Source organism: Topomyia yanbarensis, unplaced genomic scaffold, assembly GCF_030247195.1.
Source record: "Topomyia yanbarensis strain Yona2022 unplaced genomic scaffold, ASM3024719v1 HiC_scaffold_78, whole genome shotgun sequence".
NCBI classification, from domain to species: Eukaryota; Metazoa; Arthropoda; class Insecta; order Diptera; family Culicidae; genus Topomyia; species Topomyia yanbarensis.
The window spans coordinates 6,039-78,127 of NW_026684024.1; the positions used below are offsets into that span (position 1 = coordinate 6,039).

The following is a 72,089-nucleotide window of genomic DNA, read 5'->3' on the forward strand; positions in this document are numbered from 1 at the left end:
AGTAGAGAAGCTTGGAAAACCTTGGAGAACTCTACAGAACCTTGGAGAAGTTTGAAAAACCTTCAAGAAGACAGCTTTGCAGAAGCATTTTAAACGTTTATGGACCTTAGATATTCTTACAGTAAATTAACCCTTAGCTACACCACCGGTTTAGACCCAGTTTACAAGAGCTCAGTTATTTACACGATAAAGGAAACAGTGGTTTGTAACCCAGAAAATATGATATGTGTATCCCCACTACATATACCTGGCTCGACAAGCATCAGTCTTCGACAAATCGACAAATTGCTACTTATGAAAGGTAAGTGGTGGTGAAGGGCAAAATTTTAAAAAATCTTGAAGAATCTTGAAGAGCTCTGGAGAACATTGGAGAGGCGCGGGGAACCTTGAAGAACCGTGGAGAGGCGCGGGAAACCTTGATGAGCTCTGGAACATCTTGAAAGCCATGGAGAACGTTGTTGAACATATGAGAACTTTAGGGAACCTCAGATAATCATGGAGATTATTGAAAAACTTTAGCGAACTTTGGAGAGCTTTGGGGAGCCTTGGAGAGTCTTGGAGAAGCCTGGAGAACATTAAAAAATCATGGTAAACCTTAAATAGCCTCGAAGAAGGCTGAAGGGTTTTGAAGAACATTCAAAATCTCTATGAAAACTATGGAGAATGTTGGATAACATTGAAGAACCTTGAAGTATCTTGCAAAACCTTGAAGAACACTGGAAAACTAGAAAAAAAACGTTGGAGTCTCTTGGGGACCTTGGAGGCATTCGATCCTTCGAGAGCTTTGGAGCACCTTGGAAAGTCTTGGCGCATCGTTAATCCTTGTGACTAGGGAACTTTGTCAATTACACACGCAACAGCACTCGCAATATACAAACGTCCAGGCACTAAAAAGATACCTAATATCGATCTCTTTCTATTGAGAAGTAAGTGTTGGCGCCTTTCATGCGGTGAAATATTGACTTAAAATTTTGTAGCCATAATATGACTCATATCATGAACTAAAACAATACCAAACACACTATTCAGTTAAACCCAACCATTATTTCGAGAGAAAAAGGAAGTTCGTCGGAATCGACTGCTGATTTATCACCATGTACTGTTAAGCTCCATGCAAAACTAACTCAATTATCACTTCATTAAGTTTAATCACTTCTCCTAAAGAAGTTGGATTGATTTTCGGTCTTCGACAAAGTTGTAGATAATTAAATTATGTTCTTATTTTTCCCTTGGGCTGCATACAGTGCCACGTAGCGGTGAAAATGTAACTGGGTGAGCTTTCTCAATATGAATTGTCGAAATCGCATACAAATTTCGAACACGTTGGTTCGATAGCTAAATTTGTCCAATTTAGCTCAAATTTAGAGCGAAGACTCCTGGAGGAACTAAAAATCGACTCAAGGGTGGGCCAATTGAGTTTTTAAAAATTCGTATTTTTTTCCGGGCAGGTTGCGCTACACACACGGACACACGATTAAAAAGGTTAACATACAAACGCTCGAACGCTTCGCGATCATCAACGCACACCCTACGCCCTCGATCGCGCGAGCATATAAACGCTCGTTACCGCGCGATCATGGAACCGTATACTCAACATCCCAATCAGAATCACGGTCCGCCACATTTGCCCTTAAGCCGCGTTTTAGTGGGTAACATTTCCCATCTCGTCTGCATTGTGGTGGGTGATTCTGGCAGGGTTTCCAGTTTTTCAGATCTAGTTGGATTACCTCACAACAAAATTATGGCAGGAGGAAATATCCAAACAAAAGTTTGTTTTCAAAACCTATTGACCCTTTCGAAAAAGTGTTGATGTTATTGCCCGCGGAATGTACCGAAATGCTTCTGATTACGGGTTCGCCTAATCTTTCATTAACATCAATATTATGAGAATGACCTGAATAAACAAATTAAGTCTACTGGAAGTCTACATTGAAACATAAATATTTAAATTTTAATTTAAATTTTTCTAGCACCACTACAACCGGTGGACAAATTAAATGTAAATTGTCTCTTATTATGACAAAACCACTGATCTGAGCTGTTCGATCTCTTCACAAAAGATTGTCAATAAAATGAGACATCTTTTGAGGTTCACGATCATGTCTCAAATATATAGAAACAAACCTTTTAATTAAAAGAGATACAAAGTTGGCTTCTTCGGTTAAGTTTTAGTAGAACTGAAATCCAGCAATTTTTTCATGCATTTCAAATCTTTAGTGTTGGTATTTATTTTTGTTCTTCAATGAGCTTCTATTTCCCGACAGTCAGTTTTCAACTTGCTATAATCAGGAAATTACTGAAGAAACGAAGAAAAAATCACAACTGACTGAATCACTAAAAGATTAAATTTTGTGGTTCGAATTCATCTCATCAGTAACTAGCACCAAATTGGGGTGAATTAGATTATAAATCTATAGAGCCACACTACTGGCGTGAACGACCAAATCTAAGTAAGGTACAGTATCCACATGCACAAATTAGTTTAAACCATTTTGTTTCTTTGTTGGGAGTAAATTTCGCATAATGTCAGGTGTTTGGTTAGGATGCCAAAAAAGAAGAGCTCATGTTCGCTTTCTAATCAGCGAACTTGCTACTAATATGCTACTTCCCAAGACGTCACTCGAGACCAGACCGAGTTATGGAATACGTTAACACAAGTTGCTCGACTCTTTGAAATTAGTTTCTAACAGGCCCTAAGTTGGTACTAGTTACTAATGAGATGAATTCGAAGCATTAATTATCTAAGCTTGACGTTGTGGCATTGTGCGTAAATTCGATTGGTCAACATTTTTTCCAGCTTCAGGGAATGATTTTTTTTTCTTATTTATTTGTTGAAATAATATATGTATAAAAAATTGATAAATTTTGGGTGAGTGTAGCGTAGTTGGTAAATCGATTGCCTTGTACGCAGCGCACCTGGGTTTGAGTCCAGCCCCGTACATAAGGTTAGAAATGTTTCATTAGAGATTTCTCTAACCCGAAGAGGCGAATGACCTTAAGGTTAAAAACTCTATAATCGAAATAAAAAATATACAGTGAAGACCCAATTTTATCAGCACCCGATTCTATCAGCCCCCGATTTTATCTATCCCCAATTTTATCAGCTTTTTGACCCGATTTTATCAGCCACATATGAAAATTGATAGTTGGTAGTTTGATGGGCTCTAGCAGGCGAACCAAGTTGAATTCGAGTAAATCCTTTCTTGGGCATATTTTTCTTATCTTAGAGATTCGAAATATGCAAGTTTTTTTTTATTTTGTTGTTTTATTTTGCACTGTCAGACCTCCTTAAGGGGAATTTAAGCTAAATAATCAGGAAAGGTTATGATGTTATATATAGGGACTAAAGAAGAATATCTTAAGAGCTTCGGTTTCCTAAAAAGAAAGCAAACTATATGTCCCGATTTTATCAATGCCCCTGTTTTATCACCCTAAAATTCACCAAGGGGCTGATAAAAACGGGTCTTCACTGCACATAAAAATAAAATTTTTATGCTTAAATCGTCAAAAATTTGAGATTGCGGAAAAGAATGCCTGCAATTAATTCAAGAGTCATTAAAACGATAACCTCTAATTATACGTTTATTTTTTATATTCACACGATGTTATTATGGCACACGCTTCGAGGCACATCAAATAACTTCAAAAGCTTTGAATTTGATTTGATATTTTTGAAAGTTTTATCACACTAATGATAATATTGTACGGAGTCTTCTCCAATGAACATAGTACACAATGTTCGCTCTGGTTCTGTGGTCATATTGAACCCACATTTTGTGAACCTAAACACGAGCACATGTTTGCCTGCACAACCGAACCCCATGTACGTGCACGGTGTGCGTACACACGGGGTCATGGCACAAGTTTTCTCTTTCTCACTTTCGTCATCACTAGCGCTGACTCTTTTTGCCTTGTGCGAATCGTTTTCGTGTACGCACCCGTTGTACGTACACGGATGTTTGAACTAGAGTTTGCACATCGTTCGCTTGAGTTCGACTTTCGAGGTGAACATCGCGACGAAGCATGTTTGAAGTTGAACGCGTGCTCGAAATTTTGTACATAGGTACAAACTTGACGATGTGCATGGGAAGTCTGATTATATGTTACAATATAACAATATATTAATATGTATGTAAGTATATATGTATGTAGTAGGAAGCCACCATCAGTTCAAGGCATTCCCGATCAGAACATCATAACAGAAAACTATCAAATTTATATCTCATGTTGATATTAATTACTCTCTGTGTTATCTTTATGATATACCGATCAGGAATGCAAGAAAACTTGTATCAAGATTATATCTTCTGGTGCTATCATTGGATTAATAATATGATATTAATGTACGCATACAACGATGATGTTACAGTAAGTACAGTCTTTTTAAAGCGAATTTTCCGAGCTTTTGATTTTTTATTTGGATTTTCAAAATTCCGCATTTTGAGTATAGACAAGTTTTAGATGCAAGTGGTCGGAGAACTTGTCAGTGAGGTGCTTGATTGACTTACTTGATTTCAGTTGGATTAAGAAATGACATTTCCTATTTTCTGAGACACTCTTCTGGCACATAAATTCGAGTAGGAGGCGTATGATTTAAATGTTAAAGCCATTATTATAAAAAGCTTTGAAACCGTGAAGTTATCAAAGAGCGTTTTTATAAAGATTATAATTTTCCTATAAAATTTATTTCGAAGAATATGCAGGAAGTATCAAGCAGTCCAAATGAAAGAAACGCGAATTGAAATCAAATTGTACTGGTTTATTTAGTCTTCTCCATATCAAAAATGCCAATAACAAATCCCTAAAAGAGATATATTTTGAAACCTCAAAACTCATTCGTTGCTTTGAATCTATGCGGAATCCTAAATAAGATTTCCATATCGACATTTGAATAGGGCTAATAAGATTTGTAAACAAACTTTTGTTTTGCTGATTTCTCTTAATTTGTTATCATTTCAACACAGAAAACATTTGAAATTGGTTCTGCCAAGGGTAAAGATGTTGATTCATGTGTATTTTTCATAAAATTCAACTCGTTGGCGGAATAATGAGCGAAATAAGTTTGTTTACAAAAGTCTCATTAGCCCTATTGAAGAATTACTATTGATTTGTTGTATTCTTCGTGAAACAATTTACGTTAAATATCCGCTCAATGTTACCATGTCGCATTGACATTATTTCTAAAAACCACGTAAAACACCTTAACGTACAAGAGAAGCGCCAAAACGCACTATTTAGAATCTAAAAATAGCCCCTCTTTCCTAATCTGAAAAGATATTATAAAGCTATTCAGTCTATCGTCATACAGGCAGCTGTATTAGTGACTGAAACAGAATAAAAACAAAGCGTATGACACCAGGAAAACAAACAGCACTTAGGCTTGGGCAAGGTTCAATGTGTGCGTTCTGGAAACGTCTTCTGCATCTATAATCGTTTTGCCCTTGACGGATGCGTGGAATATTATGCTAACATTAAACCTCAGTCGAAAACAACGTCGTTGGTTCATGCAGGAAACTTCCCCATCAAACTCAGAATACCCAGGTTCAAAGCGGCAATATCGACAAATAATGATCTGCTTGTCATATACTACTCACAATAACAATCAGCCAGCAGGTATGCAATTATTTGGCAATGCTATAAAAGCTTTTGCTGCAGGAAGCTTTTTGCTCCAAAGCAAAAAGCGCCCTAATGTATGCTTTATTTTTCTCGTATTCTATTTTTAGACGTGCACGCTAAAATCATTGATATCATACAATAAGTAATATAAGCTATGTTGGGGTCAGTTATGCTATCTCAAGTTGTTATGATCGTGTTATATTGCTATCAACATTTGTTATAAATGTGATATTCGTAGACAATTTTTTGTTAGAATTTTTGTTATTTTAACACCTAACGGTTTCTACTTTATAACAAAATTTGATAGGAAATTTTTCGTAACAAAATATCAGCATGAGTTATAATTGTGTTATTTCCTTCTGGTCGGGTTACCAGTGGATGCGGGTAGACTTACAGTAGACTGCATTTGTTTATCAGATAACTCATATTACTGCTGTTAACGAAGGGCCAAAATAGGGTTGGGCGGAACCGTAAACAGAGGCGTTTGCGCGCATTCCGCTGGAACAAATAATTCCTTCCAACAGTAACATCCGAGCACATAATAAAGAATTTCTCAATTCCACATTTAACCCGTCAGATCGTTTATTTGTTAGAAAGGCGCGTCTCACTCATTTCAGAGCTTCAGGAGAAAACGGGAGCTTTCCTCCAAGTGATTCAAGTTGGCAATCAACTCCATCATCCATTCATCCAATTTAAGGTAGCATGATGCAATCCTTCCCTTCCCATATATTTTTACAGAGCTAATTTAATTGAATTTATAATATGAACGTATTGTTAAGAATATAATGACATTTTGTGTAATATATTGATATGTTATGAAACTCAAAAATCTTTAATGAACGAAAAAAATATTTGGAGTAGCAAGTAAAGAAAATCTCGTACAGTAATCTCGTTAAATTGTCCCCCATCTACGAATGAATCTACGAAAACCTCACCCGGCACATAAGACATAATTCTGCTCCTTTGACGCGACATTGACTGAAAAGATCTGAAAATAAACTGAGGTTGCGTCGATGTAATTTTACATCCGCACATCCATCCATCAGAGGCTGGATGCACAGAACTGCACCACCAGGATGTGTGGAGAGGATCCGACGCGACGGGAGAGGGGTGTGTGTGCAATTTCGCATCTTCAATGTTGTTTATTCGTAGTCAGATGGAAATAGCAAACGTACGACGATGGGGAATGGATTGGATATGTATACCTACCTCTGATGTGTACTTTATTTGCTCACTTGAACTATTTTCCACGCTTGATTCCCACTGACGAACGTTGTGCGATGCGTTGAACGTGAGGAAACAGGGTGTTTGAAGATTTTCGCATACCTAAGCCGTCCGACGTTCTTCAGCTTCTCGGAGTGGTTCGACGTTGACGGACAGTGACAGCGGCCAGAATATGCCGTGGTTGTGAATGAAGCTACCGTTGGAAAAGGTCATGAATATCCTAAATTAAACTGCATCACCATCATCATCATTATCATCATCTAGCTCATGTGTTCAATTTTCGAGCACGGACGTAATAATTTTGTTGTTTTTCTTTTTCAAATTCCGACACGTCCTACTTACGCTTACATTGAAGGTATTTTCCTGCAAATTTGAAGAAGCGAAACCCGATTGCACCCAGAAGAAGGAATCACAGCGAAGAAACGCCGGACCACGCCTCATCGGCGTGCAACGGCCGTCGCGTCTGATCCTATGACCGGATGCGACAAACATAGCAGCGGCAGCAGAAGCAACTACAGGCAACGCAGAATAACTGGAAATTCATGAGCTCCGTGTGTGCGCTCGTGAAAAGTGAAAAAATAACCTGCAACCTGCACTGCGCTGCTATTGTAACTGCGAACGGCGGTGGAAGACATGAGGCAAAGGAAGATGCAACTGCAATTACTAGATCGCGATTTCTTCTTGTTGTTTCCTCCGTTTTAGCTCCGGTCGACGGTGGTGGTGGTGGCGGCGGTGCAACACATTACTCGGAGTCAAGTTTCCTTTCGTATCGGCGTTGGTTTGTTCTGCGCGTATATGCATTCAAAAGAAGGCAAGTGGTTGACATCGAGAGATGCAACCGTTGCGATGCAAATGCATTTTAATTTTTCGTTTCTGTCGTCGGTGATACTTCCTTCCATCCCCTACCATGGTAGGCAAAGCGGAGACTTTTGTTGTTTTCATCTAACGGCCTAGTTTGCCTGTGAACTTTTCTGGATTTTGTTAGGGTGGTTCTGGGGGTTAACGTTTACCACTGCAAAGTCTCACCTGCTATCTGGATACTAAAAACTTGATATCGGGTGAAGTTTTCTTATCAGATAATCGAACCACCACTCTAATCATCACAACTGGCTCACTCAGTCACCGGGTTTTTTTCCCTCCACCATCAAGTCAAACGGAAGACCAACAAACCAATTTAGGCGAAGAAAAGTACTACATCATCACCAGCATCATCATCATGATGGTCGGCGGAGAAACCGGAGGAGAGGTCTTTTCACCGGCTACGGCAACAGAAAATGAAAACTAAACCAGCCACCTATCCCGTGTGTCATCACCCTTTCCCGTCAGACAGCAACGACGAAGATGACGACGGCGGCGACGACAACAGCCGCGTTAGCCGAACCAAAGTTGGAGCAAACAAGTCTCTTAACACGTTGTTTTTGCGTCTTGGTTTCTTCGTAAACACATCAACTATTTTTTTTCCGCGCGCTAAAACTGAAGAATCGAAACTTTCGATTTTCCCGCACATGTCACCGCCGCCGCCGCCGCCACTAATACCGCAACTGAAAGGAAAAGTGTTTGCCAGTGCGCCGCGCCCGAGCGGGGGAAAAATTGCATTAATGGGTAATCAAGCGTTTTTCCTTTGCGCGCTTCCCTACCCGCCCCGTGAAGCATATGAACATCGGTGAGAGTTCCACGTGTCGTGATTGTACTTAGTCGATGCACATTGCCGTCATTGCTGAACAATTAATCAGATGATAATGAAATGCATCGGAGGCATTTATGGACTTTCCTTGTGGCGTACATGTAGTCTCGAGAAGCTAAGAGTTTTTTTTTCTTCTTCTGCTCATGGTTGCTGCTGATAAGTGAACAGTCTAACCACTCATTACCATTAGAGACATATTGTTGGGCCTCTGCGCATTGGAGCACGCTGATCCATTGCCTTAGAAAGTGTGAAACTTCTCCGGGTTGTAACAATATGTGGGCACTGGGTTTGAGGTTTGTACAAATAACAAAGGAATATACGGTAGTGACGATAGATCGCGACTTGTCAGCGGCCTCCGTGGCGCAATCGGTTAGCGCGTTCGGCTGTTAACCGAAAGGTTGGTGGTTCGAGTCCACCCGGGGGCGAGATTTTTTTTTGAACAATAAATTATTTGCTAGGTTATTTTTTCTATTGTAATCCAACTATTGTGCTCAATCTGATTAATTGAATTTACTAACAGATTTTTTTCTCGTTTTTCTTTCAGGTAATGCTGTAAATATCATGATGGACTACTACTGATTGTAAGATTTAGAAAGAAATCGATCGAAACATTTTTTGACTGCGTTATATGCTTGGACATACTGGTGAAATAATTACCAGGCTTCAGTGGCGTAGTCAGAAATGTGGCTTGGGATGATTTTTGTGATTCAAATTGAATAATTTATTTGCAAATCTTCGTCTGATTGCCGTCTAAACGTCAAAAAAATTATAATATTTTTTAACTTAATTTAAAATTACATTTGAACTAAATTAGTTATGGAATTTGCGTGTCGACTTCGTCTCATCAGAACCCGACACTGACTTAATTACAGCACTAAGCTATCGACGGATTGACGCTAGCTCCAAAAAACGGAGACAATTTCCCATCGAGTGATACAAAAATCACTTCCCACCCAAAACCATTGGACGCAATCTGTGTCTATACGACAACAATGACTGGGACGTCTACGACGCCGCCATAGACACCGGACACGATGGATATTTGCACGTACTCGCCGGTCGAACTATCGGAATTGATCATCAACGTGGCAGAAGAAAGCATCCCGCGAACTAGCGAGGCTCCACCGTAACATGACGTACACTGGTAGAACCCGAAAGTCGCCCTTGCCATCAAAGTTTGCCGGAAATCACCCCATACTTTACAAAATACACCGCCCAGCCACAACCTTCGGGACCAAAGACCGCACAACTTCCGAACGCTCGGGAACGCCACAAGGAAAACAATCCAAGCGACTAAGAAAACCAGCTGTATGAACTTCGTGGACTAGACCCAATATCAACGACACCATTGCTCCTAGTACAATAACAATTCGCGACCACTCGAGCAACATACTGATGAAGTACCGACAGCTAGTTAACCGATTATACGCACAACACACCCAAATCTTCACCGACGACTCGAAGTCGGAAGAACCACTGACACACCAACGGTCATTTTCGCCAACTCCTTCTCGATCCTGAGAGATGTCGCGACCGGGACCTCCAAGCACCCTTTCGTACAGACGATCGAGGTTCACCAAGACCCACTGGTCACACCATGCTGGGTCCGGGCCACAGAGGCATGGATGACCTACGGTGGCAGTACGACCTGACAGGGTCGATACGGGATACTCCATCCAACGACGTCATTCCTCCTATTCTTAAAGAACGTTCAGAAGTTATGCGGAACCAAAAACCGCATAACTTCTGAACGCTCCCGAATGCCTCAAGCAAAATAATTCAAGCGACTAAAAAACTATGAACTTCGTGGACCACGTGGCATCCACTCGGATTCCCCAACCACGGAACTGTGGATGCGGGTCGACGCGCTCACTGGAGAACGCCGGAAAAATAGCTACTCCCTAGGCCACCACCATCACCAACTCCAAGGAAATCGCGGACAGTAGAGGATGCCACCTCAAATCCTAATTCGCCGTCGAAAACCTACCAGCCGCATCCACTCAATAAATAGACAGATTCGAAGCCTCCCCTACTACCTTTACGTCAGACTCCACAGCCGACTACAACAGATCCTTCAGTGGAGCTGAACACGCTACTATCCCTAAGTACCGTACGAGAATAGTCCGAAGGCCCTGACAGGTTGAGTTACTCGAAACCTCGCACCTCCTCCCACAGGCAAAAGGGGATAGGAAAAAAACTTTTTCACCACGATCCGGGAAGGCGAGCTCTTCCCAGATGAATGGAACGTAGTCCCCATCCACAAAAATATGCTAGAGCACCCCTAGTAGATTCAGGTCAATCAGCCTGCTGTCATGCACTACTAACACCCTGGAGAGGATGGTCAATCGCCGGCTGACCACGTGGCTGGAAGATCAGAAACTGCTCGACCCACGCTAATTCGCTTCCCGGAAGGAACTCGGCACTGGAACCCACCTAGGCTCCCTTGGAGAAATGCTGGACAAAGCAAGGTCCGAAGACCCTCCACGCTGACATCGTCATCCTGGCCGTGGCTAAAACTTAAAACACCGTCTTGCGTGAAGGCGAACTACAATAACTCAAACGATGGGACATACAGGGAACGTCCGAGTCTTCGTCCAAAATTATCAATCAAACCGTTGTTTCTGGGTCTGCATAAGAGGAACACTCTCCGTCGAATTCTGCGAGACTAACAGAGTGCCGCAAGGATCAGTACTACCTATGACCATATTTCTAGTGACGATGCACTCTTTCTTCGCCGCACTCTGAACGACATGGAACTACGAAAGAAACCAGTCGTCCTCGGCATCACCCTCGACCGGAAATTAGCTGTGGTGCCATATTTCCAACGGCTAAAAAAACGGCGAAAGCAGAAAGCGGTTGGTCCGCACCATCTGCTCCCACCAGCCTAAAAACAAACGCCAAATAACGCTGAAGGTCGGCCGATTCCTAATGCACAGCAAAGTATTTTACGGGATCTAGCTGACGTTCCGAAACCTAGACGGGCTCTCCAGCATCTTCGGACCCCTATACCATGAAGCTGTGCGCTTAGCCTCCGGTCTACTACCGAGCACCTCCATCAAAGCATCCTGAATCGAGGCTGGAGTACTACTCTCGCTGGGAAGCAGCCAGGATAGCTTCTAGCTTCTGTTTCCTGGAGAAGACGAATTCCACCAAAGTAGCGCAATCGGCTAGAAAGCCGCCGTCAAACCACAAATCGGGTTTCGAGAATAAATCCGCCGCCTGCGAACTCTCCGTCGGTGTAGACTAGGCCCACCGCCGGGCACCAGTTAAGTAGTAGGCGACGTAGCACTTCGCGCCAGTAAACCGGGTGTCAGGCTTCACCGGAATCGCCGGACCGACCTCGACACCCTACCGGATACCTTGTGAGTAGGCTAGATCCACCGCCGGGGATGAGACCTAGCAGATCGCGACGAATAGCTAGCAGTGCGTCGCCAGTGAACCGGAAGCTACGCTCCACTCGGAGTCGCTGGATAAACCTCAGCACCTAACTTGGCTTGTGCGTTGAGTAGGCTATCGGGAGAAATCTACCGTTTGGTTTCGTGAAAACGGTAGATTTCTCCCGAATCCGAACGGGAATAGATCCATAAAGCTAGGTCCACTGACATGGACTAGACCGAGTAGTTCGCGAACAATATTTTAGTAAAGTCGCGAGCTGAATGGCTCTTCAGGAAATGGAACGAGAGGGGAACCAAAGGGCCTAAAGGAGTTGCAGTGATAAATGGCACCGGACAGGGAGCCAAAGGGCTGAAGAAGTTGTGGTGCTAAAACCAAAGAAGAATAAGTATCGGGAGAACTACTTTCGCCGGCGAACTCTCCGTCGGCGTAAGCTAGATTCACCGCCGAGGACTACACTGAATAGACCGCGACGAGACACCACCCGTTGCGGGTCGTCGGGGCACCAGCAAACCGGACGCCATGCTCCACCGGAATCGCCGAACTTACCTCGACACCTGGCTGGTTGCTCGGTTTTGGGAGAACCTCTCGCCGGAGCACTCTCCGTGGGAGTAGGCTAGATCCATCGTCGGGGACTAGACCGAGTAATTCGAGAGCTTAACGAGTAGGTGTTGCAGGAGGGAGTTACAATGCCGAATGGCACAAGGGAGCCAAAGGGCTTGATAAATTAGACAATCTGAAGACTGCTACCGTAGGGTAAGAGCATTAAGTCTCGAACTACAGCCAGCTTTCTGACCACCATGTAGAAATTGTCAGTCTGTGTGGATGGTGATAACTTCGTTTCCTGGAAAAGACGAATACCAACATACCACAAAAACGCTCTCGCTCCCCGGACCCAATATCGAGAACACCCTTGCTCGTACAATAAAGGTCAGTAACCCGTCGAGCAGCATACTGCTAAAGTACCCACAGCTAGTCAACCGATCATACGCACAACACACCTAAATCTTCATCGATGGCTCCAAGGCAGATCACGGTGTTGGAGCGGGAATCAGCGGCCTGAGGAGCGGGCTCTCCTTCCGCCTACACTCCTCCTGCTTAGTCTTGTCAGCAGAAGCGACTGCCATTACAGTGACAATGTTCAAAAGAACTACCGTGTCATTTGCATCGACTCCCTCTCGACTCTGGAGACATCGCGACCCGAACCTCCAAGCACCCTTTTATACAGGCCATCGAGACGCACTGGTCACACTATGCTAGGTTCCGGGCCACAGCGATATCAGGGGCCACACAGATGCCGACCGTTTAGCTATATCCGGTTGGCCTGGGTGTCAGCCGAGACCTTAACCATGATCATCTATAGGGAATACAACAACAATCCCGAGCAAATAAAAAGCTCATGATACCGCCATGCTCATGGTTCAGATTCACCCCCCCCCCCCCCCTCCCCCTATATGGTATTCTCACAGTGTTTCTAATGGGATCAACCCATGGAAACACCATCACCATGGTCCGGTAGAACCCATGTAAAAATATTTTGGTGTACCTGTGGGTTATTCAATCCATTTTATGGTGTTGTGATGGTTGTGAAATTTGAAACGGATTATATTAATGGACTTTTTAAGGGGTTGTATGGTGCTGCCCAGGAGAATTTCCTCAGGATCTGCAGCACGGATTCATCAACCACTGGTGGAGATCCCGAGGCCACACGCCGAAAATCAAGGATTTAACCGACACCTAGACTGACTAAGATGTTCTGAAGGTTATCTATCCACCCTGCGTTGGGTACACCTGTGTGACCCACGCTCACATTGTGTTCACCGTGCCAGCACTAGAATGCACTTCATGCAATACCCAATACAGTCGAGTAGTTGCTCAACAACTACCAGGAGCTGAAGAACCTTCGGCGGCCGTACGATCTGACATGGTCAATACGGGATACCATAGCCAACGACCTTGTTCGTGCGGAGATGCTACTCCTATTCTTATAGGAGGCTGGCCTGTACGACTTAATTTGAACAAAATACTCTGAAAAAACGAACACGTAACTGTGTGGAGGCCCAGTCAGTATGCACCTACGTAAACGTACACGAACCCTCCACCAAACTCTCTGAAGCAGCGGGGAAACGTAGACCCCAGAACGACACCCGAGCGACGCTATCAACAAGTACCACCTACGGGCCCTCTGCCACACCATCCCAAATGTCGGAGAGGTCGCCAAACACGACGAGACGCACACCATACAGCACCATGAACCGGGAAGTTCCCATCCGCAACGCACTACTCCACTCCACCACACAGCCAACATAGCCTGAAAACCGGAGCCGAATGCCTCTGTCACAGGCTCGTGAGATGCTGGAGTGGTTTACCGTCAGCAGTAGATGAAATGCAAGATGCAAACTGCCATGAGGGACAGAAGTACAAAGTCGTAAGCGGAAGTTCTACAACTGGTTGTTTACGAAACCACATCGTCTCGTCATGGATGACGAGATTTGTTTGTGAGCAGATTTCCTCCGTGTGCATTTTTTCTCCACGGCTCGTCATAATTTCGACGTCCCTAGGAAGTTAGAATGCAGAATATGTCGAAGATTACCAAAAATATCTGATTTGGCAAGCAATTTGCTCGAGTAGAAAATTTAAGGTCTAGAATGGTCGAATAAATGTTTAAAACCATTTTTATGGTCGAAAAATCGTCAATTTTGAAGGCTTAGTTATCTTCGAAGAAGCTTTATAACATAATATAGCGAATCTCTTCAAAAAATAATTTTGGTGATTAATTTCCTTAGAAGTATGGAGAATCAGCTTGTCAAAACCATTATTTATAGACTTGGTGTTTTCAGTAAAGTTGTTATAGATGACATCAGAAACAAATTTGTTGAAGATGCGAGAGCTCTATGTATGTAGCATATCGAGGTATAGAATAATATTTACGAAATTTTATTAAATCCAATTCACTTCAATATAACCATTCTATTGAAAGTTTTAGAGACTCAAAAATTGAGTCTCTGACATTTTTCTAAACAACTTTTCAGAAGGTTAAATAGCTGTAAAAATAAACATTAACAATACTATTAAAACTTTTTCTTTTGAAGGGTTTTCTCTCGCGAGTAACCTATTATATCTCAATGCTCGGAATGCATAAAGTATTCATGTCTTCAACAACGTTGTTTCAAATGGTATTCTTAACAACTTTACTGAAGACATCAAGTCTCTAAAAATGTGTTTTTAAAAAGTTGATCTTTCATAATTACTTCTACGGGTATCCTAAATCGCTAAACATTTTTTTCAACGGATGCGCTATATTATCTTATTTCGAAGATACCGGACCTCCAAACTTGACTGTTTTAAAACTGTATAATCTTGATCGTAAGAAATTGTTTTCGAACTAACTTGAGAACGGATCTGGTATACATAATCTGATTGCACTGTTCGATTCAGCTTTAACATGTACACCGAAATTTCCTTTGGTTTGTCACGAACAGAAGCACCTTGAATTGTAGCTCGCGGCAAGTGCGCTTCTTTTGTTGTTGAGAGAATAGTTAATATGTTCGAATGCAATGAAATTTGTCTTATAAGATTATGAGAAGAGGAGTTTCAAAATGAATGAAACCGTAGCATTATATTGCCTTTAAAGTTGCTCTATAAAAGCACACTATGCATATGTAACGCATACAAACTGCTCTATCAGCCCGACCCTAGCTCGATTCCTTGCCACACCAGGCGTGGCTGCTTCAAATTTGATGCCAATTGGACAAGTCAGCTTCCGGACCAAAAAATCCTAAAGTTTGTATGAGAATTCTCGAAAATTTACATGGAGAAACCCACTAACTCATATTGTCATCGCTAGGTAGCACTGCTATATGCGTCATATTCTCACTGTAAGTGAAAATAAGGAAGATACTTTGATTGCCTATAACTTTATTGAAGACTGTAAGTCAATTTAGTGTTGTTAAGAGTAGTTATTAAATGTTTAACAAAGTGAAGTCTGAGGTAGTTTTTCATGGTATGGTCTGAAGAATGTTTAGTGTGTAATATGAGTCATGTGTTGGTTTAAAATTGTAGTTACTTTGCAAAGAAGAGAGATAGCATATAGACTTGTTTGGAAGAATTACTGAAAAATACCTGAACAACATTTTTATAGAAGACAGCAAATATTTTTCTCCTTAACAGTTGATGTTGGTGCCGTTTATGTGGTGAAATGAGGAACCAAAATGTTCTAACCAAAACATGACTCGAATTATGAACTAAAATTCATCCAAACATACTAGTCAGATGAACTTACGCTACGCTAAATTATAAAGTTCGTGTGAATCGACTACTGATACACAGCCATGCGCTGTTAGGCCCTTTACAAAACTGACTCAGACATCACTTCGCTACAAGTTTAATTAGTTATCTTAACAAAGTTGGATTGATTTGCACTCTTTGACAAAACTGTAGCCAATAAAATTATCTTTATTGCTATTTGTTATTTAGTTAATAAGACCTTGAGAACCATTCGCCCATTTGAAAATAATATTCATTTCAAAGTAGATAAAAAAATAAATCAATTGTCGAATATTATTTCTGCCTGGGCGCACTGCTTACCGCTTCTTGTGTTAATTTTCTTGTGTCTAAGTGGTAAGCGATGGTCAGGTTTAGCTTCTGCCGCTTGCTGATCATTCCGTTTGCCTTCTCCGTCGCTTTATTTGTGTCCATCTCGTCGTCGCTAGAGCTTTGATGTTCGCTATTACATGTTTGGTGCTATTTACCCGAAAATTCTGCTATAGCCCTGTTCTTTCCAGGTTATTTCTACCCCAAGGTATGTTAACTAATGGATTGGGAATACCATGGAATATTGTTTGTCCGGCATTTATTTTTTGGCCGGCCATCTGTGGCGTTTCAGTAGATACCGAAGGATATTTGGTGGTGTTGGTTGTAGTAGATGAGTTTTCTTTAGTTGTTTTGGCGCATGGTTTACCGTAGTGTGCCGTTTGGTTGCAGAACTGGCACATATGTGTCTGCCCAAGGTATGTAGAGTTCTGTGTATGTGGTTAACACCTTGGGATAATCCACCTGCGAAAGTTAAGTAGGAAGGGTATAGCCGCATTCGCTTTACCTGAACACCGTGGAGAATATCAGAGAAGAAGCTTCTCAAAGTGTCGTTTGTGACGGAGTCCACTTCTTTATACTTCTTTTAACCGGATTTTTGAACACAATCGGTACTAGTACGCGGTGCCAGATCGCGGAGGCGAATTTCGGTAAGATCAAGGTTCATATATGCACGAATCTTGGTTTTGATGTTTCATATTCGACGCGGTGTTGCATGTTGTTCTTTGCTGCGAAGTTTTCTCCATCGGCTAAGGAGTTTAACGTTATTCGTACTACCTGCCTCGTATGATGTAACTGTATTTGCTAAGCTTCTGTAAGTACAACTTCCATTTTAACCTTGATCAACTGTTCCACGTCACGCACTGTAGGTGTAAGGCGGGTTTGCCAAAAAAATCAAACGCGATTGTGTTCTCGAGTAATTTCCTTAGCAGGGCAATATAATTTTTCTGAGTCTATATGTTACAAGTACACGTTAGAGTTGTGCGGCGTAGTATTTTTTGTTTGTATGCTGATCGCAAGCGGTTCATTTTTTGACTTCTGATCTGAACGAGGTGAGGAAGCAGACTGGAAATTAAGTGGTTATATACAAAGTTGGAACTCAAAAAATTGAAAAAAACAATTATTGAATATTCTTTTGAAAATATCTGTGCGAAATTTCATCCAGATCGGAGCACTAGATTTCAAACTACAGCCGTTCGCAGCGCGCTGGTTCTTCCGCGTATGAAATTAACACAAAACTTTAAACGCAATTATCCCGGAACTAAGTTGTTTGAAAAGCACCGTTGCGGTGAACGTGATATCGCAAAAACTATTCATCCGATTTTCATAAAAAATCGTGTGAATTGTTTGTATTTACATTCTCGTGGCCTTGAACGGTTCCTTTTTCATCCAAAAAGTTTTATTTCTTTGCCATGATTTTTTTTTAATTTTGAACACCGCAAAACTAAATTTTTTGGTTAACATGTTTTTTTTTGCTGGAAATTTTTTTTTTATTGGGAAACTGATCCGTTCAAGTACACCACAAACATTTTTCTACAATAATCTTTTTACTTTTTTATTTCAGTTGAGCGGTTCGGCTTGAAGAGCGTTCACCGCAAACCTCTGCCAAAAAAACTCGCTACCAGAGGTTGGGCCATAACTCCGCCAACCTTCAATATATTTTTTAAATCAACTGGTTTTTTCGAACTTCGAAAACACTACCAACGAGCTGTCTTTTGCTTTAAAAAAAAAATTGCATAAAACGCTTTAAAAAAAATCACGAACTTAGCTCACTTTTTCGCCACAACTTTGTATATAAACCCTTAACTAGAGGTGAAAATGCAAAGCGTGGATTTGCTGAGACTATAAGACTAGGGAGCAGGTTTGATGGGAGTCATTTTTGGACTTGACACTCTAATGTACATGCTCTTAAAGTTCTTGAGACTTGCATGATTTAAATCTGCTTTATATACGTATAAAAGAAAAATGTTGCATTATTAGCTCTAATAATGCAACATTTTTCTTTTTTTTTAATTCCTTTATTTGACACGGCTCAATGCGTTAGCTTAGAGGAACCATGGGTCTTTTATATATTTACAAGATGTAAAAAATAAAAATTACAATGCATTTTATTTTAGCCTGTAAGATCCCGTGCACGCAACTTGCTATTGCGAGCGGAGATCTTTTTTCACGTCGGGAAAATGTTCCTTCTCTCGCCAATTTTGGGGTTATCGACGTCTCTTTCGTTGTCGTTTACGCCCGTATCAGCTTCTTGATTACTGCATTGATACTCGCGACCAGATGCTCTTCCTGGCTTCTTGCCCTTGCGGGTCACGAATGTGAACACTCCATCCTTGGTGGTAGTTTCTGCACTGGTGGTTTTAGTCGTTAAGTTTGAAGTACTTGACGCAGCTTTTACAGTTGTCATTATTGCCTGAACAGCAGCCACAAATTTGGCAACCGTTTGTGGTTCAGGTGAAGATATTGGAGCTTGGGTGTTGGCATTTCTTTCTGCACGTGAGCTTTCCTCAGCGGTTTCTGGGCAGGGTTGTCCGTAGTGTGCCGTTTGTTCACAGAACTGGCACGTATTTGTTTGTCCTTGATATGTACAAAGAGTTCGCTGTGTAATGGTATCACTCCCTTCTGTTTTGTACTGTACCTTACGGAGGGAATGGGTTGGTCTACCCGCATTCTCACCACAAAGACACCATTTGAAATACCTGTAGTTTCTCCATGTGTCCTCCGTAATAGATTCCACTGCTCCTAAATTCGACATGAATTTTTAATTGCCACTTTGCAAGTAAGTGGAGATAAATCATGTAATTTAACTTCAATATCAATCAATAACGTGTTCAAGCTGTATGGAGGTGACTTCCGAAAACCGAAGCTGCATTTTCACCTTCAGCAGATGTTCCACATCACGAATACTTGGTCTTATGCGAAAAAACCTGAAGTCAATCGCCACTGTGTTAGGCCTAATAATCACGTTTTGTTGATGAGACTCAGTGATCTTGAAAAATCACCCAAGAATACAAATAACGGTATCCTTTGTTCTTCAAACAATGCACACAAGTAACTGTTTTTTTCATTCGCTTTGCACTGGCTCGGACAGAAGCAGGAGCACAGTGTGTATCGTGACCGCTGTCTTTGATGGTTGAAAATAGACTGAACATTTTTCTTATTTGTATTATAAATATTCAAAAATAGCTTTTTATCCAATTTTAGTGCTAATTTATAGCCAATATACTGCAGTAGCTTAATATCCTGTTACGTGTTGCTTGGTTCAGATCATTTTCAATACATCGTTCTCTAGAGTTCAAATTGGCATCATTCTCAAACTAGTTTAGAGTTCTACAAGGAAGCCTCCACGACCTGTAGCCGTTCTAGCTTTTAATAAATGATGCGTCTTTGTTGTTACCATAGAACGTTTTGTTCGTGCGGACGAGATGCCTATTTTCAAAATTATCGAATGTTGCATACGTTCGAAGAAAAGTGCATTTTTTTGGATTTTAGTGTTTACATTTCGATAATATTGCAAACTCTATTGAAAATTGATTAAACAAAAAATGCTTTTTCGAATATATTTTTTTTCGATTATAAAACGCTTTAGACTGAGATTTTATTTCAAGTCCTCGAATTATCTAGAAATGTTCTACGGTTTTAAAAATGCTCTATTGAAGATCAAAACTCTCTCCATGCTTCACGATGACTGTTGGAATTTTCTTTTGCTCTTAAATATTTGGTATATTTTGAAACATACTCCTGGATTTACGTTTACAAAAAATCGACCCCACCTTAGCCTGTCTGACTACGCCGCTGACCTAAAATTAAACAAGGAAAATTTACAACAAAATATTTTGTATTTATAATAAAATGATTTTGTCTAGAATATCTATCGATCTCTCAATTTTTCGAACTTTCCTCTGTTTTAGTCATTGTCGAAAGTAAGCAATGAAAATCGGCATGGTTGAGCTTTGAGCAGTAAAATATAAACTAATCCTAAAAATGTAAAAATCAGTACTTTCTTGAAGTCAAATATTTAGTTGCAATTTTTTTTAATGAATAATATACAGTACTTTCCAAAAAAAATCAGTATTGTCCACTACACAAATCAAATACAGAAGAATCTAAGTTTCGTAAAATATCAGAATCAAGATAATTCCAGCTGCTAGCCATACACAAAAAATAAACACCTGTCAGAAGTGGGATTCGAACCCACGCCTTCAGAGAAGACTACGACCTGAACGTAGCGCCTTAGACCGCTCGGCCATCCTGACTTGCGCTGCGACGCTGGCTTCTATTTCCAAGCACATATTATTAGATTATTTTCATTATTTTCCAACCCATTCTTTCAGCTCGCCGACAGAGTGTTTAGTAGCTTGAAGCTAAATATGTAATCCCCAACGCGCACGCTCATCTACTAATTGTAATAGGGGAACGGGTGGGCGTGTGAGTGTGCGCGTAAGTTTACTTATCACCTTCTTGCGACTAGCGCTGTCCCGCCCCGCCCGATAAGCAAAGCCAACAACTTCCCCGATGCCAACCGTGGCTATATCATTTAGTGTTAGCGCCTCAGCAGCGGAGAAATAACCAAATCGCACCGAGTACTAACCAGTCAAAGCCGATGAGGTACACACAGGCACGCACACATTCGCTCGCACGAATGATGAAACGATACACTCGCCCTGAATGTCGGATGACGGGCGGAGAAAGGGCAGAGGGAATCTTGAGATTTTTAATTCAGAACTCTAGTAGCACGAGCACCGCGCCGGTTTTGCGGATGGGGAGTGGGGGGAGGAATGAGACAGCGACAACAGCCCTATCATCGTGCCTGAATACGCGCGCAAAGTGAGTCAAGTGTGTTGCGTCTAAACTGATCGTCGGAGTTCCGCTGAGAATATCGCTGGAGATAAGCGTGCAATCTAAGCCAAGGTTTGATCTACTTCTGGAACCACTTGCGAGCTTTCCACTGCCTTCCACACCTGCCAGTGCCCGCACCCACCACCATTCGATGTAATCACGATTCGTCCTTCCCTCTTGTTTGTACCCCCCTCCCCCCCCCCCACACTTGCTGCTATTTTCACATACACGTTTGCGGGGAGTAAAGTTTCATAGATTCTAAGACGGTTCGCTTATCAGACTATTTCACTATCATTAGAAGGCCTACTTGAATAGTTTCCGCCTGCCGGTTTAGTTTCAGGTTATTTACCGTGGAATTTTTGAGAATGGTGATTGATTATTTTGTTTTGAATGAACCGGTGCCGTTGAGATTAGACAAAGCACGTTGTGTCTGGCGAGAACAATACCAGGAATTACCTGGTTAACTTGCACTAAATAGTTTCGAGGGAAATTACCCCCCCTTATCAGCCAGCGACCATCAGCCGTTCAATTGTTGATTGGTTGTGGGTGAGCGCGTCGTCGTTTCCTCAAGGAGTGCAGCCTGGCACAAAAGGCCGGAACTTATCTGACCTACTGCCGAGCGTGATTCCGTAAGACCTTACTTACTTACCGGGCGGGGATGGCATTCTGTTGCGTAAAGCAACCCCTCCCCCCGTTCAGAATCGGGCCGGGAGCTGATAATTTATTATCACTACAAGTGTTGTTTGGTTTAAGAAATTACGATCGTCGCCGACGCCGCCTGACGGGCGGGTGGGTCTGTCTTGAGCTGTTGACATTTCGTTTCGATTCACGCATATTTGGCGTCAGCCTTAACAACCGTCGTCTCTCGGTGGCTGCTTTACTGGTGTTGATTTCCGATGTGAAGAAGCCCTTGGTTGGAGGCTTATCTAGGCTATGTTTGTTTTTGCTTTTATTGAGTTTTATGGTGCGGGTTAGGAATTCCCCTACTTGGGTTTTGGACTTTGAGACGTATTTCAAGAAGTAGGTTTGTGTGGACAAGATTTGATAATAGTTGTTATAGTTATATATTTTAAGGGCTTAAGGTCCTTAATTTGTGAAGGCGTTTATCGAATAATGAGAGTGGTAATAATACACGTGTTATGCCAGAAGATTCTAGGTATCCATAAGAAAAAAATGGCAACCGATTATATCTGAACTTGAAACTGAAAATTATTTACTCACTGAGTACGTGTCTTTGCTAACTGAGCCATATCAATATGCAGTTACTTGGCCGTAAAAATATGAATTTGTGTAACTTACATGAACATGTTTTGGTGCGTAATTGTAAAGTAGAATACTGATTAGCTGAATGTGTTGCTATTAAAGTTGGATACAACCTTATTAATATTGCATTCTAACGGTTTTCTACAAGCGAGTATTATTCGGACGCGAATGATGAAAAAACCTAATAACATCAATTGATTCACTATTTTAAACATTTACACGCAAGAATCAAACTTAATCGTCTTCTCAATGCATTTTTTTAAATTTCAAAGCAATTTTGTAGTTATATCGAAATTTCAATTGAATTATACATGTAAATATACAGTACAACTAGATCGTATATAATGCACAAATACGCTATATACGGACAAAAATGGAGGCAATATATGTACATTGAGATGAAATTTGGTTTCAATATACGACGTAAACTGTACATAAATACGAGTGGGTCGGTATTTAGTCTGATTCAATGTGGCAAGAAACAGATACCTTTTATACACTCTTGCGACTCCAAACAGTACTATATACGATTATATTAGACTTTCGGAAAATATATATAAAAAAAATTAAATTAAAATATATATAAAAAAAATTAAATGAGACACATCTTTCGACCGCCTGTTTTTTTTAACGAGAATACTTTAAAACTTTTGCATCTTAAACCGGTTTCTAGCATATCCTTCCTACAGATGGGTTTGCACGGTCTCGAACCCTGATGCATCAGCTTACGTGCCTGCAACATACCCCATGCACAATTGGATAGGTGCGATTAGTTCGGGCCAAACTCATTGACTCTTGGGAAAACGCTTATTAAGCTACCACTCTGATATACGGCTAATTCGCTCATCATAACATACTTTTAATGATATCCGAAATGTGTTGTAATCAACTCGTACTATAACAACTTCATTCTACTGATGAAAATGTACATATATGTCCATAAGTACATTAAATTATTCAATTAATATCAAATTTGTATGAATTCTTCGAGGTCTTTCGATCATTTGCTCTATTATAGTAAAGAAGCTATACGTCTTCGCTAAAACATTGAAGAGAATGTTACATTATATTTAAAACAATTTATTTCATGCGAAATCGCACCTAATTATTCCTTTTTTGTTTTTTTTTTAATGAGTAATAAACCAATAAAATGGTTTGCAAAATTTATCGAATCATAGAAATCATATTAATCATATTAACTTTTTAAATAATTACTTTGGGATACACTTTAGCATCAACATGTTTCGAGTTCTTATATTTTTTGTTCAGTTAACATTAGCACCTGCTCCAGTCTTGAAATTAACAAGCTATTTATAAACAATATATAGAAAAACTCAATTTTTATCTAAAAATTTTGACCTTATTTTCAAAGTTCTAGGTTCCTATTTTTGATACGATGCAACCATGCTGCTATGGGAACGAATTGAAGGCAATATTAACATATAACTGAGACCCCCTTTTCACAAAGTATCAATTTTGTAAGGCTTAACAGAACTAATATTTTATTTTGAGGATTGAATTGAAGTCGGTACCAAGCCAGCATTTCATAGAAAATTGCTTTACGATTCTTGGCGTAAAATACTTGGATTAATTTAGTTATTACCGACACACATTTGTGTAGTCGTAATTGTAGCATATTGCTGCACTAATAACCATTCTTTTTATACATTATACGACTTAGTTTGCACTCATATACGAGAATCGTAAAAGAGTCATCACAACGCACTGGTTAAGATAAATTTTGTATAATGCGTATAAATACGGTGTACCATTATACGATTCCGATAAAAATGGCATGCCTGTACGATTTTTGTTGGTCATCTATATACGACACCTGGTTAACTGGGGCGAAATTCAACGGATGTGCGACGTCAGGCACAATGGACGACAAGCATAATTTACAAATAATAAAAGTAATCGTATAGCTTTTTACATCAAGTAACAATGCGATGTGATGTCAGAGACATAATCGTAATGAAGTAGAGCACCCTTAAGTTTTTTTTCTTTCAAACTTGTGCTATAAATTGACAATGAAATGTCCAAAAGGGGGGATTTGTGGGAAAAACGGACACCTCACAACTTTCCCTAGAAATCAATTTTTTATTTTTTTAATGATGACACTTTATTATTAGTATGATTATGTAGAGCATTTGAAGACAAATTGGATTTACGTTAGTTCGCCGCATATCATAAAAATAAACAAAACATACGACAGCAGCTTTCATACTCGTCTGGATGTAATTTTTTTGTAGATTTTAAGGTTTTAACATTCGGTTAAGCTTCTCAAATCACCACTATTTCAGTGCCTATTATTATCGGCTTTTTCTATGATCCACTGGGTTCCTTTGAAGACGAGTTTGAAACATTTTATATTTTTAATAGCTTTTTAAAAAAAAATGTGCGCTGTTGGGGTAAAACCGACACCCTTTGGTTAGGGTAAAACCGACACGCTGTTAAGATTGTTGTGTTTACATGCGGTTCATTACAAAAGACTGGGGATCTTTGTGACACTTCAATTACACTATTAGCACACTATAGTAATAGCAGAAATACACAGAAATATTTTTATTGTGTTTATTTCTTAGAAGTCTCCTTCAAAATCAAGAATTTGAATTTTCGCTTATCAGATTCTATCAAAACTTTTACTATTTCTGCAAAAAGCTCACCAAACCGAAGTTCTAGTGTTCTCTTGGTTTGTCATAGATGTACTTTATCACAATGAGACAATGATCTTTTGTTTATCCCGGTAGATCGTTGATGATCATAGGTCAAAAAATCAATTCTGGAAAAGGTAGTTTTACTAAGAAGTCTATATGTGCGTCACTTATAAGTGAATGAATCCGATTAGCAGAATGTAGAACACTTGCAAATCTTCTCTTACGAAATAAAATGACACTGAAGGTTGCAATGATGTGCGTAAGGATTATTTGGAAATACCCTTCAAGAATTAATCCTATAGCATAAAATACTCTTGTTTATAGCACTACACTTTCGAACTCTCTTCTCCTTACTACATAACGAAACTATGAAAAGCACATATTTTTTTCTCACATACTCACACTTTATTACTCAGGCATACATTACATTTAAAAAAAATACAAACATTTTAATAAAGTGGAGAGAAAATAAATTAAAGGGGGTGTCGACTTTTTGTAGGCACTTTGTTTTCCAAGTTTTGCAACCAATATTTTTTAATGAAATCCATTTTTTGAAGCGCTAACCAAATTTAACCTTGTTAAGAATTTTTTTGAAGAATAATTCTTTGTAGAAATTATAATTTTATTGGTTTTGTGGCAACCCAGAAAAAGTGTTAAGCTTAAGGTTTCGGTTTTAACCAACCCTTAGTCGCTTGATTTTTTTTAATTTGAAAAAATATCATCGCGTTCTATGTTCTGGAATATGCAAACAATTTAAAACTATGAACAGTTTCTCCAGGACGATATTTGCAAGGACAGTCCCTACTGTAATAGTAGAGTAGAATGGGGTCAAATAGGCATGGGGGTACAATAGGTATAGGGCATTATCTTTGCTATGTTATTGCAGAGGTTGCTCATGTTGCGTTAATTAGATACACGGTAGATAACACCGTTAACGACTGTCATTTCGGCTGCTACCGTGGATCAGCTGTCGTATTCAACGCATTGTCTTTCGTCTTCAGTACAGTACATTTTATCAATGTAAAAAAATGTCAAATGTGTTTTTTCTTACATAAAAATTAATGCTGAACACGAGTATTTGTTAGTTTTCCGATATTTTTGTTTTTGCGAAAATACGAACATCAACATGAGACATACGCTTAGGGGCACGATAGGTCAGCCGTTTGAGGACACTATAGGTCACTACTACAATGTAAATTTGAATTATTTTGACAGGAAAATTGTGCGTAATTTCATGCGAAAATCGCCAAAGAGGACATAAAGAACGCAATTGAATATGTTCAAGATGGCGCAAGTATTCGAGCGGTCTCTAAACAATTCAAGGTTCCGTTCGAAGTATTAAAAGCTCGTGTGAAAGGAAAGTGTTTGCCATCAATGAACGCGTGTCAGATATATCACGTGAATTAAAATTATAATAATTTAAAGTGGTGTTGAAGTAGATAATCGGAAAAAAACATGCTCCGAAGCGCAATCACGATCGTCACACAGCTAAGCAACCACGTGAGCCGAAATGCACAACTTCTATTCCACACTCTGGCGACGACAAGGATACCGAAGAAGTCATTTGCAAGTACAAAACCAGACACAGCTGCTAAACATTTCCTTCCGCGGTTTCCTAATTTCGCACATCATTTGCCACTTCCTCATTTTCTTACCTGAATGACGTCAATGAATTGCATTTATTATTTGTGTTATTAATTTTTAAATAATCTTTTTAAATACTCTTCAAATTAAAGTTAAACCGCTGATTTTCTAATTTCTAAGTATGAACATTGTTTCATTTAACCTAATATTAAATATTAAGCCGTGCATGCCAAAAATGTGCAATAATACTACCGCACGAGCTCGCTAAAAACTGACGTACTTGACCCCACTCTACTCTACGATTAGTAACAACAAAAAATCGACACAAGGTTTTTAATTTTTTCACTATTATCAAATGTTTGGTGGTAGAATACCCTAATCTATTTGTAATTTATGTGCTAAAAATGAAATTATTTCTCTATAGTTAAAAACAATTATCTCCGTAAGGTTCATGCACACTTGATTTTTTGAATTTTCGCGATTCGTATTCTCGTTCTGAAATCTTGGAAATTTGCATCGACAATTATTTAGGAATTAGGGGTCGGTCTACGTTCTAAAAAAGGAAAAAACAATCAACAGTCCACATGGATAATTGTCAAACGATGGACGGCTCCGAAGCAGACCAACTGCTTGACATGCGTAGACTCAGCTTGCGTTAATTTCTCAACGTACAGCCGATAAATCGCACATGACTAAAATAAACTGAACTTTTGTTTAAGATCAATCTCATTTTTCTTAAGATAAGGATAACGCTCCTTAGATTAGTTCTTACATACATGCATGGTGACATTGGTGAAGAAGAAAATATACGCATCAAAGGACAACTCATGAAAGAAAGAATGATGCATTTCAATATTAATTTAACGAATATACGAATATTGCTGCTTCTATATTGCTTTTCTCCCATAAAAGAAAGAACTACGGAAGTACATATTATACGAGGGAGAGTTTTTTCGTGTATTATGCGAGTTACCGAAACAAAAAAGGTATCGTCATAAACGTAACATCCGCAGCCTAATTCTAATGCTGTCCATAACACTGCAAGTTTCCATAGGTTTCAAAACTTAATGTTTGTTCATTATTTTGCTATATTTTTCAATATTTGGATACAATTGTATTGGTAATGCATTTAGTATACTTGAAATGTGCTTGAACCGAAACTGTTCACTTAAATGAATAAAGTAACCAGCTTATCCATGCAAAACCCCGTTTAAATCCACCTAGTGCACAGAATTTTAAAATGCCGTTTTCGTGCTCAAAATTCATAGCATCTAAACCGTTAACTTCAGGAGTATAGTTTGTTCCGAGAAGTTCTTGCATTTATGATTGCGCATATACAGGAAGATATTGTTCAGTGATTAATTCACCTATAACTGATATACGAAATTTATTTTCCGAACTGATTAAGATAGAAACTTTGTGTCTTCGGCAAAGTTATAGAAAGTATTACTACAAAAAAGTTGATGAAAACACTATATATCTAACTTCGAATAATGAAACATGTTATATGAAAGACCCCTTAAAAGAAGTTTTTTAATGATAACGTTTTAATCATTCTGCTACGTTCTTAAAATCTTCCACAAAGTTGTTTGCGATGTCGAATCACATATTTTTCCGAAATAAAGTAGCTTCCTATCTGTTGTATTTAAAAAAATATTCCAAAATTTGCAATATTTTTAGGGTAACTTCCACCTTAAATAACCCGTTAAGAAACAAAAAAGAGCAAACAACATCATAAGATGCTAAAAGTACTACCTTTTTACTTTCATATAGTGGCTGACTTGTTTGTCGACTCGATTCTCCACGAGTGTTATGTTCAAAACAAAATGCCATCGCAGGTGTATAAAATGAAACATTCGAGAGCTCTGCGACAAGCAGCTTCATCTCCTCATGGTAAAGTTCATAGAACACAAACGTTAAAGTTTATTGCTTCTATCTTGTAGCAAAACATTAGACTTTATTGTAAACTATTGTAAAATTTGTGTACTGTCATGCTGTTATTGGTTTTGTTATTGTTTATTTCTATTTGGGTTGGCTTCGCAACTCTTTGAAACAAACTGAAACAGCTCTAACAAAACTCAATCTCCTCGCCCACCGAAATCTCCAACTGTCATACTCACTTCAATAATCGCAAATCCAGTAGTCAGATGCTTTAGTACTAAAAATGCATTTCGTATATTCGAAATGTGAAACGTGTGTGTGAGTGTCAAGAGGCTCTTTACCCTACGCATCTACAAACTTCCAAAAAACATGAGAATTTCACCCGTATAAACCTAGCGCGCACACAAGCAGTACAATCAATTATTTTATCTTGACGCAACTCACAGCATCACGCAACTCACATACGTCGAACTATGCAGTGTTAAACTCAATTCCAACCCATTCTTCCGACCCGTATTGTAAACCGTTCGTGTACATGCAAAGTTTCAAACCACCAAATCGCACAGCGTGATGAAGAGCGCACGATAAGCTTTGCACACTGCAAGGAAACGGGTGCAGTTTTCAGCACTGTTTCACTGTGCGCGAGTTAATGCCACTACTGCCGAAAATACACAGCGTCTACTATGTATTCTCAGCGGTAGTGACATTAATTCGCACACAATTAAACCGTGTAAAACTTGCACCCGTTCCTTACTGTGTGCAAAGCTTATCGAGCGATCTTCTTCACGCTGTGCGCCTTGAAACTTTACATGTACACGAACAATTATATCGTCCGGGCGATGTAGCCATGATGTTGCTCGTTTGGCACTGGAGCGATGAATGATTGAAACGGACACGCGGCACCTCAATTTGTAAACTACCCATATTTGATTGAATCATTTAGGTGCGAATGTGTGCAAATGCCAAAACCTTGTCGAAAATCTATCCGTTTGTTGTACCCTCTGGACATTACAGTCAACATGTTGCTCGTTTAACATGTGGGCGACGAGGCGATTGAAAGCAGGACCTGTAAAAATAACCTTTCCGTATTTGATGAAATGCTTGGATCATTCCTTTTTAATGCCTGAGCCTTAAATAATCTTACAAATTACAAATTTTCCTCGCCGTTTTCGAAAGATTTTCTGAAAATCCGTTTTTGCTTTATAGTAGCCATACATTTTTCTAAATTGAATATTTCCGTTCAAATATATAGCGATTTCGTGCAGTACAACGGAAGTTATTCGTATTCATAGCCTGGGAAAATATCTCAGCAAAAATTTTTGAAACGGAACCCCAGTATTAAAACGTTAGCAGTATTGTACTTCAAAAAGTTGTTCGATACAGAGAATGCTAGTATACTCATTCAATTCCCACAATTCCCATAATACCACAATTGAATAACATTTTCTCACAATTTCATTGCAAAATACTGAATATTGAGCGAGTGACTGTGAATCACCCGAGGTACCTCCTCGAAAACTTGTTTTTCGGTATAAATCATAACTCAAAAAACTGAACCAAACGTTATGAAATTTTGCATAGTAGCTCTTCGCATCCTATCTCAAGTAACTATAGAAGATTTTATTTTTTGCTCAATTTTTAGCACTTTGAAACCAAAAGCCCGATTTTTGTTTAAAAAACGATTTACATGTCACCGTAAAAGTACCTAATAATAATAAATATTTTGTGAAAAGCACCTGTAGATACCTGAGCAATACTGTGAAGAAGAACTTTGCAAAACATCAGAATGATTGATCCAGGCGATTTTGAGTTGTGGGTTTTTCGAGGTGCCTCCTAAAGATTCACTGTCACGTATGCAATTTTAAACATTTTGCCATCAAAATTTTGAAAAACTTTGTTCTAATGTGGAATTATTGTATGGGAATTGACTGCATAGACTAACACTCTCTGCATCGTTAAAAAAAAGTTTTTGGGGACGATATTTTTTCACCCAAAAAAAAACCCGTAACACTGCACAGTATCTACCAAGCGAATGGGATTGGTCTTAACTCATTTCACGACAATAGACACCAGCACCGCCTATGTAACAAACTACGTATTCTCCAAGTTGACGTTTCAATAAGGCATTAACATTGTTCAACAGCTTAATGCCAATGTTTGTGGACACGGCTCGTAGGTAATGGGAGTCATTGTGTGTCGATTTAGCGGTCGACTTCGTCATCGTGTACAGACCAATTAATTAAAGAAATGTAGAAGTAGAAACCTATTAGTTTTAGTACAATGTACAATTGTTATGTGCTAGTCGTATGACTATCTGTGTACGTGTTCGTCTGAGTATTTGTGATAGCTGGATCAGGGAATGGATGCGGAACTGGCGCATATGATAAAATAGTGGGTAAATCTGGTTTTCAATTTGTGCATGCAATTCTACTCATTCGGAAAGATCACATTGGATAAATTAAGGTACAATTAATTTACCAACGCAAGTGAATCATCCATCCCCGGTCAGCATAGCATGATGAAGTCCTAACAGAATCCAATTGTCGTTAATGGTAATTAAACATGCTTGCTTTTAGACGAGTTAAAGTAGTTTGATTGCATGTTACATGCGTTCTTCTCTTGTACTCCATTAGTCTGTTTTGGTTGTACGTCTATTAGTTTGATTTTCCACTACTGATGTATACCAAAAATAATATTAATTAGAATGTACACAGTTCTAATTAATCTCGACATATTTTTTACGGCGTATTATGATTCATTTTATTACTATATACTGAATTAGATTCATATTAACACTCGCTAACACAATTACTTGCATATTCTCTCATATACCCTCACAATCTCTCCCATTTCAAACGTACAAACACTCGCGGCCTTCGCTATAACACAAACCGGGTCACCAACGCGAACATGCAATAACAATCATCTACACAAACTTACGCCCGCGAAGTTACCAACATTATAACACCCCAGTAGGTATACGAACGTTGTAGCACCTATAAATTTAAAACACGGGCTCATTAATCATTAACCAACCGCTCGCGCGTTCATGAATCGGTCACGTTCGGAAATCTCTACCCTCGGCTATAGCAGCCTAGACTCATGCCTTTAGTTGAAGCAATCAAAAAATGACGCTCACATCCACTACACAACACGTTCCATGGCGACATGACCGGTGACTCTAGGGATATGAGGAAACTAACTCACTGCTAGCATCTCTACCTTACACTAAAAATGAAGCATCAAATTCGCGGTCCGCGCACGAAGTTATATACACGTTAGCGCAAGAAACCATCACGTTAGCATACAATCGCTCGAGCCCTTCGCGATTACACTATTACGCAATTGGTGAACACTGAAGTAACAAGAAAAAAATGACCCCTATCGGGCCGCCACTGAGTCGATTCCTAGTCCCACCAGGAGTACTTGCTCCAAATTTGAAGCAAATCGAACAAGTCTAGCTACCGGACTATTCAGCTAAATCTAATCATTATTTCACAAAAATCTATAGTTCGAGGAATCGAGTACTGATACACAACCATGCACAGCTCGGCCCCATGCAAAACTTAGACATCACTTCGTTAATCGTTTAATGATTTCTTTTAGCAAAGCCGGATTGATTAGCAGTCTTCGACAAAGTTGTAGACAATTAAATTATCTTTCTTATTTTCACTTACAGTGATAATACGATGCATACAATGCCACCTAGCGGCGAAAGTGCGAGCTTGTGGGTGTTCTCCATGTCAAATAATTGTTAAAAAATCCCATACAAACTTCAGTCACGTTGATCCGGTAGCTAGACTTGTCTGATTTGCTTCAAATTTGGTAGAAGAACTCCTGGTGGGACTAGAAATCGACTCAGGGTTGAGCCGATCGAGTTTTCAAAAATTCACTCTTTTTCTGGGCAGTCTAATTAACACCCACGCCAACTCAGACAGATATGCACCCCTTTGCCTCGAACGCTAAAACTCACACCTTCCACGCACTCACCACCACAGTAGGACTCACAATTAGACTTACATACATACAAAGTCATAGGCAATAATTACATTTATTCATCTGTCAACCGGGGGAAGTGCATGTCAAACGCAAAACTTATCATTTCAATAATGGCCTAGAAACTGCGTTGCCTGTGTTCAAGTCACCTAACGGACGAAGCTATAGGTCAAGGATGTATGGAACTCGCTAGCCACCACTCCCTCAGCCCTAGCTACCCATAAAGGGATAAAAAAGAATAATCCCAGAGTATTTAACCTGATCTATGACAATAAATCAACGTCAAAGTCAAAGAACTGAAACGAACGAGATCCAGTCGTAATCCTCCACAGCATAGTTCTTGCGTGAAAAGCACCATCGATGTTTTATTTGGATTAACTTATAGTCCAGCATAAAGACACCATTGCTCAACAACACATAAGGCTTGCTGCTTCAAATCAAAAAGGTTGTTAATGCAAACACCGCTGAAACTCATGGCATTTTTCATTGAAAAACCCCGAGACAATGGATTGAACTGGGGTTGCATTTTCCAACAGAAGAGCAGGCCACTAGACATGTTTCATTCCCACTTCTGCTAGAAAGTGCAAAATCAGTGCAATCCACTACCCCGGTGTTTTTCAATGAAAAACGACATCAAGTTCATTAAGTTTCCTCAACAAGCCATCCGCTACAAGGTTCCATAGCAGTGGTGACAGCGCACCACCTTGAGGACATCCGCAAGTGCTAAGTTTCCTTCTCTTTATTTGATGAGTACAGATGACGGTTGCTAAGCATTGCGTGTATCCAGTTCGTGATATATGAAGGTTCTACATAACCTCGTGCTGCTTCCAAAATGGATTCGAAAGCCACGTTGTCAAAAGCATCTTCTGTATCCAGAAAAGCTCTTAAGCTTGATTGCTTCTGCGAAAAATATCTTTTTTCATGTTACAGACAACGTTGTGTAACAGGGTGGTAGTAAAATTCCGCTGCTGATATGCATGTTGCGCCCAAGCTAACTTCCTGAATGTAGTGGTCGATTCGCCACCACACTAATTGAATGTATCCTGATGCAAGGCTACAGGCACGAAATTCTTTCAAAATATGCTTCAAGTGTTGATATCTTCTTCAAAGCGGAAGGATTCCGTCTTCTCGCGGAGACTAACACGGAGCAAGACTTTCAATCACCCATTTGATCGATTCGGATGTCATAATTCTACGATCAAATGCCCAAGAAGCAGAACTATCTGAACATAACTCCGAGGTAGTCGTCGACGATGGTTTTGTGCAGTCTGAAAAGTGTGTATCAAAAACACAGCTGAGTACTATAATTTCGGCAGATGAGCATTTAGCAGTTCTAATCGAACTGACATGAAAGTATTTCGATTTTGGAAGTAACTTATTTAATCTTCTGGCCTCGTTGAGACTTAAGACATTTGTGCATAGGTTTTTCCAACGACATCGATCAGAAAATCGAAGGGCATTTCTGTATGCTATTCGAGCCAATTTCAGTGCCCCCGACCCGTCCCTGTGTCTGCGATTTCAAGCTCTTCTACATACTTTTTGAGTCGAACAAGTCCGATATTCCACTAAGGGGTTCCCCTAAATGCAAGCATAACTCGAACCGGACCTGCTTCTTGGTATGCTGCTACTATGAGTCAGTCAGGCGACTTCATCCAGGTCACCTGGAGACCGATCGTTGAAATACTCATGAATCCTATCCGCCAAGCCCAGTTCGTCGATTTGGTCGATCTTTTTAAATGTCGGGTACATGTCCAAAATGATCGTAATTAGCTGGAAATTTTATTTTGTTATATCTCTTTCTAAGGAGAAAATCGGTTAAAACCATTTGTACTGTAGAGGGTTACTTTCATAAGTTTAGTCAAGCCTTCCGATTTCATCTCATCAGCACCTGGTATCCATCTTGACCGCCATATAGACGCTAAATTCAAAAATGGCAACAGGACTTGTGTTGACTACTGATAACGGTTGGCGTCCCGTAAGAGCAGAAGTTATAACACCGCATCATCCAACGAAGTCACAACGACTTTTTCACACAAGATTGTATACAATAAACCTTTCGTTTCGAGATGCGCAATGTCAGTCCTATTACTGATGAGACTAAACAGAAATACAATCGTGGTTCAGCTTAGCAAGTCAAGGCAAACGCACATCGTTATTTCCCTCCCTAAAACGAAATTGTTCAGAAAATGATTTTTTCGTTTACATAACTCCAACCTTAATACAGTAAAAAAATGTAATTCACGAACTGCTTGCCGCTTCCTGTTTGATACTATAAGAATAGGCTAGGGTTACTCTTTCATTGCGCTGCGATATAAATTTATACTTTTTACTACTTATAAAAACTTATATTTAGATGTGAAACTGTTGTTTCATAAAATTTAACGTTAAATGAAATTAAAAGCAGATGTGAAACGTGCACTCAGTTTCAAGAGACGTAAATATACATGATTTTTGTAACTGTATGTTAAAAAAGCACTGAATTCTGATTTACAATTGTACAAATTTGTATAATTATATTACGAAAACTTGATTATTTCATAAATAAACATATCCCCTCCCTCTCTGTTTACCTCAACTCTTAAATAATTAATAGTTTCACCATCTATGTTAACATGTCCATTCCTTTTAAACTTTTAACCCTCGATTGCATCCAAGCCAGCCCCTACAAGTCATCGAACCGAAATATTTCCCATTCACCTAATTACTAGTTCTACACGCGAAAAAAAACCTTGCCAAACTAATGTTTCGCGAATGTGCCTCCTAAAACAACACCACAGTCAATTGCCTCCAAAACAAACTATTGCCAAAATTTAAAAAAAACTATTCGCAAAAAAAGCCCCATTGCCACAGCTTTTCCTCTTTGCCCACTTTTCTAAACAACAACTGGCAGCAACTGCTGCTGCAGGCCAAACCTTGACGCTCGGTTACGAAATTCTACCGCGGGGCACTTGCCATTCATTTCGATTTCAACGATGATGACGACAACGACGACAACAACAGAAACGACGGCAACCGACCACTTCTTCTTCTACGGTGCGATAGTTTCCCTCATCCGTCGAAAAGAGATCTGCTGTGACCGCAATTCAAAACAAACCGCCAAAAATAATGGATCGCAGCAACCCACCGTGCAATGGAAAATTGTATACCTACATACGGATCCGTACGCAGACCTAAACGACCTTCACTCGCGCGGAGTGCGTTGAACTGCGCGAAGCCACCGAAATAAGCAGGCCTATGCTACGTAGCATCATAATAAAGCCCGCTGAAACGCATCAATAATAAGTCAGAAAAAACAGAGACGTTCTCTCCACGCTACTGCTGCTGCTGTGGCGATTGCAACATACTTAACCTACTGCGCCGACAACGGCTGCCGCCAAACCGCGCTTCTTCAATCTGTGCCCACGATCCACAACCCCCCTTGCGTCAAACCGTCGCAGCAATCGGCGCCCACAACTCGCGTCGCACCGGTAATTTTTTTTTTTTTATTTTTACATCACACTATGTCAAGCAACCACTTTTCCAATTGTTTTTACCAACCCCAAACTGGCCAGTTTATGATTCGAACCACAAACTGAACGGCGGCGGCAGCGCTGGCGACCTTGGGCCACAACAGAGAGTGAGGGATTGCCCAAAACGAACAAGCCACCATCAAAATGTTGCTGCAAGCTGCTGCTGTTGCTGTTGATGATGATGATGATGCTGCTGCTGTGACTGGTCACAACACACCGTCGACCGGGGAACCGAAGGCTGTTCGTTGAACCCGGTCAACCACCGGTCTCGGCTACTGAGGTTCTCATGTAGCAAGCAGCTTACAGCCAGCCAGGCAGGCCGAAAGTCCGCGCGCGCGATGACCACGGGTGCGTTCGTTGGCATCTTCTCCAAAAAAAATCAGCAACCGGTCAACGGAAAATGAACACATTAGAAGAAAAAACGCACACAGGAAAATTGGGCAATAGGCCAAATGCACATTGATGCTGCTCCTCCTACTCCACTCGCTGGCTCCTCCGGCTCATCTATCGCAAGCCTGTTATTTAGTGTGGCTTAGCGCTGGTAGGCGGAAATTTCTCGATTCGGCACCGGTGATGCATTGCAGTAGGCCAAATTGCAATAAAAATCTTTGTGGGCTTCTAATTCAAGGACGTGGTTCAGGTACTAATAACTAGTATAATAACAAGCTTATTCTAGGACTGATGATTTGAAACTATTTTTAAACGTTGACCGTTGCGTGTACGTAGCTTTTTGGCCGCTACTTTTTCTCTTCAGAAAGCCCTTATCAATCGCTTAGAATTCTATAAACGTCCTTAGTTCAGTAGATCGGTTTGTACTATGTATTATCTGTGTTATTCAACACTGTGTTGTCTTATTTCAAAACTTGTCAAGTCAGATGCAGACACAGAAAGCTAGAAAAAAATCAATGGGCATAAATCACAAATAAAGTGTCTGTTTGTTGACTTTGTCTTCTGTTAAAATTCGACTTCATCTCATCAGAATCCGACACTAACTTAGTGACAGGACTAAGCCGGATTGACGCTTGCTCCCAAAAAACGAAAACACTATTTGTGTTTCTAGGCAAAACTCTAGTCCTACGTGATGTCCCACAAGAAAAGGAATTCGGATTATGCTGATGAGAATTAATACAATCGAAACTTGGTTTGGGATAACAGTCAATTCGCCGGTAGCTTAGTCCTGTCACTAAGTTAGTGTCTGATTCTGATGAGACGAAGTCGAAACGCAAATTCCATAACTAATTTAGTTATTGGTTTCATGTTCTTAACGCGCAAAGATGCTCAGTAGAGAAAAAATAGTTTTTACCTAAATTTTTCTCCACTAAGGAGACGTATTGCATAGTTCTGCAGAATTGTTTTTCGGAGCTGCTTACCCTCCCTCTGACGACTCTCACATCACACAAGAGGTTTACTTAATATGTTAAACTGTGAATGCAATGTGACTACCTGACAATCCTCTTTTTCATAAAGTTGTGTTCTGTATACATGTCATATCACTTCACATCGATGATATAATAGTGGGTATACAGCCAAGTTCCCTCTGGGTGCTGCTAAACTGATAAGCTACTGAATAAACTATACAGGGTGTTTGGTTCATGGTTAAGAACCTCTCGGGGATGATTGACTGTCATATTTGGAGAAAAAAATCGTTCTACACATACCATGAAATCTCAACCGTTACTAAGTTATTGAACTTTTTGTGTTAAAAACTTAGTTGTCTTAAAATAGCTCTAACTCAAAAAATTTACTTTGTATTTCAAATCTTTTAGATCCATTGGATAGGTGAGAAAATTTTCCACTGAAAAATGTCCTCAAATGTTTCAGCTAATGAAGTTAAGTAATCTTTTCACAGTAATTTATTTAAAATTTAAAATTTAACAATTTTGATCGATTTTTCGTTCACTTCGCGAAAATCTTTATAGTTAACATCACTATTTTAATAATTCAAATTGTTAGTCTTGAAAAGTTGTATAATTTATTCTTTGACATGATACACTTATCTTGTCTTGTTTTCATGTGTTTGGGTTATTGAACTTGGATATTTTTATCTCATATTCACTTATACTAGCTCTTATTGAAAAAGTATGGCACTTATTGTACCTTTTCTTATTTTATTCGAAAGCCAGAAAAATTTTGCAGAGAAAAATGTATTAATACCTTTCAGTTAAGTGAATTTAGTATTCTTTTAGAAGTTAATTAGTTTAAAGTTAGTGTTATTATTTGCATTTTCGTTATTTTCTTAAAATAGTAAATAATAAACTTCACCATTATTATGATGGAATTAATGCATCTCAGCAAGTTCTACAATTCTTCCTTTGACTCCATTCAATTACCTCTTTTAGTTTCGAAGCAAAATCATTTTTATCTTCTCGTTTCATATGCAAAAACAACGATTTCGAACCCACTGCATTTGTAATGAGGCCATGCTGTGTTAACTATTAAATTGCAGCGAAATGGAAAGCGATAGGGATAAAGTGTCAAATAACAAGTTGTAGAGAATATTAAGGGGCACCAAATGAACAATAGTGACGATAAATTTAGTTGATTAATAATTAGAATAATTACAAAAATCACCAAAGAACGCCAATTTTGAGTTATTTTACTTGTAAAAAGTCATGTAGTTCACTTAACTAAAAGATATTTGTACATACATCGAATGGAAATTATCTCAGCTTTCCAATGAAGCCCTGATAATAGCGATATAAAGCATAGTCTTTTAAGAACTTGCAAGTCAATTACAGGAAAAGTTTAGAAGTCAAATTACAAGGAAACGAGAAGAGATAGGAATATTGTGTTGAGGAACAAATTATGAATCGTCCTCAAACTCAACTTTTGGACAATTGATATTGCTATAATCATGATTCATTATTTTGAGAAAATTAACAAAAACCTCATCAAAAACACTAACTTTTAACTACTTTACAACTGAAAGGTAATTAAAACTAATTATCTGAAAGATATGAGAACATTATTCAATAGAAAAATTTCTCACCTTTCCAATGGCACTAAAATATTTAAAATACGAAGTATACTTTTTGAGTTAGAGGTGTTTTAAGATAAACAAGTTTTTTACACAAAAAGCTCAATAACTCAATAACGGTTTTGATTTGATGCTATGTGTAGAACGATTTTTGCTCCAAATATGACAGTAAATCAGCCCTCGAGAGATTCTTACTCATGAACCGAACACCCTGTATTTTTGCTTTGTTTAGTTTTGATATGATCATATATGGACCATATATAATACCTGGGAAGTTTAATATGCAATGAAAATACCTATTGTTTGGTCTGAGTAAGCTAAAATTGAAATTTTTAACAACCAATGATCTTTGATTAAATGGGCTTTCAAAGCGTTAGGTATAGGAATATTTACATTTGTTTTTAATAGTCGTTTGTACTGGGGCGATTCTATACCTGTGGCCAACGACTGATCTGATCCATTCTCATTGGTTTGGATGTTTTCATGACTGGTTGGTGGATGGGTGTTCCAATTTATTCCAATTTACAAGTTAATTTATGTTTTCGGTTTGATAGAAAGACATGTGGGTCTAGCTAGTTGTCAATTCTTTTGATCTTGGTTCAGGGAAGGGATGCATCGCTTACACCTATAGGAATATTGATTGATTAATTTGATTGTTTCACTCTACCAATTACGTGGGCTGTTGGATACTTCGTGTCGTCCAATGCACAGATAGCTCAAACAAAAATTCGATTCAAGATGATTGGTGTCGTTCGGAAGATTTTTTGTGTCTAGAGTATATCTGTGAATATCTCTCACAACTCTAGCACGCAATACGACTAGAACTGGGACTATCAAATTTTGTATGTAAGTTTAAGAAAAAATATTGCATGGTCGTGGCGAAAAAAGTATCAAGATCCTCGTGCATTATGAAGATAGCGCAATAGAGGTACGACTACATGATCTATCTCCGCATACCACCGATAGCACTATTCGCCAGTTCATGTGGCAATACGGAGAAGTTCTTTTCCATTAGATACGATAAATGGAGGAACTTTTTTTTTATTTATTAACAGATTAAGGCCGAAGTGGCCTGTGCCGTATACAAAAGATTCCTCCATTCCACTCGGTTCATGGCCGCGCGTCGCCAGCCACGCAGTTTGCGAAGGGTCCGCAAATCGTCTTCCACCTGGTCGATCCATCGTGCTCGCTGCGCGCCACGTCTTCTTGTACCGGTCGGATTGCAATTGAGAACCGTTTTCACCGGGCTATTGTCCGACATTCTGGCTACGTGCCCGGCCCACCGTAGTCGTCCGATTTTCGCGGTATGACAGATGGGCGGCTCCCCCAACAGCTGATGCAACTCATGGTTCATTCGCCGTCTCCATGTGCCGTCTTCCATCTGCACTCCACCGTAGATGGTACGCAGCACTTTCCGTTCGAAGACACCAAGTGCGCGTTGGTCCTCCACGAGCATGGTCCAGGTCTCGTGCCCGTAGAGAACTACCGGTCTAATCAGCGTCTTGTAGATGGTCAACTTCGTACGACGGCGAACTCTGTTCGACCGAAGTGTCTTGCGGAGGCCAAAGTAAGCACGATTTCCTGCCACGATGCGTCTACGAATCTCTCTGCTGGTATCATTGTCGGCGGTCACCAGTGAGCCCAAGTACACGAACTCTTCAACCACCTCGATTTCGTCGCCACCGATGCAAACTCGAAGCGGGCGGTTCTCATTCTCTTCTCGTGAACCTCTTCCTATCATGTACTTTGTCTTCGACGTGTTGATGGCAAGTCCGACGCGCTTGGCTTCTCTTTTCAGTCTGATGTAGGCTTCCTCCATCTTCTCAAAGTTTCGTGCAATAATATCAACGTCATCGGCGAAGCCAAGTAGCTGAACGGACTTTGTGAAAATCGTACCACTCGTGTCGATCCCTGCTCTTCTTATTACACCTTCCAGCGCGATGTTGAATAACAGACACGAGAGACCATCACGTTGCCGTAACCCTCTGCGTGATTCGAAGGGATTCGAGAGCGTCCCTGAGACACGTACTACGCACATCACCCGATCCATCGTCGCCTTCACTAATCGCGTCAGTTTGTCCGGGAATCCGTACTCGTGCATAATCTGCCATAGCTGATCTCGATCGATAGTGTCGTATGCAGCTTTGAAGTCGATGAACAAATGATGTGTGGACACATTGTACTCGCGGCATTTCTGCAGTACTTGACGAAGAGCGAACACCTGGTCCGTGGTAGATCGTTCGCTCATGAAACCCGCCTGGTACTGCCCCACGAACTCTCTTGCAATTGGTGATAGTCGACGGCATAGTATTTGGGAGAGTACCTTGTAGGCGGCGCACAGTGGCTGGAGGCTGGCCAAAACCTCAAAAATTTATTTTTGAAATATTCATATTTTATATTTTTCCTAAATTTATCATGTATTGAATGATGTATATTCAAAATATTATGATCATTGGATAAGAACACGATTTTTAACATGAGTTTAAACGTATCAAAGTCCGGACTTTTTAATGATTTTCATTTCCGAAACCACCATTGCTCTGTTCACTTCAAATGCATGTTGCTCTTTTGATTTTGGTCCGATTTTAGCACAACTAGTTTCATTGTGTAGAGGAACGAAAGAACTTAGTTAGTGAATAAAATAAATTAAGTAAATTTGTTTGGAACTATGACTTTTTAGTTCAAATATGTTTGAGGTGGTCAGATCAAAAATACTTTTTTCACTAATGTATTCTGCACAAATTTCGGAATCATTTCGGAACGGTCACATAGTATACATTCTATGGTAAATAACCTCTACTTTTCGAATATCATGGTCTCGTTCTGCACCTAGGTGCGCAAAAAGGTTTAAGGAGATTTTGAAGCTTTGTTGCTGATAAGGAGGCGCATGGTGTTTTGTGTAAAATAGTTAGACAATCTACAGTAAACCAACACGTTATACAATAGATTTAAAGTATTGTTCTTCATTTTTATGATATTGCTGACATTGGTGAACAGTAACGGAAACTTTATCATGAAAATGGGATCATAGTTATAAGAAAGGTTCAATGACACTGTATGGAAAAATTCATTTAATATTTTACAACTCACATCAAAAATGAGCTCAGCACCTCAAAATTACCTTAAATTGTGATTTTCAGCCAAATTAGGTAATATTTGAGGTTTTATCCGACTTTTGTTTGAAGACCCGCCACTGTGCGGCGTTCAGCAGGGTGATTGCTCGGTAATTACAGCAATCCAGCTTGTCGCCCTTTTTGTAGATAGGACACACGACACCTTCCATCCACTCCTCCGGTAAAATCTCCTCCTCCCAAATCTTGGTAATCACCCAGTGCAGCGCTTTAGCCAGTGGTTCGCCACCGTGTTTTAGTAGCTCGCTTGGTATTTGGTCAACCCCAGCGGCTTTATTATTTTTGAGCCGGCTGATCTCCTCCTGGATTTCTTGGAGATCCGGAGCCGGTAGTGTAATGTCTTCCGCGCGTGCTCCCAGGTGCGTTACCGTGCCATCCTCGTCGTCTGCTGCATCGCCGTTCAGGTGTTCTTCGGAACTTGGAGGAACTTATTCCCAGGTATTAACAATGGTGTTCCAGTGCTTAAAATGCGGTTGAGGTATCCTATTCCTTGCTTCGTGACTCTGCGAGTTGACTCTGCCTGTGCTCAGACTACGTTGTGTACTTGTGATAATCAGTCTCCCACTTGTCAGTACTGCAAACAATACCACGGGAAACCCTGCGTAGGATTACCAAAGGAAAAACACCTACAACAACAGCGGGCGCATCATCTTCAATTAATTCACAAATTTTCAAACTACCAGCACATGTTGAACCATCAACGAATGGTAAATTATCTATGACTCCAGCTAGCAAATCTGAAACTGCAAACAGCTCCGTCAACAACATGAAAGGAAACGAGTAAGATGGTTTTACGACCGTAATCCGTAAACCTTAGAAACAAACCTAAGAAATCAACAACCTGCAAGACAGCAGCGGTGGTGACAGTATGGACGAAAGTGACAATCAAGGAAGCAAGCTGAATGACCCTCAGATTCTATCAAGCAACGCTAGAATTGGATGGACACATATTAAAGGATCTTTGCTGTAGATATATAAAAAACACACGGCTCCATCATGCTTACGCATCGAGTCATGTCCAATAAACGAATTAAAAAAATAGTCGATCGATCCACTTAAAACCTAGAATACGAATAATGGGAACAGAAACAAAATAAAGGCGAATTTAAATCGGATTTGATTTAGTGTTGATGACAAAGACTAAAACTCGCTGTCAGGAGAATGTTTTATAGGATCACGCAAATCAGAGGACAGTATTCTCCGTTGAAAAAAAAAATTGATTCATTGTGCCAGAAATAACGCAAGTTCTGATAATCCGACTGCAGCTACATACTACTTACCAAACAAGATTTTTTTTCGATATTTAATTTTGTCAGTTAATTGGCGCAGCTTTTCAATATTATTTTCAGATCTATGTTTCTGGTTTAGCATTACGCTCTGGTACAATCGGTGCCATGAGACTCTATGACCAAGTTGTTTTCATAATATTTTAAACAGAATTTTACCATCTTCGCCATGTCTCTTACTGACGGATTTCAACGGGTATTGGTGACTTAACGTCCAGGACTAATACATATTTAATAATCACTCGGAAAAATTTAGTTTTTTTTAAGAAAGTGACGTCTGTCAATCCAGAATACACTCTAAAAGTTATTCGATGTTATTTTATGCAGTTATTTATTTTTTTTTGCAAAATAAAAACACTTTATTTTCATGGAAAATTTCCCGTTTTTTTCTCTTCGAATTTGCAATCTATTTATTAATATGTTTAAAACCCTATTTAAATTAGCGAAGGTAACTCTGGTGTCGATTAGCCATTTTTTGCCGAAGTTTTAATTTGACAGGCGTACTAACGTTTGTCTGAAACATGAACTCCATTTTTTTATTGACCTCCTAGATCTCGAATATACTGTGAATCAAATAAATAAGCTGAATATTTCGCCCGCCAGGGAAAACTAGCTTAGTGCGCTGTATGTGTATACCCTACGGGCAGTACGAGCCTTCTTCGTACTGTTGCGCTGACGCCGCTCCATGATGGTGTTTGGTGTAAGGTTAAAAATCGCACGAGTGGTTATTTATTTGGAGAAATAGTTGCTTCAAGATGTCCGCCACATGCAACTTCTTCTGGATCCGACGACATCGCTATCAGCAGACGCACAGTGGTTGAGAACTGTGAAAAGGTTGTCAAAAGTATTTATCTGATGAATTGTGCATATTAGCAATGGAATGTCTTTGAGACGGTTTCAGAACAAAAAAGCCCCTATTATTGATTTCCTGACTCTCGGTGCAGTTAATATTTTTAGTTGCACATTTCATCGAACAGAGGACGCCATCACAAACTTTTCAAAGAATAGAGGTAGCATATGGACATGTTCAATAAAATTACTGAATAATACCTCTTCTACTACTTTGTAGAATACACCTACTTCCTTTTTCGCTCCTTTGAAAAGATAGTGCTAACGCCATCTATGCGGTTAAATGAGGAACTAATTTTCTAACCAAAACATGACTCATATTACACTAAGGTTTTTTTTTACACGGGGGATACGTACCGTGTAAAAAAAACCGTGCAAAAAAAAAACCGCGTTAATTGCGAAATCCGTGTGAAAAAAAACCGCGTTAATTGCGAAATCCGTGTAAAAAAAACCACGTTAATTGCGAAATCCGTGTAAAAAAAAACCGTGTTAATTCAGAAAACCGTGCAAAAAAAAACCGCGTTAATTCCGAAAATCGTGCAAAAAAAACCGCGTTACATTCAATGCAAAAGACTTAGACGATTTTAGGAAAAGGGATGATTTCGGAGTTTTATCAAAAATGTTCTAAGTCCTTTTGAAGGCAAAAGACTTAGACGATTTTTGAACAGATTTTTTTGCACGGATTATGCAAGTAGCACGGTTTTTGCTTTTTGCAATTCCTTAGGTTTTTGGAAAAATGGAAACGTCGGATCTTGAGGTTTCCTTTTGTCCCGCACTTTAACAATATGGTTGGTTTCGGTACAGTGTTAACGATTAGGCACCAAATATCGATGCCTGAGGCCATTTGGAATACCAAGATGACGACTTCCGGTCTAACAGAATTTTCAATAACCCAATCAGTATGCATATTTTCCGAGCGGGCCTAATGAGCGCATGATAGAGATCAATGTCTGAGGCCATTTTGAAATACAACATTGAGACTATCGGCTTAGTGATATTCTGTATAAGTCACAACATGGAGTGTTATTAAGGGGGCGTCTGGTGTAAAGTGCTCAAACCGAAAGTTATTGTGTTTTACGATTTTGAAGGCAAGGAAACAATGCATCTTTTATGTAATGTTAAGCTTTAAATTTGTACGTTTATTCTGTACGAAAAAAATTTTTGCACGGCCTTATTCTGCGCGGCGTGTGACGTGAGACGACGAAACTCACCTCACTTTACGTGACTTTTCTCACCCGATTCTGAGAGTCGACTCGGGTGAGGTGAGATTCCTCATTGCGGTTAAATGGGAGTCTCACGTCACCCGAAGTGACTCTTCAGAATTGGGTGCAGTCACGTAGAGTGAGGTGAGATTAGTCGTATCACGTCTGACGCCGCGCAGAATAGGGTCGGCAGCCACGCAGAGCCACACATACGAGCGTTCCAAGAGTAGACGTCCAACCATTTCCACGTCGAGGAGCGCCGCGGCTAACACGATGACTCTTGATAAAATTGTTTGACACAGCAAATTAAGTAAAATTTGTAAAGCTTAGACTTGTAGTTACTCGATGAACCCAAAAAAAAGTTCGAGTTTAGGAAAATGGCTTCATGTAAACCGAAAAATCTCATATTTTTCTGTAAAATTCGTGCACTTTTCTTCAAAATAATAGAGAACAATTTTTTCATTCTGTTTTCTGTTGTTCACCGACAGGCTACACATATTGTGCATTTTCATAAAAAAATCAAGTCAATTCTTTGATCAGTTTTTGAGTTATTGTGTTCACCAATTTGAAAAATGCGGTTTCGAAAAAACGCTATTAAAGGATACTCCATAGCAAATTGCATCACGGAAAAAATGACGTGGAAAACAATCCATTTGGTATTTTCTCTTAAAAATTTGGGTGGAAGTAGTTTAAAGTGTATGTTCACACTGTGTTTTTATCGTTGTCAGTCTTAAGAAAATTGTTGCCGATAGATTGAAATCTGCGTGTGTCACAGCAAATACGCGCGAGGAATGCATGGCTGTTTAAAACAAAAGAAGTTCAGCGTGGTCACCGAGATTGCGGGAGACTATTCTAGAGGCTCAATACTAACAATTAAGCGGATAAAAAAGAAGTCGATTATTTTGCCCACTACATCAGACGCCCCCTTAAGATGAATGAGATGTACACTAAAGCAGAGATGATGCTTATAGAGATGCGCGAAGACTGAAGCCAAAAGTTCCAATCGAACCCGGTTCCAAACTAGCAATGTAAACAAATATGGCGGATTTAGGAAGTAATGCGTGGGGAGTATCGAGATTGAAATGAAAAGAAATGCATGTCTGCATCCTGCACCCTCGATACATTTTTTCTAGTGCAACGAAAAACATGTAGACAGGCTCAGTAACGTAAATCAATGCGTTTCCAAGTTACATGATTGAGTATTGTGGGAAATATTTCAAAAAAGGAATTCGCCAAACATTCATTAAAACTACAAGTCACTCGCTGTTTACACAATATTCCTGGTTGCCAAAACTAGCAGACAAATAATTTGTAAAACCGTGCAGCCAAATTTACTGTTTTTCTCGCCGCGTGTCTTTATATTTAAAACATCGTCTTGGCACTAAAATAGAAGTCACCATCTTAGATGAAAACATGAAATGATGAAATTTTACTAAACCGAAGTAGCCATCTTGATTTTCGAAATGGTCTCAGACATTGATATTTGGCACCTACTCGTCAATCCCGTTCCAAAAATACTCATATTGATTGGGCTTTGGAGAATTCCACAGAACTGGAAGTCGCCATCTTGAATTTCAATATGGCACCAGACACCGATATCTAGCGTCTATTCGTCAATTCCATTCCAAAAATACCCATATTGATTCGATTTTAGAGAATTCCAATGAACCTGAAGTCGCCATCTTGGTTTTCCAAATGGCCTCTGACACTGATCTCTATCATGCGCTCTATTAGGCCCGCTCTGAAAATATGCATGCTGATTGGGTTATAGAGAATTCTACTAAACCGGAAGTCGCCTTCTTGGTTTTTAAAATGGCCTTAAACATCGATATCTGACGTCCACTCATCAATCCCGTTCCAAAAATATCCATATTGATGGGGTTTCAGAGAATTCCACTGAACCGGAAGTCGCCATCTTGGTTTTCAAAATGGCCTTAAACATCGATATCTGACGTCCACTCATCAATCGCGTTCCAAAAATATCTATATTGATGGGGTTTCAGAGAATTCCACTGAACCGGAAGTCGCCATCTTGGTTTTCAAAATGGCCTTAAACATCGATATCTGAAGGCCACTCATCAATCCCGTTCCAAAAATACCCATATTAATGGGGTTTCAGAGACTTCCACTGGACCGGAAGTCGCCATCTTGGTTTTTAAAATGGCCTTAAACATCGATATCTGACGTCCACTCATCAATCGCGTTCCAAAAATATCTATATTGATGGGGTTTCAGAGAATTCCACTGAACCGGAAGTCGCCATCTTGGTTTTCAAAATGGCCTTAAACATCGATATCTGACGTCCACTCATCAATCGCGTTCCAAAAATATCTATATTGATGGGGTTTCAGAGAATTCCACTGAACCGGAAGTCGCCATCTTGGTTTTCAAAATGGCCTTAAACATCGATATCTGAAGGCCACTCATCAATCCCGTTCCAAAAATACCCATATTAATGGGGTTTCAGAGACTTCCACTGGACCGGAAGTCGCCATCTTGGTTTCCAAAATGGCTTTAAACATCGATATCTGACGTCCACTCATCAATCCCGTTCCAAAAATATCCATATTTATGGGGTTTCAGAGAATTCCACTGAACCGGAAGTCGCCATCTTGGTTTTCAAAATGGCCTTAAACATCGATATCTGACGTCCACTCATCAATCCCGTTCCAAAAATACCCATATTTATGTGGTTTCAGAGAATTCCACTGAACCGGAAGTCGCCATCTTGGTTTTCAAAATGGCCTTAAACATCGATATCTGACGTCCACTCATCAATCCCGTTCCAAAAATACCCATATTTATGGGGTTTCAGAGAATTCCACTGAACCGGAAGTCGCCATCTTGGTTTTCAAAATGGCCTTAAACATCGATATCTGAAGGCCACTCATCAATCCCGTTCCAAAAATACCCATATTAATGGGGTTTCAGAGACTTCCACTGGACCGGAAGTCGCCATCTTGATTTTCAAAATGGCCTTAAACATCGATATCTGACGGCCACTCATCAATCCCGTTCCAAAAATACCCATATTTATGGGGTTTCAGAGAATTCTACTGAACCGGAAGTCGCGATCTTGGTTTTCAAAATGGCCTTAAACATCGATATCTGACGTCCACTCATCAATCCCGTTCCAAAAATATCCATATTTATGGGGTTTCAGAGAATTCCACTGAACCGGAAGTCGCCATCTTGGTTTTCAAAATGGCCTTAAACATCGATATCTGAAGGCCACTCATCAGTCCCGTTCCAAAAATAGCCATATTGATGGGGTTTCACAGAATTCCACTGAACCGGAAGTCGCCATCTTGGTTTTCTAAATGGTCTCAGACATGAACATTTGGCATCTACTCGTTAATGCTGTTCCAAAAGCAATCACTTCCACTTTTCCAAAAATCTTCGAAATTCTTTGCATTCAAAATGGAAAAGCAGACACCGTGTAAATTTCAAAATCCGTGCAAAAAAAAACTTGGTCAAAAACCGTCTAAGTTTTTTGCCTTCTTAAGGATTTTTGCTAAAACCGTGTTAATTGCGAAATCCGCGCAAAAAAACAATTGATCAAAAATCGTCTAAGTTTTTTGCCTCCAAAAGGACTTAGACCATTTTTGCGAAACCCGTGCAAAAAATGGTTGAGAAATCGTCTAAGTCTTTTGCCTTTAAAAGGACTTAGAATATTTTTGCGAAAAACCGTGTTAATTGCGAAAACCGTGCAAAAAAAAACCGTGCTAATTGCGAAAACCGTGTAAAAAAAGCCGTGTAAAAAAAACCGCGCAAAAAAAAACCGTGTAAAAAAAACCTTAGTGTATATACTAAAATTCTTCCAAACACACTATCCAGCCAAGTGCAACTATTATTTCACAAAATTGTAAAGTTTGTAGGAATCGACTACTGATACACAACCATGTGCTGTTACGCCGCATGCAAAATTGGCTCGCAATCACTTCATTTGATGTTCAATAACTTCTACTAGGAAGGCTAGATTGAATTGAATCCCTCACCAAAGTTGTAGACTATTAAATTGTCTTTGTTGTTTTTTCACTTGTTGTGAAACTCTGTTGCATACAGTGCCACCTAGTGCTGAAAATGCGAGATAGCTAGTTTTCTCCATGGAAATTGTCGAAAAATCCCACACAAGTTACAATCACGTTGTTCCAGTAGCTGGACTTGTCCGATTTGGTTCAAATTTAGACCAGATACTCCTGGTGGTACCAGGAATCGGTTACAGGAATGGGTCGCTGGAAGTCATTTTTTTCTTGTCACTCTAATACGGTTTTGTGCGATTAATATTGCACTCAACTGTTTTTTATTTTCTTGGATAACAATTTTAATATGTAAACTAGAGATTCAGATTCAGAGACGAATTGCTCAGATTTCCATCTTGTTCCTTATATTCTACTTACGGGAGTATATCAGTTCAAAACGTATCCATATATCCTGTAATTTCTGTTTAGCAAAAAAAGAAAAAGACGGAGATCAAATCACAATTGACACCGTGTTATAAAATAAATAGTCATAACCTGGTAGTGGTTCACGACGCAAACACCATCTTGGATTTCAAATACGGTCACAATCATCGATTTCCATAATCTGCCGACCATCCGCTTTCAAATCATACTCATATGATTAATTGTTTTTATCGTTTTGTGGTAACAGCAAGCCGCCATCTAGGATTTTATACCGGCCTCAATAATCAATTTGGGTCATCTACTGACCAGCCCCTTTTAAATGATACCCATATTAAAGGACGCTTTCACTCTTTTGTAGTTACCAGAAGCCGCCATCTTGGGTTTCGAATGGCTTCAGTCGTCAATTCCCGTCATCTTATGAGCACCCCCTGCAAATGGCTCCCGTATTGATGATGGTAAATTTTATCGGTTTTGTGGTAACCGAAATCGCCATCTTGGATTTCAAAATCCTACATTTCCGTCATCTACAGCCTCTTTCAAATGACAGCCATATTAATGATGGTTTTAATTTTTTTGTGGTTACCGGAAATCGCCATTTTTAAATTGTCCCCATCATCAAATACCAGCATCTGCTGATCATTTCGCATCAAATGATACTCATAATGATAGTTGTTTTCAGTGTTTTATTGTAACTGGAAGCTGTTGTCTTGGACTTCAAAATGGCATCAATCGCCAATTTTTGTCATCTCCTGACCACCCTCTTTAAAATGACATACTGATGGAGATTTACACTACTCACTTCACTACTTCAAAATGGTCTCAAGCATAAATTTCTATCATCTGTTGACAATCCCTTTCAAATGATAGCCCATATTGATAGTTCTTTTCATTGTTTTGTGGTAACCGGAAACCGCCCTTTTTGATTTCAAAATGGCCTCCATCATCACTTTTCGGCAGCTACTGATCACCCTCTTTCAAATGACATCCATATTAATGGTGGTTTTCATTGGTTTACAGTAACTGGAAGCCAACATCTTGGATTCCAAAATGGCCTCAGTCATCTGTTTCCGTCATCTACTGACCAGCCCATTTTAAGTGATATCCACATTGTCGTCATCTTAGATTTAAAAATAGCCTTAATCATCAATTTTCATTGCCTATCACGTTAGACTTCGGACGAGCTCGACTGTTTACCCTTTTACACTTTTGATTGGTGTTCACTGGGTGAATTAAAAGCGAAATTTGTCGTTGTCGTCAATTTGTTTTTCGGTGAAAATTTTAAATGTCGGGCAAAATAATTTGTAGTAAAAGTAAAAATACCTTTCGGAAACGACTGACGAAACTAGGAGTAAGAGGAGAAGTGCTCTTTGCTACTGGAATAGTACCAAGTGATGGTAGCGGAGTGAAAATATTTTGGACCTTCATTACTGGTGAGCCCGTTCTAGTTATATCTTCTATCTTTTTTAGCGATTGTTATATTGCTCAATTATTTCATTAAAAACTTGGCGAGGGAATATAGACCACTAATAGGTTGATAACACTTTTGTTCTGGATCAAATCAGCCTCGAACCAGAAATCGATCCATTGGATTCCTGTTCTCATGCCGTCGGAGGTTTTCTAGCCTTTCGTTTTTGTTGTTTATTGTCTTGGATGGTTCTAATGGGCTCATAGTGGTAATCAGAAACAGGAGTTTCATGTCAATGCTGCAGTGAGGTTTACTGGTACTTTTCTGAATATGAAGCGGCGTTCGTGGGAGGAGTTTGTAGAGGAGAAGTGTGATACAAGATAACAAAACAACGGACTGGTTTTGTTTGAAGATATGACCACATGACCTTTCCTTCAATAGAGCGTAACCAGATGCATTTCTAATGTTCCGCCAACAACCTGGGTCCATCAAGAATGTTTCCATTCCGGGAGCATACTTGATGGAATAGGGAGTTGAATATAATGGCTTCCGTTTCCGATGATACTCTGTAGGATTCCTCCCGCCTGACCAAGACATCGGTACTACCATCTGCTAGAGCGAAAAGTGGCGTACCTAATGGCAGTGAATCCGGTCGAGTTGTATCATCGACATCAGACCGCTTTAGTGAAAGTTGCCTACTACTAACCCAGGGCAAACATTTAAAAAATGAACACAATTGTCAAGTAATAGATTCTTTGCTTCACAGACAGCCATTGTGGTTCTTATAGCATGAAATTAGATGAAGTGTATCTGTTACATTTTGTTTCTTTCCAATCAATCGCAGATATTGAGGTTGCAGCGACTGAAGAATAGAATAATGCAAATAGCATTATTCTATTTTTTATTCGCTCTAGCCTCAATATTTGTGTTTGATTGGAAAGAAACAAAATGGATCGGCAAAGCGAGTAAAGACGCTTTAACCTAGACTTATGAGCCAGGGCAAGGAATAAATACTTCTGCCCCATCCCCAAGGACCAAAGGAGAAACATTAACCTTCTTAGCCAAGTCACTCCCAACGATATATCCCAATCCTCTATAAACTGAAACGGTCGGTACGGTTGTCCTCGTTTCTTCCTCATTCAAGATTCGAAACGATTCGTTAGTTAATTTATTCATTAAATAAATAAATTAATTGCCGTATAGTTTTGAAACACCTTTTAACCCAACTGTGCACAGTAGGCCTGGCCGTTTTAATATTTGTGACATATTACAAATAATATGCTTCAAATATTAATGTTGACAAGAAAAACACTAAAGAATAGCTGCGGTGTTTTCCAGGATGCTTTTCAATACTGGCTGTGTAAGGGTTAGAATAGAATAGAATAGAATAGTGTTCACAGGCTGAATTAAAAGCAAAATCGTTACATTTGACAGGATTATGAACTGCGACTTACTTGAAAGCGACGGTGAATGAAAAGCCAACACTAATAGCGAGGACAGCATGGACGAAAACAACAAATCTTAGTGAGGAGTTTTTCGCATTATGGAGAAAACTGTTTAAAAGATGGTTTTGAAGAGCGTGAAGAGCACAAAACCTATACCTAAATTAGTTGTGAAATTTTCGTTTTGATTTCGGCTCATCAGAATCTGACACTAACTTAGTGACAGGACTAAGCTAGCGCCGGATTAACGCCAGCTCCACAAAAACGAAAACACTATATGTGCTTCTGAGCAAACCCCTAGTTCTGAATGATGTCCCACAAGAAAAGGAGCTTGTTTAGTCACGTCATTAAATTAGTGTCGGATTCTTGATACGACGAAGTCAAAACGCAAATTACGGACTAAGTGGTCCCCAAGATAGCAGGCAACGCGGGTAATGGATAACTAACAAGAAAGAAGTAATAAATCGTTTACACAAGATCCGAGGGAAATATAATTAACTTCGATTTGTGTTTATTTAAATTGTAAATTTATATTAATTTATGAAGATCCATTCTCATCTAAGTTAATGCAATTGTTTCAAATAAACTAAATAAAAAGCATACAAATATCACTGGTAAGCAAACGAATTTCTTGGCCGGAAATTAACAAAACTTACTTCATGTAAACACCCTACACCGAACCTGGAAGTGATCCAGGCAATTCGGCAATTGCTATGGTAAAATACTGTTCAATAGTTGCTTTATTAATTTTTACTAAGTTTTATTTCAAGAAGCATTTTGCAATCATCCTCAGCGCAGTGTTAAGTTGTCACAACGTGAAATGAAAAAGGTACAAATCTAGATACTATCAAGCAAAGCGATCATGATCATGATTAATTCAATAAAGGCGACATTGATATAGCAATGCAAAATTTGAAATAGTTAGTGCTAGAATCTTATCAGTTTCAACAACGCCGATACCGATTCTTATCATATCATTGTTAGTGCGTGTTGTTGACTCTCTCAGACAAGACCATGCGTATTCCCCAGGCACATTAAATGTCCAATGGATTAGTACCCTAGCTGGTCATAAAACAGACACCAAACGAACAAGGAAATTAGTTTGCTCAGCCCAAAGAAATGTCAGCTTAATTGGCATCAATACACTACAACACAATGCCATCAAATCAAAGAACATTTAAAATCACTTACGACAAAATGTGTGCAATTTTGAGTACAATAAAATGAAGACTACTTAGTTATTTGTAAAAAAAAATAAGATTGGAAAATTCAAAGTTAACACTATTGATGAATCACCTTATAAATATAAATAATAAGAGACGCGGACGAAAAAAAAACTGACCACCGCCGATGAAATACCGTAAACCGGGGTAACACTGATCACTTTTCGAAGTATTCATTACATATTTTTAGACGCAACACTTTTTTTTTCAAGTTTAATAATTTTAAACCATGTACTGATGTATGGAGAACAAGATTGGATGGTTTTACCTAAAATTGTCCGCTTACAGCTATTTTTTCAAAAAATATTTCAAGTTAAAGTCCGTTTTCGTATTCCGGGGTGACTTTGATAACCTGCATGTTCACCCACATTAAGTTATTGATGTCAATGTTTTTCATTCAAATGTTTGTTTAAACTAATTCTGGAAAGATACTCATTGTTAGATAGATGTTAATTGGTATTATTAAAAATTGTTTCAATATACTGTAAAATTCGAGTAAGCAAAATTCGTATAATTTGTGTCTAACTAGAATAAAAGATTCTGAAATCCTTTAAAACGGCTAAGATTGTTTTATTTCAGTGCTTGATCAATGTACAAACAGTTTTATTCATTTTAACACGTTGGAATATTGAACAATAAAACAATTCGCGAATTTTAGCTTAAAATAATTTGAAATAATTGCCAACTAGTTTCACAAAAAATGCATTTAAAATAAACAAACTCTTAAAACTAAATTTGGCACATCCCAATCTAAAGGAAAATAAAAACTCGCTTGAAATTTATTACTCTTGCTCAAATCTGAGATATATTTGTTTTATAAAAAATAAACACTTTACGAGGCTTCGTAACAATAAGGTAAAGTCAAATTTCGGTTTTTTGAAGAACAATATACTCAAAAAGTATTTTAAAGTTTAGAGTAAAAATTATTTCAAATTAAAATGATTCGGTAGACTATTCTGGTTTAATAAGCGATCTACGAAAAAAATTTCGAGTGATGAAAGTCACCCCGGTTTACGGTAGCTGTAAAAATTAATTAAGGAAATAAAAATTTCACAAAACTCGTCAAATTAATAAAGCCATATACTAAACCTAAAAACTTTGTTATGCTTCTCACAAAAAAAAGTTGGAAACTGAAAAGTTGCTGTGCATGAAGCACACAATACCAAACAAGAGTAAATCGAAAAGTCTGCGCTTCAACATTGTCGCATCAGTATCATGGCAGACTGGCTAGGTCGTCAGAGAGACACTGAATTCAAAACGCATTGGATTACTAACCGAAACTAGGTTTCGATTTCGTTCCTCATTAGAAATCATGACTTCTTGGTGCTTTCGGTACTTTGCTCGTGGCCAGTTGTTTACTCGTGAACACAAGCAGTGTTTCACTTTTTGGATTCAGCCTATATACGGCGCTTAATCATATTAAGCGTATAAAGCCACAAATATTCACGAAGTCGCAGCAACACCATCATCTGTATCAACTGTCAAATCAACCGAATGTCCATGTGAACTAAGCAATCCACGATTGTGTAAAAGCGAGAAAAAAACTGTTCGGTTGTAGCTGACTGACAACCAGACAAAGCGTAGTTGCATCACAACTCATATCACGCCAGAATCGTTTGTTATGATGTTAATGATGATGATGATGATGATCCTCTTACTCGAACTTCCTCCCGACCAACCAACGTCAGCAAATCACCAGGCAATCACTCCGGATTTGGCGATCGATTTACGATTCTTTTGTGTGTTTTCCCCCTGCTGCTCCGGGTTGGTTGGCATAACCAGCCACCATGTTGCCTCAAAGTGCATCAAAATATACTCAACAGCAACAACATTCTTGAAAGCATGCTTCGACCTCTTGCTTCAACGCCACCATCAGCATCCGTTCGTCGTCTTCGTAGTCGGTCGTGTCATTAAATTGATTATTACTTAACATTTGCTCTTTGATATTTTCTTCGCCATCATTGCAGCGTAGCTTTTTCGCGAATTCGCTTTCGAGCCACTCGCGATCCTCCCAAGGTTTTCTCTTTATTTTTTTCCTTCTTCTTCTCTTTCCCATCAACTGGGGTTATGTATCTGCTTCAAGTGCTACCTACGCCGCGCTACTCACCGCGCCGGGTATTTGCAATCTGTGTTACTAATCGCGCTTGTCCACTCCCTCCCTTTCCGAACACTCGCTTCCCCATGGGGTATTAGTGAGCAATCTCTTTTTTTCCGCTCGTTCGGATTTTCCGTTTTTTTGCTGCATTTATTTTCGCTTTCTGTGTGTCTTTTCCTTTCGCCTTCTAGTCACTGCTTTATTTTTTTGTCTCTCTTGGCTTGCTGTTTTTTTTCTTCTTTTAATGCCCTTTTCGTATGCGATTGCATTAATACCGTTGCAAAATGTTGCCGGCGGCATTCTTCGCACGCACACGTCATTTCACCTTCCCTCGATGCCGTCGTCGTCGTCATCGTTGTTGTTTTTGTTGTTGTTGTAATGGTAATTGTTGTTGTTGTTAAAGTCTGTCAATCGCGAAACAACACAACGTCCAGCATGTACTATGGCAGCGGAAAGGAAGTCATTCTCCATTGATGGTTGCGATGATGATGGGGTGATCATTTAGCGAGGTTTTCTTTCTTCATCTCTTGATGAGCCATTTGAGTTTCGTTTGCGGGAGGGGGTTGGGGTGTGTTTTGTACAACGCAAACGGACAAGTGGTTGGTTGTGGCTTGGCGCACGAACGGCACCGGACAGACGCCCATTCTCCACTAAAGAAGGAAATGACACTTTTCGGGTGACTGCAGTCAAATAATTTGGCCGCGCTGTGAGATGTGATCGTTTACGCAATGTCCTGCTGGAATTTGGAGGGTTCATGGCAGTTTACCGGCAGGTAAACGGACGTTTCAACACAATTTTACTGGCTTTACCATAAGAAAATGATGCTGAGTGTGAATCTAGTGTATGTAATTTTTCACTATGCCATATTGCTCCGTAAAAATTTTGGTAAAAAATAATTTTCCTCCAGTAAGGGAATATTGTTCGAAACCACATATGTGCGTTAGGGGCATAAAACGTATAACTAAATTAGTTATGGAATTTTCGTCTCATAAGAACCCGACACTAACTTAGTGACAGGACAAAGCTAGCGCCGGATAGACGCTAGCTTCACAAACGGAGACACTAATTGTGTTCCTGAGCAAACCCTTAATCAAGCAAGATGCCCACTAAGGAGACCAACCGATCAACACGGGTTTCCCGGTCAAAATCAACAAGTACACATTTAGCTCATTTCATTTCGCATGTATTTATTGAAAACATAGAAAAAGACGAACAATAAGATGCCGTTTTTACTGACATAGAAGCGGTGTTCAATACTGTTGATCAAAAAATTGAGCGGGTGAGCGGCCTCTTTTAAGTTTCCCTAATGGTTGAATTCATACTTCAGAAATCATGTAAAATTTGGAAACATATTTTCCCTAATTTTGCGGGAGTGCCACAAGGGAGTGCTCTTGGCCCTTTGATGTTGGCTTAGTACTTTCAATGATGTTGGCGTTGTTGTATCGGCTGGATGAAAACTTGTTTACGCTTAGGACATCAAATTGTTCTTCGTTATCGATAGAAGATTTCTGCAACTGGTGTGCTAGGAATTCATTGAATCTCAGTGTCAATAAATATTCTGCGAACTCTTTCGCCGGCAGAAGAAGTCCAATCTTATGGAATTACACCATTAACGGGAAGTCACTCGGAAGAGTGTCACTTGACAGAGATTCTTGTATTCAGTTGGATTTTCAATAGAGATCATTTTGACAGATTTTTGCACGGGAAAACAGAATCCTTAGCTTCACTGTGGGAATTGCTACGAAATGTGCTGATCCGTACTGATTTTGAGTGTTATACTCTTCGCTTGTCCGTTGCATTTTTGAAACAAAACAGTAAAAAATAAGAAAAGAAATAAGCCAAACATTTGTTACGTTATATAACAAAAAACTGAATTCACAAAAATAACAAAAAAGACAAAAATAGCTACAAAAACAAAAATGCCATACTTACTACCATAACAAACACTACTACAAACAGATATAACAAAAACTAAGGTAATCGAAAATCATAAATAATTACTAAACAAAGGCTATGAACAATAACAAAAAACGAAAATAACGAAAAATAATAAAATCGGCTAAAAACCACAATAATGAAAATTACTAAAATAAATGAAACGAAAATAGCAATAAACATAAAAAATAATGAACAAATACTAAAATAACTAGAGGTGTGCGCCGATGAAAAATGTCGTTGTCGGCGGCGTAGGTGTGATTTGGGCCGGCGGCGGCGGCGTATCGGCGTGACGCCGTTTGCTAAAATCATCGGCGGCGGCGGCGGCGCAAAGCGGCGTGGGATATTTTTTGATATGGATGGAAAGTAGTAATTTGCTCAATCATCTTGCTATGTTGACTATTGTGTCTGCGTGTGTCAAAATTAAACCAAATATTGATGACGTAGCGGTGTCATCAGCTTTAAGCATAACACTGTTTTTTAACCGGGAATTAATTTTATTTGAGAAAATGGAAAAAAAAAAAATAAAAGTAATTATCCAAAATTGCGATTACTAAAGATAAATTTAAACAACCGCTCCTAATGCTTGCAATGCCAACCGTTACGAATATCGATGCTAACACAGTTTCAGAAAGCAAAGTTTTATGCCATTCATTTTAATAAATATTCCTCTGAGATAAAATAACAATACCTGGTCTTCAGTCTAATTTCTACTTCTGCCTGAGCTAGACCTATACAACCGAGTGAAGTGAAATAGAATTTATTAACCTGATACTTGGAGAAATTTCTTTATGCTGAGAATGTGGATCGATTATTCAACTAAAAATCACGGAACTATTAAATAAACCACGCTTTGTCCCCATAACATGCAAATTCCTACGCGCATGTATTAACATCAGACGCCACATCGTGAACAATCCTTGAGCAATGCAAAGATACATATACAAACGAGAATGCATTTCAGCGAATTGCCGACTCATCGACGATATACCTATTTGAACAGTGATCTCTATACAAATACCTACAAACGGTTCCCAAATTTGTGACAGTTGTTCAGGACATAATGACAACTGCTAAACAGCATCCAGCACCCCAAAATCAACTGTTAGCACTATCGGTGAGGATAAAAAGGCGACGTTGCTCACGCGCAAGTGCAAGAAACAAGATTCAACATCCGACCGTCGGCACCAATACAGCTTTAACTATGAAGACCTGGACGTCAGACATGAGAGAAGCAAATAATCCCAAAGATACAGCAGACAAGCAGTCAACTGTATCCCCACCGCTAAAGAAGGTCTCCACTCTCAATAGAAAGTCACGAGCACGAGATTCTGCGGATAACCAATAATGTTTTTTGCTGAAATATTGGAATAGAAATTAACGGGACGTTTTCTGGGCCACTCTGGTAGTTTGATACACCGCACTCAATATTTTGTCCACGTATATCGTTGGAAAAAATCCTTAGCATGATAAAATTACAAAATGGTGCGGCTTCCAATACAGGTTAAACATCGAATCACTTTCGAACAATAGGCCAATATGGTATGGTAGTTTCGATTGCGGCAAAGTTCTACTGTATCGATTTTGTAGACTTTTTCGGTAAATTAAAGGAAAAGAGAAACAAAGGATAAGAAAATTGAAATACGGATTTTTCTAGAGAGAACCAGTTGTAAACGTACAGAAAACCTTCCATTATGCTGACAGAAGTATGTTTCACTAGTTTTTCGTTCCAAGTTTCATTTCGGCAGACTTTGCAGCCAGGTTTTAGGAATGTGCAGTGCTACTGCATGGCTAGTGTTACGAGGCTACTGACTACTAAGAATCCTTCCTGGCGGGGGCTGGCTTATACGACGGGTGGCTTATACGACACCAACGCCTTACCCTCTGAACTACCAGACCAAGGTTAATAGTTAAAAGTCGTACGGCTTGAATTACTATATCGAAGGCATGACGTGACGTGAGTTAACTTTCGAGGCCTGCTTTCAACATCGCCAGTAGATGTTCAGCAATCGCTATACGAGCTTTGCTTGCGTGCAAATTTGAGTAGAATGGTGATTCACGCGTGCGATGGTAATTTGCAACGTATTTTTATTTAAATATTTACACAGATTTTGTAGAAACAATTGTACTGGCTTATATGTCGGTTCATTAAGTTTTAACTGTTTCTAACCATGAAAAAGTGACATCATTCGGTCGATATGCTATCTAATTCCGCATGAGCCAAATATGTTCTTGCACTAAGTAACTTGTGTCTTTAACTACTGAGAATTCAACAGTAGGGAGTATTATGGTTTCCACAGACTGACTGTTGATTGCTGCGATCCGGATGACTATGCGAGTAGGAAGTCAGCAAAAGTATTGTCCAGGCTATTTTATTATCATATCGATTGATTGATTAGTAAAACAAGAAACGCTTAGAACAAGTATATTGCTTAACTTCTGAATATCTTAATACCTTTTACCGACCTATTCGGCTGATATTCGCTTGTCCAGTCTTTAAACAGCGGAACACTATATAAATTCACAGTTCATAAGCAAACCACTCGCAGATACGGTGACAGTTTAATTTCTTGCTGAATTGCCGTGCGGTTCGAAAGCAGCTATGTTTCCATATGGACTACAATATGCTGCCTCAAGATTGGTAATGGTAAGAATCACACAAAACTATTACAACCAATAAGATTATCGTAAAGTAAACCAAAATTCTTTCACTCAATACACATTCAGGTCAAATTGTTGCTTCGCAATGAGAGGATCAAATTATTTCCGAATAATTATTTATTCACAATGAATAATAAAAACTTCCTAGGATGACAATGATATGTTATAAGCATATGCTATACACAATTCAGAGCGCATAACTTACGTTTAGTATTTATTCCTCTTCTATTCCTCCTATATTTGCGTTCGCAACTTATTTGTGACTTCGTGTCAATTCTGCAATATTATATTGCATTAATCCTAGTATTTTTAGTATTAAGTTTCAATGATATTACCTTCAGCAGCGTCACTAGTGACCTAATCGTGACTGTGAAGTGCGTGAATTAGGTTCCGTTAACTACAATATGAAAATTTGCTAATTTTATGGAGTTATACAAAAGCAGTTTAGTGGGAAACTAACCTCGAATTAGTTACAGATTGTTAAATGTGAATTTCTATCACCGATAATGATCACAGCTGCTTTACGAGTTAATACATCTAACGCGACTTGCAAATTGCAGCGCATAACTGTGTTTTAAATACAATTTCAAATAAATCTTTATAAATTAAAAATCAAGTAAACTTTTTAGAATATAATCTTCAGCACACGCGGATTGGCTTTCTTCTACTGGTTGTCGTTTCATACCAGCGCGATCGAGTACACGGTGGGTCTCCTGTCATGATCGTTAAGTTGATGGGTTTTTTAGATCTGGTCGTCTCGATGAGGCGCGTGACCCATTGGGTCGTTTACAATGGACTCGGCGCGAGTTTAAATATGATCGGCGGCGCAGCACAAAAAAGGCAATCGGCGCGCTGACCATTTTTTCCTAAAATCGGCGGCGTGTCAAAATCATCGGCGGCGGCGGCGTGGCGCGGCGGCGCACACCTCTAAAAATAACTAGAAAAACCAAAATAAGGGAAATAACAAAGTTAACCACAATCATAAAATTTGTAAGAATTGCAAAAATATAAAAACATTTCCATCAATGCAATGAAAAAAATATACAAAAAGTAACAATAAAAACAATTGCAAAAACAATAAAATTAAAAATTTAGATAGTACAAAAATTGGAAATAAAAATAACAATACTTTCAAAAAAACAGTAAGAACGAAACTAACAAAAGAAAATACAAATTAGAAAAACAAGAAATAAAAAATACTTAAAATACCAAAACAATAAAAATAACAGGCAAACAAAAACAAATAAGGCAAACAGAAAAGAACAAAAATATCAATCTAAGACAAAAATAGTAATAATTACAAATACAACGATAATAATAAAAATAAACAAAAATAGCAGAAATAACAGAATTAACAAAGCTTAATAAATTTTAGAAGACAACTCAAAAATTAACATATGATTTACAAGACAACAAAAAGCGCTACAATATTTTTTAATATTAGATATCAAACTAACAGTAATTACCAAATTAAATAAATATCACGAAAATTACACACTTTTATTGATAAAAGCATAATCATCGTGGCCGAACAATCCGCGTGCACCATTTTTGTTTATTGACAACAAAGCTACGGAAAACGACAAAAACAACGAGCCTATAGAAATAATTAAATTATCAGAAATTAAAAAAATTAAGAAATATGAAAGTAGTATAATAGAAGACAACAAAAGAACAAAAAGCAAGAAAAACGAAAATAACAGAGATGTCAAATGTAATGAGTGAAAAAAAATTGTTTGGTATTTGGTATTAAAAATAAATATTGCGAAAATTACACAGAAATGAAAAAACTTATTTATCGATAGCTACACAAGGAGAAAACACCAAGAAAATTAAATGAACGAAATTTGGGGGAATTAACAAAACAGCAAAAGGAAACAACCATTAGGAAAATAACTAAATATACTGAATAAAGGAAAAAACAGAAATATCAGACATACAAACAAATCAAATATAAAAGATTAAAAATAACGTAAACAAAAAAGACAAAGAATCACAAACATGCTAAAATTAACAAAAATAATGAAAAAGAGAATAACAAGAAAACTGAAAAAACCAAATTGATAGGATAAGAACGACAAAAATAATAAAATAAAATAACAACAGCGCAACCAAAGGTAGCGAGTATAAGGAAAATACTACATTACCAAAAATATCATTTGTTTTTCTTGATGTGCAATAATAAAAATTATTATAATAACAGAAATAAGACAACTAAAATAACACAAATAACTAGAAAATATTACTATGATAAAAAACTGAAAACGAAAATTTTCTTAAAACTAAAACGATAAAAATTCCAAAAATAACAAGAGAAACGATAGTAGCAATAAACATTAAAATAATAAACAAAAATAACAATAAAGAAAAACACAAAAAATAAGTCCAAGTGTTTGCGTTTCGACTTCGTCGCTTCAGAACCACGGCACTTGACCAATGCACCCAGTCCACAAAGGAAAATAACGAAATTAACAAAAATCACAAAACTTACAAAATTCACGATGATATGAAAATAAGAAGTAACAATAATAACCATAACAAAAATAACAAGAAAAACAAAAATTGTGATTAAAAAAAATGACACGATAAAACAAAAATGACAAACATTGCAAAAATAGCCACAATTGCAAAAAACAACATTACTTTCCAAAAAACTAAATTAATAAATCATAACTGCAATAACAAAAATAGGAAAAAAGCATATTCACGACAATAACAAAACTAACAGAAATAATGATAATAACAAAAAAAATTGAGAAATAAAAGATTAAGAGGTACTGGAAATAATAAAGATAACAAAAACAATAATAATAATTATTAAACACAAACAAGGTAAAAAGAAAAGAGCAAAATGGACAACCGAAGACAAAAAAGTAATAATTAGTAACACAAAGAACATAACAAAAAAGCAAACAGTGAAAATAACAGAATTAACAAAAAATAATTAAATTTACACGACAACAACAAAAAATTAAAATTAGAACAACAAAACAACAAAAATAAACACGTAATCAAATGTAAATAATATAGACAAAAAGCAACAATAAAAACAATAATAAAAAAACAAGAAAAACAGAAATTGAAAACATACAAAAATTGCAAGCGTACAAAAATTTAAATAGTATATTTACTAAAACTGCTGAAATAAAAAATAAGTAAATGAACGAAACACGAAACTAACAATAATAACCAAATTAGCCAAAAATAACAAAATTATCGAGAATAGCATCACCGTGGTGAAACGCGCTCCAAAACAAATTATCATAAATTATCAATAAAAACAGCGCTACGAAAAATAATAAATATACCGAGCGTATAAAAATAATAAAATTAGCGAAAATAAAAATCAATGAATACAAATTAGCACATAAGAAAAAAGTGTCGCAAAAAACTAAAATAACAGAACCGGTAAAATAACAAAAGGCAAGAAAACCAAAAATTAGAGAAATAAGTTGAAAGTAAATAAACGAACGAAAGCAAGTAAAAATAAATATTTAAAAAGAACAAATTACACAAAAACTAAACAAATAACAGAAACAAAAGTAACAAGCAACAAAAAAACAAAATTAACAGAATTTACAAAAAATAACAAAAAATAAAAAAGCCAATATTGGAAAATAACTAAAAATGGTGGGAAAAACAAACAAACATAACAAAAAGACAAACGTTTAGAAAAGACAAAAACAATAAACAACAGAGACATTAAACGCAATATTACCGAAGATAATAAAAAAAGACCGCAACAAAAAACAAAAATAACCTAAATATCGTGATAAGAAAAACAACAAAAACAAAAAAGTGCTGGTGAAAAAATAATAACACAACCAAAAGCAACAAATATAATAAAATTACAAACGAAAATATCGTTCTATTTTTACCTGATGTCAAAATGATATAAAACACTAAACTGATCGAAAAAAAGTTACTAAACAAAACTAACAATAATAAAAAAATAAACTAAAATAACGGAATTTACAAAAAAACAGCATCATCATCATTATGACCGACCAATCCGTGTGCTACAAAACAAGAATAACTATCAAAAACAAAGCTATGATAACAAAGACACCGGACATTAAATTAACGAAAAAAATAAGTTAACAAATTAAAAAAAAAACAAACAAAAATAAGACAAGAAGGACAAAAGTAACAGAAATTCCAAAATTTACATCAACAATAAAATGGTCAAAAAGAGCAACAGCACATAAAAATAAAAGTAGCATAATAACAAAAAAATAAACTAAACAGAAAGTAACAATGATACGAAAAATTACAAAAATAACCCAAAAGCAAAAAAAGAATAATAGCTACAAAAAATAAAATATCTACAGAAGTAACCAAACTAACGGAAATAAATCAAAAGTAAATGTCAAAATTGGAAAAATGGTAAAAGGAATAAGAATAAGACAACAAAAACCGAATGTAATTAATTTAAAATAACAAAGTGTGCAAAAGTCCAAAAAAGCTAGCAAAACAAAACAAAAAAATAAAATAATAAAAAATGCAGCGTCGATCATTAAACTAACGGTACAACAAAAAAATGAAAATAATATAACCAGGCACAAATAAAAAAGCACCCCACTAAAAATAATTAATATAACAAAGAAATCAAATTAACCAAAAAGTCAAACATTACGCCAGAAAGAGCATAATCACTATGGCCGAACAAACCGTGTGCTCCAACCCAAAAATGACAATAAAGCAAAATTGCAGTAAAAAACAATGCTACGGAAAACAACAAAAATAACGAGCACATAAAATTAATAATATTAGGAAATATAGATTTTAACAAATATAAAAAGGGAGGCAAAAACAAAACTAACAAAATCAACAAAAAGCAAGAAACACGAAAATGAAAGAAATATTAAATGTGACAAGTAAAAAGTAACACAAATAAAAAAATGGGGCTCAAATGACAAAAATTTAAAAAAAAATCAACAATAATAACAAATTAACGCACAACAACAAAAAACTAAATTAACAAAACTAACAGAAATTACAAAAATATTAAAAGATAACAAAATTAGAAAGATAACTATAAATGATGGAAATCAGAATATGGCAAAAATAACTAACAAACAAACAAATTAACAGAAAAGATAAAAATAATAACAACAAAGGGAACATTCATAGACTACGAAAAGCAAGAATCGCCCGAAATTGGTTGCCGCCTTCCCCCATGTGAAATTTGTCACAAACCCAAGCCCTAACCTACTTCTCCCCCTTTACTTAATAAATTCCTTGGAAAAAATTGTTTCTTTAGTACAAACATGTTACATAACGTTCCAATTTACTCCTCCTCCTCCTATGTGTACAACATGTCAGAATTTGTCAAACTCCCTTCCGACCCCAAAAACGTTAAGTAATTTATGAATGGTCCCAAAAATAAAAAAAAATAAAAATACCCAAATTTACAAAAATAATGACAACAGAAAAACAATAGTGACCAAATTAACAAAATTGCAAAAGCATCAATAATAAAATATGACAAATTCGACAAAAATAAAAATAACCAAAAGTAACGAATATAACAAAAACATTTAACGCAAACGAAAATATCATTTTTTCTTGATGCCAAAGATATTAGAAATAACTAAACTGAACGAGAAACAAAAATTACAAAACAAAACTAGTAGCAAGCAAATCCGCGTCTTACGCAACAACAAAAAAAACAAATAAAATTAAAAATCATCAAAACATCAAATAAGCGAAAAAATGTCAACTTATGAAGGCAACAAATATGAAAAAACGAGAGTAGCAAAAAAATTCAAAATAAGAAACAACTAAAAAAAGAAAATTCAAAAATTCATCCCTCTAAAAAGCAAGAAAGACAAAAATGACAGAAGCAACAAAAATAACAACATTTACATAAACAACGAATTGATAAAAAAAATGTCAAAAAAGAAATTAAAATATTAAAATAAACAGTAATGACATAGACAAAAAAGTTTACAAAGTTTAAACGAATCCTGTGCATTTCTCTTGTAATAATTGTAAAAAATAAATCAAACAGAAAGTAAAAATAACATTACAAATAACATAAAATAAAGTAACACAAAAACAAATAAAAGAACACTAATTGCATAATTAACATTCACAGACAAACTGAATTATCAAAGGATAACAATAACAATATCCAAAAAATAAAAAAATCAAACAAGAATAATCAGAAATTAAAGCAAATAACAAATAATAGAACAATGACAAAAAATTTAAAAGAACTACAAAAATACAGAATATTACAACATTTATAAAAACAAATCGTGCCAAAATTACAAAAATAACTAACAAATAAAAAATCTAACTGAAAAGAACAATAGTAATAAATTAACTAAAAATGCAGAACCGACAAATACAATTAAAATAAAATACAAAAATATTAACAACGGAGCTATACAGACTAACAACAAATTATGACAATAACGAAAATAACAAAAGTAACAAATATAATAAAAATACCATGACAGCAAAAATAGATATAAAAAATAATAACGAAAGTAACACATCTAATGAAAATACAACGAAGAAAAAATATATAATTTTTGTTACTTTTATTAATTTTGTTATTGAAAATAACATAAATAGCCATAACAATTAACCTAAATGAAACAAAAAAGCTTGGCCGCTATTCTCCAGTCCCCTTGAAGAACTCTCTTCTTCCTTGATTGCACACAGTCTGCCCCGAAGTCGACCACCTCTCTCTCTTCTGACATTCACGCTACAAGTCCAGCTCACTGTAGTCTGTCGTATGTTATCAGCTTTCCGATGCCAGCGTGCTTGTGTATGTTGTATAGTTCTTGATTTCTGCATCTCCGTCATGCTCCATTTTTGTTTTTTTGTCGTTGAGTATTGAAGACAGAATTCTTTTTTTTTTTCAAACACATTAAGCACTTGATAGTCTGTTTCTTTCAACGCACCTGCCTCATGGCTGTACAAAGCAACAGGGAGTATCAGCAACTACTTCGGAGCAACCAGGAATATCTGTAACTGCTTTTTTCGTTTTCAAAGATGGACGCTTTTTGAAGCTTTCTCAGTTGAACCTTACCAGCATTTTGCTCGTAGGGGACTTTGGTTGCCTTGGTGTGATATGCGGTTATGTCAAATTTGATGATGATGAGAGAGAAATATTTGTATTTGTATTTGTATTTCATCATAGTTGCGAAGTAAGGGATCACCATTAGAAAATTTCTACAATCGGATTCCACGTTGCTCACACCACAATCTTTTTCATAAAAAAAATCAAGCGGAAGTCACTATTTCAATTTACAAATTCCGAAGAATAATGCACTTAAAGAAGTGGAATAGTAGATTGATATTTCCTGAACGCAGAAAAACGCATTTGTGTAATTGGTAATTCTTAGAATGGTTCTTTTTAGATTTTTAAACGGTATTGATCAAAAGCTTACTAGAGCTGGAATTTCGTGTCGATTTCCAAACATCGAAGAAGGCGTTTGATTCTATCGAGTTTGTGATGCAGACCACGCCGAAACCAAAAAAGTTACTTGTCAAACCGTAGCACTTTAAGAGTTTGTTATTCAAATGTTCAGCAATGTTAACATACTTTTAGAACACGCTAGAAGTTAAGCGATTTTGTTGAACCAGTTTTAATAAATAATAACTGCAATTCACAGTTAATCAACGAAGAAAAAAATTATCCATGCACCGCTTTATCTTCTTTACAAAAGGTCTAGTCCCCGAAGTCCTCAACGGCCGTATAGAGACGACTAAGAGAAGCTAATCCAAATTACTCAAGGTCAGCTCGATCGATACAATCCGCTCTGCCGACTCGAAAATAATAGTATTATAGTGCAGTGCACACGTACTAAATTCGGATAATTAACTTTATTATCTCGACTAACTTCCGGACCAATTAAAGCTATGTGTTCATAGCAAACAAAACTTTTATTTTAACTACTTATCATTTTTCCTACGTCATACCAACCATATGACAGAGTTGATTCCTTACGTCCGGGTACTTATGGAAGCAAGTGTTGGCGATAAATCACTAAATAGTAAATTTCAAATAAAAATGATCATTGTTTTAACAGTCTGTCACAAGCTGCAGCGAAAAATTCACCCAAATTCTTATCAATTAACACTTGTCATCGTCGAACACGTCTCCTTCTTCTTCCCAGTTTCTGCTTCAGGTTTGGTACGAAACGAACGATTTTAAGTATATGCTTGCAAGACAGATGTGTAAACTGAAATAAAGAAGATAAAGATTCAACTTTCACGATGTATTCTTTTTTATGTGCGAATGGTGCAGAAATTAACGTGTGCTGACCCTATTTATAGATTCGTGAAATTCTAATGATTCGCATAAAAGTTGATTTATTTTTAACAATCAATATTTTCTGAGCGATTTAGTGTATTGTCACAACTAACCTTTTCAAGGCAGAGGTCATCCGTGTAGTCCCACCATAATATTATTATGGTGGAATTAAACGGAAGACATCTATCTTAATAGGTTATTTTTTTATTTGTTTTATATTTGAATACTTTCTTTTATCGTCTGACCTAGTTAGTCTTAATGAAAAGTTAATTTTTAAACAACTTAAAAAGGGGTTTAAAAGCAATTAGCGTTGAACACTTTTCCGTCGTCTTACAATAGTCTTTTTGAAATATTTTTTTTAGTGGTTGCAGTTGCTTTTAACAGCAAAGCAAAATGTCTTTTACAAATATGTATAAAGTAAAAATTTTCGAAGCGTCAAACATGAAATTTTTAATGAAATCAGTTTTAATTACCACAAGAATCCTTAACTAATTTCCTCTTTTTTTGTTTTCTTTCCAGGTACGGTTCGCGATCGCCGCAAAATTATATGAACATGACAGTCCCTCAAATAATCGGGTAAAAGCTACTAAATTAAAACGCCCACACCTCACAATACCCATCACTTTAATCGTCTGTTCGCCAATCGGTTATTGTTCATCGCCTGATACCGATTGATTGAAATCGTCGAACATTATCTCCCCCCAAAATCTGTGTCACAAACAGTATATAGTAACCAATTCATTCACCTCTCACTCGAAACGATTGTGCCGCTTATCAGCGATGTTCTTGCTGTCCGGCATTAAATCATCCCGCCGCCGCACCGTCGTAGGTCTGCTGAACTCATCAGCACCTGATTGATCATGCGACCGCGAGGAGGAAGTCGCTACCAATCTATCGGTGCAAATCAATCATCACAGGATTAAGAAAGTGCTATTTTCAGCGCAGCCCGGATCCTTGTTTACGGAATCTACGGTCTATGGGCACTGCGTAGTTTGGTTGCATCTGTTTTCTGCCGTGTGTTGATTAGCATTCATTTTTTGCTGTTACTTTGCTCCGTACAATAAATTTGAATGGAATCGATCCTCACAACAAAGAGAGCAGCTTTTAATCAGTTCAATCAGTTTCGACCGGCGAAGTGCAACCTGCATATCAATTGGCAGATCTACAAACTGCACTGGAATTGCTGGCTCGTGACTGGTTGTAAACACCGTAAATAGAAGTTCGTCGTTTCCATCCGCCGAGGTGTACACTACACTAGCTAGACTGGGCGACTTCTGACAAAAGTTGGAAATGTCAACGGAAGGGCGCACTCGTGCATTGGCCCCGTCGTTGGTTGGGCGGTGCGGCAGTTTGTTGGATCGTTGCCTGGCAGTGTTATCAATGTATCAGCAATAGGAAAAAAATAACAACGTCAGAAAAATTGGCAACGGAGGCACAAATTGATCGTTGGTCAATCAATCCCACCCGAAGTTGATTGGTTTGGCTAGAGCGTAATCAACTTCTGACATCGGTGTGTATGTGTGTTTGGGGCTGTGCGACGTGGTTAGGAACTTATCAGGGCAGATGTTTAATTGATCAGACCGCACGGGTTTGTGATCAGGGAAGTTTGAAAAACTTGGATTTGCGTTGGCGATAACGAAGTAGTTAGTTCTCAGGGGCAATTTGCAAGTTTGTTAGAATGTTACTATGTTTTCATGGCCACAAAGTTCGACTGTATCGATCTTGTTGGATATTTTTGTCAAATTGAGGACTCAGAGAAACGAAAGATATGAAATTGGATCTATCGTAATTGATCTTTTGATCTCTTACAAGGAGTTGTAAGTTCTTTTTAGGGGTTATGTTTGGCTTCCAGTCTTTCAAATATTTAACAAACGGAATATTTACTTTTCATCCGACGTTTCGTCGGCTTGTATTGCGCCTTTTTCGAAGAATTAAGCTAGTTACTGCTTAAGTCCTTGAATAAGGCGCAATACATGCCGCCGAAACGTCGGATAAAAAGTAAAAATTCCGTTTATTAAATATTTCAAAGACCGGAAGCCGAACATAACCCCTCAAAAAGAACTCCACCGAAAATGGTTAGTATTCCTCACCAACTTAAAGTGTATGAGTGGTACTAAATGATGAAACTGGAGAGCCAGCCAAACAATTTTGCACCCTGTACATTACCTCAAAAATTTAAATCTGAGCAAATGTTCTACTAGATTTCATTTACTATCATTCGTTCGTTATATTCACGCCGAGAATATACCGATAACGTCACGCGCTTTAGTGAAGTTGATTCAGTTCACCAGAAAAAAGGGTTGTGTACAAAATACTACCACGGTGGTATTAAAAATGCATCTTTTTTTAAATTTTAACGACATTCAATTAGCTAGAAATTACTGGGTAGGGAAAGTTATGAAAATTTAGAACCATATCACTCAAGTGAGAGCAAGGATGTGAAGTATACAGATCGGAAAACTAGAAGTGGTCGTGTCATCAGAACAGGCTTAATATCTTACGGGCTTAACTTTTGTTTTCTGCTGTTGAGGGTCGAGCTTAGGCAGCATAACTACGAATCACCCAAGTTCACCAGCATGTCTCTTGGCAAAGACAGACTTGTCTCTCTTTACCGTGAAAATATTTTTTAAGAGCGTGCAATACGATTCGCGAATGAGATCTATCAAAACTATCGACTCATTTCAAGACTAGAGACTATATAGTCTTTAGTAAATATATGCTACGTCATGTTCTAGCATGCTCTCCTGCTCCCATATGTTACAATTTGCATATGCTCCCTTAAAATATAAAGGGAAATATTGAGCTCTTCCACGAAATATGAAATTTAATTTTCCAGTTAAATTTTCAATAATGTACTAATGCACTTTGGTAAACAGGTTATATATTAAGTGCTTCTTAATCTATTATTAATGGCTAAACAAATATAATCATTTGATAAATTAGTTTTGTTACCGTGTAAATCCGACATT

The 72,089-nt window shown here is 38.1% G+C and overlaps 1 long non-coding RNA gene and 2 other non-coding genes across 3 annotated transcripts; 1 reads left to right on the forward strand and 2 right to left on the reverse strand.

The window, feature by feature from the left end:
* Positions 1-8,875: 8,875 nt before the first annotated feature.
* Positions 8,876-8,949, forward strand: Trnan-guu (transfer RNA asparagine (anticodon GUU)). The gene has a single exon. It is a non-coding gene; the product is annotated as a tRNA-Asn (tRNA).
* An 11,731-nt stretch (positions 8,950-20,680) lies between these two features.
* Positions 20,681-20,763, reverse strand: Trnal-cag (transfer RNA leucine (anticodon CAG)). The gene has a single exon. It is a non-coding gene; the product is annotated as a tRNA-Leu (tRNA).
* A 40,288-nt stretch (positions 20,764-61,051) lies between these two features.
* LOC131696138 (uncharacterized) lies at positions 61,052-61,387 on the reverse strand. The gene is made up of 3 exons (XR_009306728.1): positions 61,309-61,387; positions 61,184-61,215; positions 61,052-61,124 (listed from the first exon to the last, which is right to left on the reverse strand). It is a non-coding gene; the product is annotated as an uncharacterized LOC131696138 (long non-coding RNA).
* Between the last annotated feature and the right edge of the window lie 10,702 nt (positions 61,388-72,089).